The sequence below is a fragment of the Cucurbita maxima genome, unplaced genomic scaffold (genome assembly GCF_002738345.1).
Source record: "Cucurbita maxima cultivar Rimu unplaced genomic scaffold, Cmax_1.0 Cma_Scf00128, whole genome shotgun sequence".
In the NCBI taxonomy this organism is placed as follows: Eukaryota; Viridiplantae; Streptophyta; class Magnoliopsida; order Cucurbitales; family Cucurbitaceae; genus Cucurbita; species Cucurbita maxima.
This window is the reverse complement of record NW_019272144.1, coordinates 44,896-103,933: the sequence shown is the minus strand read 5'-3', so window position 1 is coordinate 103,933 and position 59,038 is coordinate 44,896. Positions and strand designations below refer to the sequence as shown.

Sequence of the window (59,038 nt, the reverse complement as noted above, 5' to 3'; positions counted from 1 at the left end):
TGATCCTGAGCCGTGGAAAGGGTTGAGTTTGCTCTTGAACTCATAAAAAGAGATCCTGAGCCGTGGAAAGGATTGAGTTTGCTCTTGAACTCATAAAAAGAGCGGTGTACCGATTTGATCCTAAGTCATGGAAAGGATTGAGTTTGCTCTTGCACTCGTAAAAGGAGCGGTGTAGCGGTTGGGCTCTAATCCGAGGAAAGAGTCAAAAAGTTTTATTCAAATTCTCAAGAGGTGCTTGGGGAGTGGAGTAGGTCGAGTTTGGCTGAACCACTGTAAAACTACTACGGTGTTATATTTTCTAACCCTTTTCCTATTTAAATTGTAAATTATTGTTAAGTTTTATTGCATGGTATCAAGTTTTATTTTTATTAAAAAAAATTAATAATTACATTGTTAAAACCCTATTCACCCCCTCTAGGGTTGTCATATCGATCCAACATGAAGGGCATGATTTATCATATCATATTATTTACGATATGAAAAATGATATGATATGAAGGAAGACGCTAACAGGGTTGTATTAAATGATAATGAAAATTGAAAAATGTTCGGACCTCATGCACTATTGTGTGCTCATGCATCGAGGGATACTCCTTATCCTTAACGATAATACGACTGCATACGCTACGAAGCAGAAAAATGATCATTATGTTTATCATAATGTTGTCGTGACGGTCGTTATTCCTAACGAGTATCTGACATTAACAGCTATTAGAGAATGCTCGCCTGACTAGAAACGGGCCCTGTGCGAATCGACTAGTGGGCCCATACTCGCATGTGTTGACTGTGTGTAGGGAAATTAAGTACACATCCAATTGCCTGTTAGGACACTCACCATAGGAAAATAGACTAATATGATAGGTCTCATTCATAAAATTGTATGTGTTGCATTTAACCTCAATAGTGGGTCTTTACTAAGTATTTCTTAAAATACTCAAACCACGTGCTACTTTTATTTCAAATAAAGGCAAGGCATCTTTGTACAGTTGACGACAGTATCGTAACTTGAGATCATAGCCCATGCATAGGATAGATGCATTTATTTTCTCATGCACAAGCACATGCACGCACGCACGCACACATACGCTGTGAAGATCCTATTTTCACATAATCAACTTGTACCAAATGAAAAGAAATGCCACAACCATTTAGTCTAAATAAACCTATCTTAGTTTCAAACTCAAGAATTTCACTTAATAATGGTGTTTATCAAGTTTATTAATTTCATTTTGAAATGTTTTTGTTAGATCACCAAATTTTTTAAAAGAATTTCACTTAATAATGGTGTTATACATAGAAATGGGTATTTTGATAAATTATCCTTTTATGCAAATGATTGGAAGAGATAGTTGGATAATATCCAAAACTCTCAAGCCAATAACAGATTCATCACTCCACTAATTGTTTAAGCAAATATTATTATTTTATAGTAAGAATTTTTAAAAAAATATGTTTATATTTATCATGTGATTTGAGTTCACAAACCGCAATCTACGATGGACAATGTGAGGTGACAACCATAAATAATGACACCCAACCTGTATGCAATTTATTATTTCGAAAAAGAAAAGTTATGCATGTTCATGTTCGAGTAAATTATCATGGTTCTAATGTTTAAATAAGATATGAGCTGTCGACTAACTCATAGAAAAGAGAAAATATACCACTAACTAAATTCTAAAGATGAGACAAAATATACGAGTTGCTATAAATATTATCCTCTTTGAATTTTCCTTTTCAAGCTTCCCTTCAAGGTTTTAAAATACGTCTCGAGAAAGGTTTCCACACTCTTATAAAGAGTGTTTCGTTCTCCTCTCTAACCAATGTGGGATATCACACGAAATCTCTACTTACTCTTACTCAAGTTGTTTACTAGATGTTCAGGAAAGTAAAAATCAATAATTTATTTATGTTTTTTTTTTTTTTTAATTTCAAATGATAAGAAACTAAACCTAATATAATTACTTAAATATTCCCATCATATTTTTAGCTCAATAATATATATATATTTTTTTTTTATTGGTATAGTAATATTTTTTATTCAAATGATTTAGCTAATATTAACAAATAATAACTGATTAAAGCAAAATTACATCAACTAATGAATATTAATGTAATGATATTTAATAATAATAAATTTTATTTAAATTGTTTATTTGACATCAGTAATAATTACTAACTAAAATAAAACTATATCAAACTAATAAAATATTCAAATAAACTTGTGTTAAAATACATAAATAAATTTTATTCGTTTATGAGAATTAATAAAAAATATATATATATTTTAACCATTTAAATAATAAATAATTACTTATTAAGTAGAAAGTCTTAATGTTTTACGTTAAATAATTTATTTTCGAAACTCGTTTTAATAAGTTATTGTGCGTGATTGACGAACAATAATATATGAAAATTGACTGTTAAAAAAATATAATTTAAATTAAAATTTATATTTATATAAAATAAAAAAATTAAACCCACAAAAGCTCAAAAGTCAAAACCAGCTGAATTATGAGTTGGTAGCCACGTTGGATTTAAAATAAAATAAAAACAAAAGTCTTATGGAATGAAGTAATTCATTAATGCAAACAATTATTCTAACTTACTTAATTAATTCCATTATTAAACTAATAATGACGTGGAAAATATAAATTAATTTTATTATATTAAAATATAAGTAGTTGCCAATTAGAGGGATTAAATTTTCTAATTTTGAATTGCATTCATTTTGCACGATATATATCACAACCATTGCTCCACTTTGCCCAATTCAAAGTCAAACCCTTTCAACTATTTAATCTTGATTGGGTAATTATTCCTCAAAATTAATCCACTTTTTCCTCTAATTTTAATCCATGTTTTTAAAAAATGTTCAAAATTATAAATTAATATTTTGTTCCTGGTAATTACGAGTAAACGAGTCTTTGTTACCACTGTAAAAAAAACTCTAGGTGATGACCCTATCTTAATTTTGACTATGGATAACGACACTCATTCAATTAATTTAGGTATAATATGTTTTATGTAAGAATTTTTTTTATTTAATAATTAATATTTTTTTTATTTATTTGAGTTTTGAGTGTAGGAAAGGATTTGATGTTTATATATTTATAGTCTTTGTGTGCATATTTATATGTCCTTTCTTCTTCTACATTCTCTACACTAGGAGAGAAAGCCAGTTTCAAAAGACAAAATGGGAGGAACTAGTTTGGGAAGCTTCCTAATGGTCTTTGTTCTTGTTTTGACATTGTTATTGGTGGTTGTTCCGATGTCCGAGGCACAACTCCGACAGAATTTCTATGCTGATGTTTGCCCTAACGTCGAGAGCATAGTTCGAACTGCAGTTACGAAGAAGTTTCGACAAACGTTTGTTACAGTTCCTGCTACTCTTCGTCTCTTCTTCCATGATTGTTTTGTTCAGGTAATAATCGATTCTATAAACTAAAATAATCAGATATATTTTTCTAAGTTTTATTTGATGTAGGGATGTGACGCGTCAGTTATGATTGGTTCGAGTGGAGGCAATCAAGTGGAAAAGGATCATCCAGATAATCTTTCACTAGCAGGAGATGGATTCGATACTGTAATAAAAGCGAAAGCGGCGGTTGACGCTGTGCCAGAGTGTAGAAATAAAGTCTCGTGCGCGGATATTCTTGTGATGGCAACTCGAGACGTCATTTCATTGGTTCGTGCTCTCACCGAGTCATGGTAAAACTTAGTATTTACATGAGGGAAGAGTTAATTAAGGTAAATTCCTTACTGGATTACAGGCTCGAGGGCCTTCATATGCGGTGGAGCTAGGGAGGAAGGATGGGCTTGTTTCAAGGGTTTCAGATGTGGAGGGAAAATTGCCTCAGCCAAGCTTTAATCTCAATCAATTGAATGCCATGTTTGCTGCTAATGGCCTTTCTCAGGCCGACATGATTGCTCTATCGGGTATTCGTTATAGTTTACCATATATATCATATTTGATATTTTATTATAGATAAATATTTAGGTATTTGTCTTCTATTACCGCTTAATTATAGGCATTCTATTAGATATTTATTTAAGTAGGAGTGATTTTAACACATATTCTCATTAATGAGTATGAAAATTATGGTGCAGCTGCGCACACGGTAGGATTCTCCCACTGCACGAAGTTGTTGAACAGAATATACAATTTCAGCCGTACAAATCCAGTGGATCCAACGTTAAACGCGACATATGCAGCCAAGCTTCAAGGAATGTGTCCCAGAGACGTGGATCCAAGGATAGCAATAGACATGGATCCAAACACTCCCACTAGATTCGACAATATGTACTTCAAGAATCTCCAGCAAGGAATGGGCCTTTTCACTTCCGACCAAGTCCTCTTCACCGACGCAAGGTCCAGGCCCACTGTTAAGATTTGGGCCCATAGTGGACAAACCTTCTACAAGGCCTTCGTTGATGCCATGACTAAGTTGGGCCGGGTCGGAGTGAAGACCGGATCCAATGGCAATATTCGCACCGACTGTAGTGTTTTCAACTCTTGAAACAAAAGCTTTCAATTTTATCATTATTGAGATTGGTTGGAATAAAAGGTTTCTTTTTTTTTTTTTTTTTTTTTTAATTTTCTAATTTCATTTGATTTTCATTTTTTTCTCAATTAGTGTACTCTTGTAAAGAAAGTATCGGTTTTGATGGTGTGATTTTTTAAATATTTTAAATGTTGATGTCACACGAATATAGCATCCTAATAATTGACACTGCTCCACGTGAATATGCATTAGAAGTTGGATTCACGACGAGATATAATGTTAGAACATGTGGGTAATACAAAATTTATGATGACTCTATTCATTTCAAATTCACTTCACTTCAAACTGACTTGGTTATATATCTTAGAGTATCATTACTAGTTCACTTCAAACTGACTTGGTTACATATTTTAGAGTATCATTACTAGTCCATTAGAGTATTACAAATGTGTTTTATAAGTTTAATATCTTAGAGTATCATTATTAGAATATTAGTTTAGAAGTTTTATAAAATATTTGTGAAAGATTTAGATATCAAGATATTTTAGGAATATAATAAAAATATTTTAGAAATAAAGATTTAGATATTTTAAAGATCAATATAGAATACCACAAATGTGTGGTTGACATTCTTTAGTCTCTACTCTAAATGCACCTCTATCATATCAAGTTTTCATCCCAAGAAAAGCGGATGGTAGCAGTCTCCTACTTATGTTTTGTAATCTTTTCTAGATTAGTCTTAATGAAGGTGTGATTATTTCTCACAAAAAGAGTTGTGTTCAACAATCTAGTATGACAGAAAGATTGATATAGGTTGTCTGATCTCTTGAATCTCTTAGTGTGCGCTATGGCTACAGGTCTGCTGGATCTTCCACATCAGAAATGATTTCTTGAGATTATTAATAGGTGAACTTCTTTACTCTGTGAGTAGTTCGTGACTTTACAACTTATATGTTGAAAACTAGCTTATTTCGTATTACCTAGGTGTTGTCAACACAACAGGTGATCTCCAAGTCGTCAAAGGAACTAAGAAACTCAATATAAACAAGTATAACACGTGGGTAACGTGCATGATGTTATATCTACAAGAACAAGACCTTCGGAAAGTCATTGGCGGAAGCGAAATTATGTTGTTAGAGGAGGATGCTAATGACATCTTGCGCAAATAGAGAATCAAAGCAGACAAAATAATATTTGCCTTGAAGACCATAGTCGAAGAAGAGATGTTGGAGCACATTCAGGACGACAAGACACTGAAAGAAACATGGGGCATGTTTATAACACTTTTTCTAAAAAAGAATGATACGAGGTTACAACTTCTAGATAACAAGTTATTGTCAATCTCACAATGCAACATAATGATTACTCAATACTTCCACGGGGTCAAGTCAATCTGTCAGGAGATTAGTAAGCTAGGTCAAAAGTTTGTCATTGGAGAAGCTCGAATGAAGAGGACCATAATCCCCAGATTGCGACCAGAGTTTAGAAGTTTCGTTATTGCTATACAAGGATGACTTACTCAACCATCACTTGTAGAGCTTGAAAATTTGTTAACCATCCAAGAAGCCATGTGTAAACAAATGTGAGACATCACGTTGATGATTGAAGAAGAAGTGCTTTACACAAGTAAAAATTGAAGCAACTATAAGCCGCCCACCAGAGGTGGACACAAAAATGTTAACTAAAGAAGAAGTCACTAAGGAAACGAATAGCCCTGAGAGCTATGAATGCATTTGCTATAGTTGCAAAAAGAAGTTTCATATGTCCACGAATTATTGGTCCAAGAAAAAGTCTGTCAAAATCAATGCGACAACCTCCAAAAAGAAGATAAATAATGAATAGGATGTAGAGATAGTATGTACCTTATAAGAAGACAAGCTAGCACTCACGACAATGGTGGGAGAGCATATTGATTGTGAGAATGACTGATCATTGATTCAAGATGTTCAAACTACATGACTGACGATCAGTGAAAATTGTAAAACAAGAAAGAGTACAAAGGAAGTCATGTGGTGCGTAGAGCCAACAACTCACAGTTTCCGATTTCTTAGATCGACAACATAAAGATCATGACTGGTAATAAATCTGATATGGAGTACTACATAATATTTATCATGGACCCGTTATTAAAAAGAAAAAAAAACTTGTTAACAATGTCACAACTAACACATGGATGTATGAGCTAGAAGATGTGAAAATCGAGGAAGATGTTAAGATAGAAGGGCAAAGAGTAGGATTCTTTTACATGTTATTAGAATAGTCGGCCTAAGTTGACAAAATAGATTTTTAAGATATGAGATATTAGATATTCCAATAGCCAAAAATAATAATAAACAAATGAAATAATAATAAAAAAGAAGATTAGGTGGAAGAAAAACAACATTTACCCACCTCTCTCCACTAACCTTTTATCCTTTTTCCCATTTATGTCTCCTCAACCAACCACGCCAACCGATCACCTTACTGCACAAAGAAATCAGAAAGAGAAAAAAAAGCTTTAGGGGAAGAGAAAGAGAGATAGTAGTTGGAGTTAAGGTATATATTAAATCCTTTCTCTCAATTTCATTTTTAGGAAATTACAACCAATTATATCTTACCTTTCTTCCAAATTGTTGTCATTCTAAAATGAGTAGCCAAATGAATGGATTAAATTAAAAACAAAAAAAATCTATAAATAAGTACAAAATTTAGGAATTAGAATTATTGAATGAATTTGGTGAACATCTTTAATAGGGTAAAGTGTCTTGATATAAGTGGGAACGAATTGGAAGAACGAAAACAAGCTAATTTGGAGTTAGATAGAACTTAGGCTAAGATCATCCAAGTGAGTGACATTACTATCGGCATGGTTATATTTGATATTGACATGTGCTTTATGGTTCTGCACGTATCATATATATATATATATATTGATATGTGTGAATTGTTTATGTATCGATATGTTTATGATATGATATGTATATGTATAATATGTGAATTATATGATAATACTTATAGTACAATTTGTTCACTGATATGTTTGAGATAGGATACGAGAAGGATGCACTAAACGATAAAAACGATATGGTCACGATCAATTGATAAAAGAATATGGTTAGGTTAAGGGTAAGAAGATTATGTTACTTAGTTCGATGACAATGCATTACTGAGGTTACAGGCGGAAATTTTGGAGATCCTTGTTAAAATGAGGTGGCTTTGCTTTGCAAGGAAAATTTCATTTTGTCCAATGCCCACCGAGACTATTTCAAAATTATGCTAATTAAAGAGTGAGGAAACTGACGACCTAATGGAATATTATTGGACAAGTTAATAAGAAAAATAATAGTTTCAAATAGAGAGAAAGATCGTTCAGCAATATAGTAATATGTCTTTAATGAAAACTTTAATGAAATGAATAAACACCACGTACAATATACAATAATATAATTACCACTCGAAATTACTTTATAAATACATTTGATTGGACAAGCTTAAACCATTGACTTTCGGGATTTCTTGGCATTGAGAATCATCTGGACACATGCAATTTTTGGTCACAATTTGAAAGAGGAGTAAAATCTTAAAAATGGAAAATAATTGATCTTATTCTCAAAACAAAAAACTGAAAAACTAATGGAAGAAACAAAGTGTTAGAAAAAGTAATCTATAAATGAAAAAGATATACCTTGAAGTTTTGTTTGCAAAAGCTGAAATCTTGGATGAAATTTAGGGTTTTTGGCTGGAGTAAAATTTGAATTTAAGACACCAAAAGTTTCCTCAGCATTTTGCACGCCTTCTCTATAGTAGTAGCTACCTTGCAAAGCCCACAAGCCCCGGTCAAAATCATTCTCGTTCTCAGTAAGATAGAAAAAGAAGCAGCTCAAAAATCGATTTTGGCCCTCATTTGCATCAGTTTGGTCGATCCCAAATTCACTAACAATAGAGGCATGGGATTTTGTCCTCTCACTAGAAATCCAGTCGATCTTCAAATCCTTGGTTAACGTTCGCACAAAATGTGAAATGTGTTTAATGGCTTTGATGTCCACGACTCGCCCATGTTGTTTGTGAAGGAGTACAAGTGAGCCTCAAATACGAGTTTGTTGTCTAAGTTAAAGCCCAAAGATTTGTAATTCAAGAAGCTGAGATCAGTGTCGTAGCTTAGCCCAGAAACCACCACTAGTACATTTGGGTTGATTTGATGAATAAGCTTAGCTTCTTGGCTCATGTACTGAAACCACTTGTCAACATTCTGGTTTGGTCCTAGCCGTTCGTTTCTCAAGCTCATTGCTATCACCTTTTGCATATTTATTATCATGGAATCGTTCAAAACATAATCTTTTATAATGCTTCATTGAATAAAGTAATTTGATCCAACTTCACCGTTGGTTTTAATTATATTCTAGTGTTTAATGCATCCATGGAAAATGCTATCAAACCTCCACATTGGTGAGGAAAGAGAAGGATCCATGATATAAGCTAGGAAAAATTATCTCCATGCTATGAAACCTCTTAGATCAAACCAAGAGCAAAGACACAAGAGGTTTATGCCCAAAGTAAACAATTATCCACTCTATTGCAGGACAATGATAAAAATTTATCATCACCTAAAATAACACTTTAGGGTATGACCGTGGAAAAGAAGACTATACCATCGTGCAATACTATATTGCTTGTGCATGCTTGTGAACTCATGGACAAAAAGGAAAAAAGAAATATTTTTTGAGTAGTTTTATAAGTTTCAACAGAAAAAAGAAATTAAAAAAAGAAGAAAAGAAGAGTACTTGAGATTTATGTTTTAGACTTTAAGCTGCCAAGCCAATTCCTTGTAGCCATTCTTGAGGATTAAAATAACGTCATCGTTACAGCACCAACGTGGTTGGCTTATATGGTCATCTGAAACCACCATGACTCCATGTGTTGCAAGTGAATCAACAACAGCTCCATAAGTTTCAACCAGAGTCATGTTCAACATAAAAGAATTATTTTGGGTTATGCCTATCATGGCATTTTTCATATCAAAATTCTCGAGGGATTGTTGAACGGTCAAATTGGCATAGCGTGTGAACATGTGGATTGAGTACGTCAAGCGCACACAATTGGGCAATAAACCTTAAGAAGCAAAGTATGCTTGTGGGCACAAGCTGCATGTAACCGCTCTCCTTATTATTGTTATTATTATTGTTATTACTATTTTTAACTCGAGAGTGAAGTAATATCTTAATTGAAGAAATTTTCATAACCCAAAAAGTGTAGTAAGCATCCACCTTAGCTACTATTTTAATATTCAATTTGTCACGAGGATCATGCTCCAATATTTGATAAAAAAGAAACCTAGAAGAAGAAGACATGCTCAACATATTACTTTTGTTCACACCAAGTTTCTTGACTTCACTAGTTTGTTAGCAACATTTATCGATGGTCAAGGAATTTGCATGAAATTATAAGTAAAGCTTCCAAATTTAGGAAAAATACATGTGTTACCGTCACAACAAACTTTCAACAAATTTGAACGTAATAAGGAGTCATATTCATATACTCTTTATTCGCTATGCAAATAGGACAGTTGAAAAATTCTTGATATAAAACATGCAAAAGCTGGATTGGCTCAACATAATCCTTCGTGTTGAAGAAGACTATTGTTGAAGCCTATGAAGCTACTGTTGATGTCCTTGGAGCAAGTGGTTTAATGATGATTGCAAACAATCACATTAGCCAGCCAAGATCGAAGGGAATGAACTCTTCATCCACGTAGCGGAAGCACTGGAAACCGTTTTGATTTTATTATAAATTAAAAGAAAAGCAATAAGTACGAGAGTAAGAACTCTACTTTTGTAGAAACTCTAAGCTTGCAAGACTTCTCGGAGTATTCCAATCATGTAGAAGTTATTCAACATTCTACAAGATCTTCCTTGCTATGACTCGAGCATAAGGCCAAGGCTTGTGGGAGTCTCTTGAAAGAAAATCACAAAGGGATTAGAGAAGAAGAAAGAGTTTCGAGAATTCTCTAGAGATTTAATTTCATTCTCTCGAGAAAGTAGGAGAGATTGATGTGTGTTTGGCTCAACCCGAGGGTCCTATTTATAGGGACTATTGAATAATATTTGTCAAATAATATATTTGCATATTTAATATATTAGGATATTATATCTTATACAAATCATATTTAGATATTAAAATATCCTAATATATATTTAATTAATTTGATTCTCACTCAAACTCCAAATATATTTTTATTTAATGTATCATAATAATACATTAATTGATTTAATATTTAATGATATCAAATACAATAAATATATTTTTATTTTCTAATATATCTAATATATTAAATATTAATTTCAACCCTTCAAATTTATTTAATATATCTAATATATTAAATATTAATTGGAACACTTCAAATTAAATATATATTTTTTATTTATTTAATATATCTATATATTAAATATTAATTTATATTTCAAATTAATATTAATTTGAACCCTTCAAATTAAATATATTTTCTCTATTTATTTAATATATCTAAAATATTAAATATTAATTTGACATTTCAAATTAAATTTATTTTCTCATATAAATTTAATATATCTAATATATTAAATATGAATTTGAATAGTTCAAATTTTCTTTTAAATAAATTCAACCTTTTAGCGTTACTATGAGCTATCAAAGAGACTTTATAGACCTACAGATTATAAGCTCCAATGATACAAAATTAATTAATTAAACTTTTTAATTAATCGATTTTCATTCATTAACTAGAGGTCACTTCACTATAGATTTAGAGTTGCACTTCTTATGCACTGCAGGACAAGTTATGTCCATTGGTATAATCACTACAAGCAAGTCGATCCTTCACGAGTTGTTCATAATTACAATTGGGTCAAAAGTCCATTTTACCCCTATAATTACATCTTTCACCTTAAGTACCATTAATTCTCTAATGAACAATTTGTCTATGATCCAATCATAAACCAAGTCCCTCTCGGGACAATGAGAGGGTGGGGCCCCATTGTTCAAGTCCCGAAATCAGTACTTAAGAGAACAACTCACCTACTTTCCTTATTGTTGGGTTTTATGTCCTAAAGCTCATAGTTCGTAAACAAAAACATATTCTATTTTCAATAAAGTTATTATTGATGTTTATTCAGTAAAGATTGTTATTAAATAAAGTGAATTTTACGATCATTGATCTAAATTCAATAAACTAATAATACTCTAGCTATAGTATGATTACTTGAATTATATGTAGAGACATAAGATTGGATCAAGTTCAAGTATATAGTCAAAATGTCATAGCCCAAAATTTGAATCTCAAAATCAAGGACTGAACCAACAGACTATGCAATGAAATCATGTAAAAACCCGATGGTCAAGACGAAATTACAAAAAAAAATTTAGTAATCATGTAGAAAGTTTAAAATCCAAAACAAGGTATTCAAGTAGCATATGAGTTCTATGAATAGTATGTAAATAGTTTACTAAACAATGCATGACAGATCTAAACAAGAATATGCTAAGACTCCTAGACGCCTTGAGACACTCCTCTGTGGCATTAAGATTCAGCATGCATTCCCGCCTCAAACCATGGCATCACTCACCTGGAAAAAAAAAGAGTAGAAAGAAATGAGTATAAGATACTCAGTAAGCAGCCTACTTCTTGTAGGCTCTTTTCACATCCTTATCTTGGTAGGTATCCATGGTCTTTCTCGGATGTCTAAGGAGAGAGATCTAAGCTACAACTCTCTTTTTTGTATCTTAAGGGGTTTGCCCAACTCATGTAGTGGAATGACCAATGTCCTGAGGTGAGACGCGACCTCATAAGTAAATCTGAAGGGATCGTATGGCTGGATCTGAATACATAACTCTCTCTAAACATCATCCATGGAGGTTAGCTGACAACCCTCACACGGGACCATACATCCACTAAAATCGAGGGTTGCGATCCCCTGTGTGCTGGTCAGCTACTAAGTCATCCTAGTGGTTCCACGTCCCCTGCTCAGGGATGGGTTTCTACGACCTAGGAGTCCTGTTCAGAAGACCCCTTAGCTATCACCACTAGGTCTAGGCACCTGTCACACTTCCCTGTCCGGATCTACCAGGCTCAACGATCTCTGTATCGGAGCTCTGTCTTGACGATACGGTATCAGAGCAAAGAGGGAAGTGGAGGTTCTAATAACACTATCCACACTGCTCAACTCTAGCAGGCTACCTACAGTTACCGTGGTGTCCTACTATTTTTTCTACGGTGGAACTTGGTGGCTTAGACTTGAATTCATGCATCTCTAGGAATCTCGTCCAAGGTCTCACAAACCTATCGGGTTTGGGATTTCGGGCTCTGGATCCGTTGGTAATCGTTTTGCGGGACTATATGCATGGTATTCTAGAGGTCTTCCAATCTAGGATCTCGTCTAGCCTACTTAGTCACAAGCACCCTAATCTAAGCTCATAATTTCTTCCTATTCAACAAGAAAGATAACACAAGCAATCATCATGCATAGGACTTTCACACGCAATAGTTCATGCAATATTAACAAACATGCTCAACGAGAAGATAACGTCTATCTTCACTCGAAGCGCAAATTTTACAAGTTTCCCATCCTCCTCATGCATACAAGTTATCACTATCTCAATCAAAACAGATTTAATAAACATTTAAGATCTAGCTTTCCTTAATCATTTCATTTTCGCGGTTTCCATACTAATATGCTAGGTTCGGCTAGCTAAGTTCATGAGTGGAAGCATGCATGCTTGTTCCTAGCGGTTTCTATAAGTACTGCTCGTGGGAATCCAAATGGCTACTTACTTGGTTGACACGTGCATTCCCAAGCTCGAGTTTTCTTGACAAAAAGGATTCCAAAAATTCTTGAATTTTCTTGACAAGTCCTAATTAACATAATAATAGGGTCAGTATCAAAGTCGAGATCAAAGACAAGCAAACAGAGACCGAACGGAAAGAAAAATTGTGACTCACGCGCCTACACGCGCATCACACGTGCCCTGGAGGGTTTCTACACGCAGCTCCTACGCGCGCGTGTCCACGCGCGACTTTTCGAGCAGGTCTGAGGCATTGGGTCAGGGTGGTTTACGGGTGGAGCGGTTCGCCGGTTCCGGGTCGCGTGCAGTTCAGGGTCGGGTCGGCCCAGATCCGCGTGCCTGACGCGTGTCTGCTGCCAGGTGAGGACACGCCTCACCAGTCGATGACCGTCGTGTGTCGATCACCGGTTCTACCACGCTCCTCCATACGCTAGCCGACGCGTGGCGGCGTCTCTTCCCTCTCTCCTGCATGTTTCAATTTTCCAAATGTTAGCCTTTTTCACGTTCCGATCTATTTTCTTCCGATTATTTTATCTTTCAATCCGTAATCCGATTCAATAAATTTTCTTCACAAACCTTGTAGATCTCATATTCTACTCCTTCGATTTTTTTTTTTTTATATTTTTCTGATAATCACAGATTTTAATATTCGAGTTCGAATTCAGAGAAAATACGAGTTCTTAACGAAAATCACTTTTTCTTGAAACTCCGATTCGAACGCCAATCTTGGCCGCCTTCACTCCAAAAGTTAACCAGATCACGCAATTGAGGGTAAGAGTCCAAGGATCAACACAAAACGTCACTAACACACGAAAATATTGATGACTTCTCGATCTACACTCGCAGACTAACCTAAAGTTCTTGGACATTTTGATGAAATAGGAAAGGTGATTAGTGAGAGCACTTTGCCCTCAAGTAATAATAAGGCAAAATGACTCAATCAAATTATGACCCAATCAAATCAAACCCTAAGTAATAATAGGGCAAAATGACTAGTTTGCCCCTATTATGTCCTTGAACTTTTTTTTTTTTTAAACTCAGGTGCTACACAAAATTATCTAAAGTACAAGAATAAGGCTGGGTACCTTATCCTAGGGACACTATGGATGTGACCTACTTTTGTATATGATATAAACAATGTGATCACTAAATTGTACATGTGGAGACATGTGAGTGGGGGCGTCCTATGCAATGAGTATTGCATAGATCGAATCATGAAGAAAATCACTCTCACTTTATAATGTCATTTACTGTTGAGATTGACTTTATCACTCGATGACCTAGGTAACTCAACCTTAATCCTTAGCTAACTATGAACTCCTATTTATTCAGAATTATCTTTATATTTGCATGGGCGAGAGTGGTCCGAATTTACCGACTCAATAAGCCTCCCATTTCAAGGGTAAGACTGGGTGAATAGCTGGGGACATAGGGTGAAAGATAGAATTCACTCCTACCCGCTTTTAGGGATAGTAGAGAAGTTGTTCCCTTAAGTACTGACTCCAGGTCTTGAACAAGGGGCACCACCCTCTCATTGACCCGAGAGGGAATCGGTTTGGTGGTTGGACTACAAACCAATTGTTCATTAGAGGATCAGTGGGACATAAGGAACAAGAAGTAACTTTAGGGGTAAAAACGGTAAATTGACCCATCTCTAGTTACGAACAACCTGTGAAGGATCGACTTACTAATCATGGTTATATCAAATGGACAGAAATATATCTATAGTGAGGGAAGTGCAACTACTAGGCTATAGCTAGTTAATCTCGGATCGTTGGAGCCCATGATCTGTAGGTCCATTAGGTTACTTTGCTAGCTCATATCGGACTAAACCTTAGAACAATGTGATGAGTGAGTTTGAAGTGTTCAAACTCAAATTAGGGAATATGCGTTAAATATATACAATATGTTTAACCGCATTTTGATTTAACTACGAATTAAACAAAATGGGAGAATTGGAGATATTTAAATAAGATTTAAATATTTTAATTATGAATAAGGATTTATGTGTCGTAATTGATTGGGATTGACATTTGATTTAATGTTAAATATTAATTAAATTGTTTAATTAATCATTTAATATTATTTTGGTTTTAAATTAATTATTCAAATTAATGGTTGAATTAAAATAGAGAAAGTAAAAAGGTTGACTTCACTTAAGGTAAAAATTCATGTTTGAATTAGTGGAATATTGAGTGTCAAATATATGGTTTAACAAACTTGCATAGCCAATAATCCCACAAATTTGAGTGGAATTTTGAGTGGCAAAATTTGATTAATTCAAACTTGCATGCTTGCCACATAATCCCATAAATTTGAGTGGAATTTTGAGTGTCAAAATTTGGTAATTTCAAATTTGCATGAACATGCAAATATCACTCTATAAATAGAGTGGTCAACGTACATGGAAATTCTTGTCGAAAAACTTTGAGAAATTCTCTCAAAACTCTCTCTTTACATATACTAAATTCTTTTCAAATTCAGTCACTCATTGGATTCCACAATCCCATTCTGAGAATAGTAGAGAAGACATTAGTGGTGGTTCGAAACCGGTTCGTTAGAAAAAAGAAATTTAAACTACAAAAGGTTAGCATTCAAACTCATTGAGTTTTAATGCTTTTGAACATGCTAGCTAATTTATTATAATTGATGTACTTAGAGTGCCTAAGATCCAAATTGCTTCCGCATGTGTTATATTAACACATCACTTATATGAAAAGCAGTGAATTCCATCTCATGATATTATGTTCCCAACTCCAGTCAAGCCCCATAAATAGTAGACATATTGAATCAACTAAAAGAGTCATTCTCACCCATGTAAATTAAAGGACAAGCCCTCACAGGCAGAAGTTCATAACTCACTCAGGATTAAGATCGAGTCGCATATGATCATCATGTGAAATGTTAATCTTCTCAATTAACGGATTTATAAAGAGGGATTAAATATTTTTTGGTTCAGTCTTATACAAACTCATTGTATAGGATACTCCCACTTATATGTCTACACATGAATGATTTGAATCAAATCATTTGTAACGATTACAAAGTGGGCCGTATCAATAGTGTTACCATGATAAGACACCCAACCTTATCCATATACTATAGACTCTTTAGGTTATTACTTGAACATGATCCTTTTATATGTCATCCACATACTATTCAAGATTACATTAATAACTTTGGATTTTCAATTAGGATGTCAAGCACCGGTTTATGCTTAAAGGCTAGTGGAGAAGGCCTTGAGCCATCTCTCAATTTACTTCTTAGGCCAATAGAGTTCTTGGACACCCATTTCTAACTCTAAACTTCATTTATGTTTCGACAAATTTCGGCACAAATGTCAAGACGAATTCTGGAAAGGATGAACTTCCGATTTCAAACCCTCTGAAGACTTACTGGGTCGAAGTTTTGGCAAACTCTAAAGGCAGCAAACTTGAGTTCTCTAGCCATCCAAAGTTTTAATGTGTCCATGTTTGGACGAACATTGGCATGAATTCTTAGATGAACTCTTGGAAGGAGGAACTTTGGGTTTGTGGCCTCCAAATCTCTAATAAGTCAAAGTTTAGCCCAATTGCTAAGACGAACTCTAGAAAGGACGAAGTTTGGGTTTCTAACTCTCCAAAGCTCGAAAAAGGTCTCAGAACAGTTTGGGCGAACTTTTGTCTGAACTCTGGAAACGACAAACTTGTATGAACACAATCGTCGAGACAAGCTTTGGAAAGAATGAACTGTGGGTTTCTAACTCTCCAAAGCTCTAACAGGTCAAAGTCAAGACGAACTAAGCTCTTCAAACCATGAAATTGAGGTTTATAAGCCTCGATAGCATAACGGATTGAATTTTGGATGATCTTTTGACCAAAGGTCAAGACAATGTGAGGTATGGAACTTTGGGTTTCCATCTCTCTAAAGATCTAGTTGGTAGTAAAAGTTTGGAAGAACTTTGGTCCAAATATTAAGACCCGCTTCGAAAAAAAATGAAATTTTGGCTCCCAGCACATTGGAGCTCTAAAGGCAGCGAACTGCTGGTCTGGACGAACTTTGGGTTTGCGGCCCTTCAATCATCTAATGGGTCAAAGTTTGGTCCAAGCGCTGAGATAGACTCCAAAAAGGATGAACTTTGGGTTTTTGACTCTCTAAAGCTTGAAAAGGATCTCTGAGAAGTTTGGACAAACTATTTTCTAAACTCTAGAAAGCACGAATTTGTACATACACAAGCTTTGAGACAAGTTCTAGAAAGAACAAACTTTGGTTCCTAACTCTCCAAAGCTCTAACATGCCAAAGTCTAAACGAAATGGGCTCTTCAAACCATGAAGTTTAGGTTTCTAAGCCTCGACAGCCTAACAGATCAAAGTTTAGAAGAACTTATAACCAAACGTTGAGACAGTGTGATGGATGGTCGAACTTTGGATTTCAAGCTCTTTGAAGCTCTACTAGGTGCTAAAATTTCGGAAGAACTCTGGTCTAAACATCAAGACAGGCTCCAAAAAAAACGTTTTTATGGATCCCACCACGATGGAGCTCTGACATGTCCATGTTTCGATGAACTTCGACACAAATATCGAGACAAACTATAGTAAGTACGAACTTCTAGTTTCAGAACCTCCGAAGACATTGGGTCGAGGTTTTGGCAACCTCTGAGAGCAGCAAACTTCAGGTCTCTAGCCCAACAAATCTCCAACGGGTCCATGTTTGGACGAGCTTCAAACTCTCCAAAGCTCGAAAGGGTCTTAGAGGAGTTTGGGCAAACTTTTGTTCGAACACTGGAAAGGACAAACTTATACGTATACAAGCATGAGAAAAGCTCTAGAAATGACAAATTTTGGGTTCTTAACTCTTCAAATCTCTAACAAGTCTAAGTCTAGATGAAATGAGCTCTTTAAACCACAAAGTTTAGGTTTCTAAGCCTCGATAGCCAAATGGATCCATGTTTGTATGAACTTTGGACCAAAAATCGAGACATTGTGAGGGATGGATGAACTTTTGGTTTCTAGCTCTTTGAAGCTCTAGTTGGTAAAAGTTTGGAAGAACTTTGGTCCAAACATACAAATACAACATACATGACTTTATATAGCCTCAAAATGAAACTCTGGACCTTATATGAGATATTTCAAGAGCTTGTAACATTCATACTTCATCACCATAATTAGACACTTTCTATACTTTATTACTATAATTAACCACGATGTATTATGACTATAATTAGCCTAAATGTAACCTTAAATTAAATAAAAATTCTTAAAATATATTAATGAAATACAATAACTCTAAATTACTCTCAATTGCAATCCACCCAGAATTTAGAACAATGAAGCTTCACTCTCAATTGCAATCCACCCAGAATTTAGAACAATGAAGCTTCATTCTTCTTCAATGTGGCATGAATTGAAATATCTTTTGATAATTTCAATAGTATTTTCTTCACACCTTCATTGAAGAATATTGTATGATTGATGTCTCTTGGTTCATATCATTCTCCACTACTTCAAGAGGATTCGTCCTCAAATCTATTTGTGAAACTTTGCTGCAAAAATAAGTTATGGAAATACAAAGGACCTCACAACACTCGCAATGTGTTCTCATGGGACGATGCTTGTGAGTAGAGTTTCAAGGAACCCAAGCACTAACTAGGAACAACATAGGTACTTTTTGTGCCCGATGGTTCAGGAAACTTAGTGGTATATAGTGATGCATCAAATATGGGGTTTGGTTGTGTGTTGATGCAAAATGCCATAGTTATAACCTATGCCTTAAGAAAATTGAAAGAAATCGGAGTTAATACATCCTAGATTAAGTTGCCTAAAGAAACTAACCTCTGCATTTTTTTAGGTAAGTTGCAGATCGATGATCAAATTCGAAAATTAAGACCATAAGCTTAAAAACATTATTCCAAAAACAAATCCTTTAGCTAAAGTGAAGTATAAGGAAGAACTTTCATGAGTCTCTCGGTTTGAGTGTTGGCATGGATAAATTTTCCAGCGTACTTTGGAGACGTATAACTCAGGCTACAATCCATGAGAAGGTATGAAATCAATCCATGTCTCTTCCCTATAACACCACCTTTAAGTTTCAAGAGGAAAACAAGGGGAGAAATGCTCAAAACAGAGCGGGGAGGCACACTTTTATGTGGTGATGCAATGGCCCGCACGCGTCTTCTTCCTTCGAGAGGAAGAAGATGATGACGTGGGTGGTTCAACTAAACCAGTCCTACCAACAAAAAAATATGACCCTCCCTTGTCTTTTCAAAATTTTAACCACCTCCCTATCACTACCCGAAATACATAACTTCAAGTCGTGACTAACATGAATTATGACAAGTAATGTATAAACGAGAAATTCAAGGAAAAACATTTATTTCAAAAGAAAAACGTTTCTTTACTAAAAGGACATATGTGCCTAGGTAAAGATAAGAAAAGAAACATGAAAGACAAAGTGTACTATTCAGTAAACTAGACTGACGCCCCGGGACACGCTTCCTCTATGACAACCCACATCGATCAACACGCCCTCTCTTGACTCGACGCCTCACGTACCTGAAAAAAGAAAGGTATAACAAGAATGAGTATAAAAATTATACTCAGTAAGCCACCTACTTGTAGGCTCTTATCGCATTCCAATTACGACAAACTCCCACGGTCTCATTCTTTGGCTTTAGTACATCTAGATCAGGTCTTAACTCCTTCGGGTTTCTTTGGCGCTTCGACCTATCATTTATACCCTAAGAGTTCCCTTATGTCATCCTGTGCTTGATTGGTACTCTGCAAGTAGCTACCTCGGCATGGCTATGAGACTACCTAGTGTCATATCTAGGAAGTGAATTGCAACCCCCTAGTCCACGATAATCCCCCTTTTTCGAGGAGGGCTACCTCCCCCATTCCCATCCAGCTAAATGGTCCGTTCCAACGTGGGTCTCCCGTTTTTCATGCTAAAACGGCTTTAGAGCATATGAGTCCAGATCAGGAACCCCCTAGTCTCCCACGAAGCATTATCACCAATCGCACACAGTTAACCTAAGGGTTCCCTAGTGGCAGTTCGTTTACCGTGGTAGTTTCTTATGTTTCTAGGCGAGGGGTCAGGTCTATACTTAGTATCATGTTACTCAAACCATAAATCCCTAGAATTATTCATAAAAGTGGGCATTGAAAATTAACTGGGTAAGTACATAATTATCATCCAACATCATCATATAATTTTCATTCAAGGTATACATACAAGCTCAACGGGGCAATAACGTCCATCAACTTCCGGAGTGCATATTCTACAAATTTTCATCCTCCATTCAGCATAGAATATCCATATACATAGCAAGCGAAAACTTAAAGCATAACAACACTCAGGTAATCCTCGTAGTAATTCACACAATACATCCTACTTTTAATAATCGATTACCTATAAACAATCACGGGAAGCTACGACCTAAGATAATTAAACTTGCATGCATGCATTCCAAGCGACTCCTACAAGTATTACTTCCTAGAATTCCGTGTAGTGACTTACCTAGATGATGTGTGCCCTTGCTCAGCATTTCCACACACTTGGCATATCGAAAGGTGGTGATTTTTCCTCAATTAGGACTTATTTCATATAAATGGGTTTAGGATTGGAATTAGGAGGAAAATAGGGAAAACAGAAATCAAACAGGTCAAAAATAAGCTTACACGCACCAGCCACGCGCCGGGGTGCAACCACTCGCAGGTTCCACGCGCGAGTGTCACGCGCCTAGAGTTTTTTGCAGTCGCAGGTCGCGGGTTTGGTCGGAAGCAGTGGTTCGGGTGGACCGCGGGTCGGGTTGCAATGCTGGGGACGCGTGTCGTAGGAAGGCTGGAGCCGCATTTTCCTAGACGGCGTCTGACGCGTGTCCGAAGGTGATTGGCGCACGCGGTCCTCTAGCCGGTTGACAAGTGGCACGCCGGCGACTTCTCCTCCTAGCAGAAAATCAAGGTTTTCGATTAGTTTTCCGGGGTTCTTTCCATTTTCATATCTCTAGATTCTTCTTAATCCAAACAGTAACGCTTCAACCTACGTGACAATATTTTTTTCTTGATTTTTACTTAGTCATACGATGAGTTGTGAGTGTCAGAAAGAGGTCCGGTAACATTCTTACCGTTCTTTGAAAGATTCTCAGATTTCGACGTTTCGTCCGATTTCCTCACCAAAATCAGTGGCGGATCTTACCTGGATGAAGTGGTAAACTTAAACACTCTACTCCCAAACAAAGATCTCGAATCTGAAAAGTATAGTTCGAAATCTTACCTTGTGGGTTTTCTTTCAGATCTTGAAGAAAGAAGAGGAAATCTCAACACGAGTTCTTACTTCACTCCAAGAAGGACTCCAGAGTGTAGGTCTTAGTAGGGAATAGATTCCGTCGGTGACTCTCCGATGAAAACTCCGGCTATTCAGTTTTCTCTCCCAAACTTCCTCTCAATCCTTCTCTCTCACTCTTCTCTCTTTTGCAGGAATTCTGTGGAGAACCCTCAAGACCCCTATAATGGGCTGAGGGGTAAAATGTCCATTTTGCCTATTGGGCTTGGACCGCCTTTTTTATTTTTTATTTTTTTTTTAGTATTACACTCCCATACTAGTTCTCATGAAAATAAAAAATTATGATTTCAAAATCTAGACACTCTAAGGAGTCTGTCAAAGAAAATTTTGAGTAATTCGAATATTGGAAGCTCAAGAACAGAGGTCTTGAACGTCGATGAGGTAAGTAGTCATCTTAGATTTTTCTTAAGAAATACTTGTAGGAAGCATTTTGATTTTAGTATGAACCTTAAGATGAGTATGAATTAAGGGAATATGAATGAAAAACACTATGAATCGTGAGTTAAGGCCCTCGACCAAGAAATTTGCTCGAAATTCCAACAATGTTAAAATAACAAATTAAATGAACTCCCCTTCTCATGAAATTTTATATTTGAGCATAATGTGACATGTTAGGGGAATATATGAAATTTATGTTGGGATTTATGCTCTAAAAACTGGTAATTAATTATTTAAATTTGATAATAATTTTATTATTTTATATACAATTTAATATTATCCATGAACATCCAAGGTAATTAGTGTAATCTTGAACCGAATGTGGTTGACATACAAGAGGATCATGTTCAAGTAATCACCTAAGGTGTCCATAGTAAATGAATAAGGTTGGGTGTCTTATTCTAATAACCCTATTAATGCAACTCACTTTGTAATTTTTACAAATGATTTGATCCAAATCGTTCATATGCAGACATGTGAGTGGGGGCATCCTATATAATGAGTTTGCATAAGACTGAACTAAGAAATATTTAATCTCTCTTTATCAATCTGTTAATTGAGAAGATTAATATTTCACATTATGATCCAAATCGTTCATATGCAGATATGTAACTCGATCTTATCATAAGTGAGTTATGAATTCGTGCCTGTGAGGGCTTGTTCTTTGATTTACATGAGCGAGAATGACACTTGTAGTCGATTCAATATGCTTGTTATTTTGGGGACTTGACCAAATAGGGAGCTAGAAACATAATTGTTGGAATACAACAAGGAGTTTTGCAAGCTGCGGTTTCTACAAAGATTGAGTTCTTACTCATAAAATTAAAACGGTTCTCAATGCTCCTGCTAGGTGGATGAAGAGTTCATTCCCTTCAATCTAGTGTTCATTTGATAAGGATAAGTAGCTAAATCAACAAATGATGCAAAATAACCAAAATTCCCCTATGACGGCAATAACCAAAATTCTCCTATGACGGCTACCTTCATTCGAGATTTGAATGACTTCCAACTACCTTGAAACTTTATAATAGGCTTTATTTCATGATAATTGATGACTTTGTAAAGTTTTAAGGTCATTGGAAAACATAAACCAAGAATTGGTGTAAAATGACCAAAATATCCCTAGGACTCCAAGATATTTCAAGGTCTAAACATCATCCAAATGACTTGCAACTTTTGGTATAGCCTAATTCTAAGGATAAAATGATATATTCAAGATTTCAAGTTATTCCTAACAAATTTGGAACCTAAACTAAGTTAGGACATAAGTAAAGCTCAAAGGAAATACTTCAAATGACCTTTACCCAAGATCCAAGACTCTTCAAGAATTTTCTAAAGAACACATTATGACTTCATGTTATTTGAATGACTTATGTATGTTACCGTAATAGGTTCATAATGTATGAGATTTAAGTAGGGCTTAAGAAGGTATGTTATGACTTATGCCTTAAGAATCTAAGAAGCCAAGAAATTTATAAAATGGTTTAAGATCAAGAACCCAAGGAAATACCAACACAAGTCTTACATCTACTAAGATAAGCAGAATGTTAGGTATACTCAAGGATAATGAACCAATGTCCTCATACTCAAAAACTCAAGAAACTTCTATACCTCCTACGGTAGAATATGCTCATGACTCAGACTACATCGCTTGGAACGTAAGAATCCTTGGATGTAGGTTTTTCGACTACGCTGCTAGGAACATAAGAAGCCTTGAGCTTACGTATTTAGACTATACTAATTGAAACACAGATTGTCAGATTCATGGCTTGTACCATAAATTCTAGGGTGAGTGTCTTAGTGAACAAAACGATAACAAAATAAGAACATAGAAAATAACAAAGAACAAGACAACGGTCAAGAACAGGAATAAGAACTAGAACATGAATCCAGATCCAAGTTCTGAAGACAAGAACTCAGAACCTTAGAACTAAGGTCCCTAGATCAAAACCAAAGAGCAAGGTCCTTGGCTAGATCATGACAAGAAATCATAACTCATGAACAACATCTAAAGGCATAAGTAATTGCGACAAGAACTAGAACAAGTTAAAGAAAAATTGTGGTACTCTAGCATAGCAATGACACGATTAAGAGCCTACAAGTTGACTACTTACTAAATTTTGGTACTCACTCAATATTTTCATGTTTTTCAAGTAAATAAGGAGATGGTCGAGGCTGGGAGTGGACTCTGGAGGTGTCATAGACAAGCCTCACTCGTCTATCTTCAGCTCTTTTTTATTGTTAAATATTTTGTGTTTTAACTACTTATGTATGAACTCTATTTTGAAATAATGTAAATATATTGTGTATCATGTTTTAAATTCTCTTTGTTTTATTCTGCGAAAAAATTTCCATTTTTTTATACCATCTGAGTCAACCTTATGTTGCGACTCCTGAAAAATTAAGTTGTGACATTAGGTCACAACAAGTTCTATATTTCATCCCACTTGGGTGGTTCAAAGCCAATTAGAAAGTACATTTCTGACAGCTCAAACTCACCTCTCAATTGATCTAGCTTGGGTCTTATATGTTCAGACTATTTCCTACCATTTTTGACTCGTCGAGAGGTATTTTTGACACTTTAAAAAGCGTTTAAGGTTAGTATGGATACTTTCTAATTTAAATTATTTGGAGTTAAGTTTAAATTATTTTATGTAATTAGATGAGCCACATAGTAGAATTCTAAATTATGATTGTGGAACTCTTTACGTAGAAATAGATTTCAAGGAGCAACTTTAAACTAGCATCACTGGAGTGTAGTGACTTCATTTTAGGCTAACCAAGTGGCTTTACTCTTGGCTTGGTTGGATGACTTGTTTGTTGTATAAAAGATGTGACTTATGACCCATGCATATGTCGTATTTGATGATTGTATGACTGTGTAGTATGTTATGGATATGTTATGATATATGTTATTTTATGTACAAGTTATGCTAGGTTTAATTTTAGGAATGTTATGTAAAAAAAAAAAAAAATGGAGGTAAGACTAGCGTCATGAATACATGTCATGTTTTAATGTTATGGGACCTCATACATTTTATATAACACGTGCATCGAGATACTTGCCTGTTATGTTTAGTACAAACATGTACCTTATGATATCTATATTTGCCATGAAATTATGTAGGTTATTTCACTATGTGGCGTCCGGTAGTATGAGAGTGTTAGCTCGACGAGCTAGGCTTAGGGGCACGTATAGAAGCCTGCCTAGGGGGTTCATGTGCGTATGTGTGGCCGGTGCATAGAGAAGTACTACACATCCAACCCAACCTAGACCGGAAAATAAAGCTCAAAGTCATGCCCCAATATTCTTATTAAAAGATAGGTCCCACCATGATTGTTTGTGTTTGCATTTTTTTTTGCACCAACAACGAGGCTACTTACTAAGTACTTTCAAATATTAAATTCACGTGCTACTTTTTCAATTAAAGGTAAGGTACCTTGTACCAATGATAATGTTGCCATGAAGGCCATGAAACTAAAGCTAGGGTAGTTACATTTATGTATAAATTGTAGTCCATAGGTTAGATCAGGACATTGCATTATTTTATTTTAATTCATATTATCAGTTTTTCCGCTCCGTTGTCGATAACAATATTGTTCTAAATGAATTCATTATAAATGTTTAAGTCAATGACATCGTTTTGGAAATGGTCTTACAGACTCGGCACATAATAGGTATGTTATGCATGTAGTGGTCTCTATTATATTACGAAAAATAGGATCGTTACAAATACGGTAGACACAAAGGGGATGACATTCATCATCGTCAACTTCTGCCCAGCGCTGACAATCTGGATGGGGAACAAGCAAGTGCCAACGGAGGCATTTTTGGTGACAATCTCAGCAGATCCACCAAAATCACAAGCTTCAACGCTCTGGTCTTGCATCTGGAAATACATGTTGTAAGCAAAAGAAAAGTTGCCTCTAGCGTTCAAGTCGTTGCATGAAGATCCAAACGCCAAGGTTGTGCAGTCCGACAAGGAGCAGGCATAGTCGATCTGACTTACTTCTGATGTTAAGTCCTCGATGCTGTTCTTAATCACACACCATTTTTTTTCCAAGTATTGAACTCCCTTTGCTGCAACTGGCATCTTGTCATTCCCATTGCCTGCCAAGTCCATCGGGAACTTTGGTTTCCCATCATACCTGTTAAATATGTCAAAGAATACGTAAAAAAAAAGCATTTCAATTATATCTATATCCTTTAAACTTTGATTCTACTAACATGGTATTAGAGCCATGCCCTTAATCATGCTAATAGAATTCTTAAATGTCCAACAAAGAAGTTGTGAGACTCGAAGGTGTAGTCAAAAGTGACTTAAGTGTCGAACAAACGGTGTATTTTGTTCGAGGACTCTAGAGAAAGAGTCGAGCCTCGATTAAAGGGAGACTGTTCGAGGTCTCTATAGCCCTCAGGGGAGGCTCTATAGTGTACTTTGTTCGAGGGGAGAATTGTCGAGGATTGTTGGGAGGGAGTCCCACATTAGCTAATTTAGCGAATGATCATGGGCTTATAAGGAATACACTTCATTGGAATGAGGCATTTTGGGGAAACTCAAAACAAAGCCATGAGAGATGATGCTCAAAGTGGACAATATCATACTATTAAAGAGATTCGTGATTCCTAACATGGTATCAGAGTCATACCCTTAACTTAGCCATTTCAATAGAATTCTCAAATGTCGAACAAAGAAGTTGTGAGCTTCGAAGGTGTAGTCAAAAGTGACTCAAGTGTCGAACAAATGGTGTACTTTGTTCAAGAACTTCAGAGAAGAAATTGAGCCTCGATTAAAGGTTGGTAGTTTGAGGGCTCTATAGGTCTCAGGGAGGCTCAAAGTAGACAATATCATACTTGTAAAGATCTGTGATTCCTAACAAAGTCATCGTATCACATTTAACACCATACTCAATTGTCCGCTTTGACACTCGATTATACCAATTGAGTAATAATTTAGCATGACTTTGGACAATAGGAGGAATGGAGATGCTATGATTCTTATAAACAAATATGTTGTACCTGAAAATTCCCCAATGGCGCTCAAAGAAGCCAGGGAGAACGCTTTTCATATCCTCATCAAAAAGGCTAAACAAATAAATTTCAAGCTTCTCATCTGGCCTCATGGGAGTCCCCTTCTTGCTAGCCAGATTCTTAAACAGCCCATCATAAAACCTCTTCGCCAACTCCAAGTTAGCATACTTATTAGCGTCGGTCGGCCACCCCACCTCTCCTACGACGATCTTCAAATCCCCCTCACCGATCTTCTTCAACGACCAAACTAGTGTGTCGTAGTTTGCATCGAACACGTTTGTATATGTCTTTCCCTTGTCATTTATGGACTTCCCGGAACTGTCTAAGAAAGCGAAGTCCATTGGAAAGTGGGGGTTCTGGTAGAGACTGAGGAAAGGGTAGATGTTCACCATGAAGGGAGCATTGTTGCTGCTTAGGAAATGAACTATATTTTTCATTGTGTCATGGATGTCTGATCGGAACCGCCCATCCGAGGGCTGGTTCGATGGTGACTCGTAGACATCGGCATTCAGCGGTGTTGTTACTTTGATCTTGTCACCGTGGCCAGCATCATTGAGAGCCTTTTGTATGTTTTGCATGGCCGGAAATGTTAGTTTTATGTAGCTTCCATTGAAGTCTGTTAAAAATGGTTCGTTTCCCACGGCTACATACCTGTGGATATTTTTATTTTGGAGAAATGGTTTGGGTTAGGAGAATCTTTATCAATATCAAATATCCCTTTATTATAGTTAAATATAAATTATTTCACTTTTTATTAAAGACAAATATCTATTATTACAAACGTATCATATTTGCCCTTTTATTAGAGGGCAGACACAACTTTTTGCGTGTTAAAGATATTTAGATTTGAATTATAGTTTAGTTTTCCATTATGGTTTACGAGAAGTGCATAGCTGATCCTTTATTAAAGACAAACATTTAGATATTTGTCTTTCATTACTGCATATCATATTTTTCCTTTTGTTATCAGGAAATATCATGTATCAATTTGTTACGTTTTCCATATCCTTTGTAATTATTTGATTCGGTAAGTAATTATAAATGGAGAACTTTCACCGTCATTTAAGTGGAGTGGTTTTAGCCAATATTCTTACCACGTTCAGAATAAGCTTAGAAAAAGAAGAAAAGAACCTGATATCGACGCCTCCGTGGTAAATATAGGTGGTGACATTTTCCTTAACCCAATCTTTAGCAAGGTCGTAATCATTAGCAAATTTCTCAAGCTGGTCATTAGGAATGGCCACAACGGTCTCAATTTTGGAACCAGCCAACGAACCCATTATCCAAGAGTCTGAATCGAAGAGCTTAACCTTGTTGATCCCATTGTCTTTGAGCAAGTTGACCACAATGCTTGGATTTATTGGGTGGGATGCTATTGTTCCCCAATTCACACCCACGTCCAGGTTGGCCTCCACCACAGTGGTCAAGGCCATTAGAGTGGCCCATGTGACGGCGATGGCGAATGATGTGGGTCTGGCCATCGCTGGAGGCCGCACCATGAAGACAAATGTGGGTGTGAGTTAGGAAAAGATGGGATTGGAGAGGCTTTTGTGATGATGGCTTGTTTGGGTGTTGAAGGATATGGGATGGTTAAAAGAAGAGAGAATGAGCGGTTTCTGTTAATTGACTTTATGGTCTTTAATTCTTTGCTGTTTATAGGATTGAAGGTTGTTTGAAGAGAAAGACAATGGTCACAAATGAGGGAGACGGAGGGAGGGACAACTTTTCTGTTATTTAACTGTCCTAACTTTTAACTAATACTTTTAACTACTTTGCATTATGTTTCCATTCGCATTTTTTTTGTGTGTCCTATCACAAAGTGCCATGTGTCAAACACATTTTGATATTTTTTTATCTTCTTTTGTTTTTTGTTTTTTCTTTTGTAAAAAGAAGAGTATGGATTTTCGGACGTGTCGCGGGAAAATTGCGAGGGTCTCAACTAACTGTGTTCCTCTACTTAATCAGTACTTGGTTAATTACTTCATTCGTTTGACTGCAAGACCTGTCATTCAAAGAGGGAGAACACAATAGAGAAGAAAGAGAGAGAGAGAGGAGGAAAAGAACGTGGACGAATCGTCTTAACAATACTCATAGGCACATTAGTGGTGGAACGATTGGCAACATCAAGCACTCAAGATGGTAAAGCGTTAGTTTTCTTTGGTTTATCTAAAAAGGATTTTAGACAAGAGGGTTCGAGTTTTCTTGTTCTTTTCTCACAATCACCATCGTGTGTAGGTTTCTGTGCCGTCATGGCCATAAAAGAAGACTCACCAAGGCAAGGGGTGAGTGAGGTGATGTGCCTTGAACATTGTCGTACTACTTGGAGAATGATCGGAGAAGAAACAAAGGAAGAGAGAGAAGATAGAAATCAAAATTGAGGAGAAAGCATAGAAACCGAGTTTAAAAAAAAACACGAGTTAAGGACTTGGGTTCGGTTTGTGTAGATCTGGTATCCATTAGATGTGTATTGTAAAACCTATTTTAGAAACAAACTCTTGAAAAGTAATTATGACAAAGGTATTGAGAGGTAAATTACTTCTTCTTCTTTTTTTTTTTGGATATCCATTTTTTAGTTTTCTAAAACTCTTCCTCTACAGTCTCTTTGACTTGGAGGCAAGAAATAAACAATATTTGTGGAGAAAGGAAAGCACGAAGAAGCAAAAAACGTGTAAGTTTCGGTATAAGTTCATGAAAAATCAAGAAATTCCTTCTCAATGTTTAACCTCATCCTTTGAGACTTGTTTGTACATTTTCATGCCAATGAAATGAACACTTTGATGAAGAAATTATAGCTTGTAAGTCGTTGAAACGTAGAAACTCATAGCTATGTGCTTTAGATTTTCTGATATGCTGGTTATTGATTATAAACAACTATTTTACGTCAATAAGGTATTAGAACCTCATGTAACTACATGTCCCACTATCTCTTTGAGTTGACCAACTACCTTGTATGGACGATTAGAGTCGTACATATAGTTAAATTGTCAATCTTAGTGAGTCACAAAAGTCATAAAAGGCACATTACTGAAGTAGTTTCAATTGTGCCTATTGGGATCGCACAACAATGCACACACTACTCGATCTAGAAGAACACAAAGAATAGAATAGAGAAATGCAAGGAGAACAGAATTTATATTGATGATTTCAAGTATGTACAGAGAATAGAGAGAATACATTTTCAAAGGTGGAGGTATATATATGGTTAAACTTATTATATTTAGCCGATATAACCATATACTATATATAATTATTTACCATATATAGCTTTTTACTATACATAGATATTTACTATTTATGTCATTTAGTAAACGTTGAGTCAACTATAAATAAGGAGCAGACTCCACAAGTTATACCTTTTGTCACCACTGTGGAAAATCGTTTGGTATGAATATGTTAGATACCTGTGACTCGATTGGTAAAATAGTATCTCTCTCCAAAAAAACATGTTTTTTTTTTATCGCCGCACAAAGAAAATATTTTGTTGCGAATGAACAAGATATTGAGGAATTGTCCATACGTAAAATCATAATTATTGATACGGGTCTTTTCCACATGACCTACATAAAAAAAAGGAATCTTTTGTTACAATAGAACCTAGCCGTAACTAGTTTGAGAGTCAGGTTAGTTATTGTCTTCACTTGGAAAACGATGCGATAGGTAGTACATTTCTAGCCCAAGAAGGAGAGTGAACATATTAGTTGCTGTCTTCGACCAACAAGGGTGATACGACAAACTAGTTATTGTTTCTACCTAAAAAGACGATGCAATAAGATTACACGTGCATCAGCATGTCCCCTTGTGTACTGCCCAAATAAAGAACTTTTAACTCGAGCATTTATATATACAAGTTAAGACCATTTAAACAAAGCAGTAAAGGATTTTGGTCCTAACCATTTATTTTACCTCGAATAAAATTAGTCAACTTTTAGATTACTGTTATGAAGGAAATTTTTAATTGTTTACCGGCAAACTTCATCTCATAAGATAATTTAATCATTTTAGACTCTCCAAACCAGTCATGATGGTTAACGGGTTGAGTTGAATTTTTTAACATTGAAAATTCGATTTGACATGTAGGTTGACATTTTTGACATTTTTTTTTTTTTTGTTCGGGTCACCATCCAACCTTAACTAACCTTTTAAAAATGTTAAGAATGTTTAACGTTTATTACCGATATTAGTGATGCAACGTAGCATGTATGATGAATAAATATGATTTTTTTAAATAGTTAAAAGAAATAAACTCTATTAAGGTGGCTTGGATCTCTACAATTTAAGTTAAGTTAGTATAAAAGATTTTTCAACTCAACCCAATCGAACCTGTTTACCCTATGGTTTCGAGGACGGAAATAAATATCACTAGAAGTTTTTTTTAATTACATTTCTCTACTAATTAAAAAAAAAATAAAAAAATCTCAGGAATAGTTTATATGATTTTGATAAAACTCTGGTAAAATGGGTAAGGATTATTTATAAAAAGATTATTCAATCATACGAATGAATTCCAATATTTAAATTATAAAGACTATATTTTAACTTTACTATAAAAACGAAAATTCTCATATAACAATAAATCCTTTCAAGAAATCGCTGATTTCAAAAAAAAAAATTCACATTGATGTCATCTTTTGAATTTATACTTTGTTTTTTATTCATTAATATATTTAAATTTTAATATTTTTTTATTAAAAAAATATTATTACTGAAAAATACCTCTAATTTTTGTTAAAATACATTTGATCACAATATATAAGTGAGAATTGTTCCTATATCATTTCATAAATACTATTTAACTTTTAAAAAAATTTATTAGTACTCTTAAGTAAAAATACTATCATTGTTAGTATATTGACGAAAATTGTTACTATTTTGTTTCAAAAATACTCATAAATTTTTAAAAGTTGACTTTAACATGGTATAAGAGTCATGCCTTTAACTTAGTTATGTACATAAAATTCTCAAATGTCAAACAAAGAAGTTGTGAGTCTCGAAAGTGTAGTAAAAAAGTGACTAACCTATTGAATAGAGGGTGTACTTTATTCGAAGGCTCCAGAAAAAAGAGTCGAGTCTCGATTAAGGGGAGACTAGCATTGAACAAAGAGTGTACTTTGTTCGAGGGCTCAAAAAAAAAAAAAAAAAAGGAATTGAGTCTTAATGAAAGGGAGGTTGTTCGAATGTTCCATATGCCTTCGGGGAGGCTCTATGGTGTATTTTGTTGGAGGGGAGGATTGTTGGGTCTCATATTGGCTAATTAAGGAAACACCATAGATTTATAAATAAGAAATAAGTAAGGAATACTGTATCCATTCTTATGAGGTCTTTTGGAAACCAAAAGCAAAACCATGAAATCTTATGTTCAAGGTAGACAATATCATACTATTGTGGAAGTTCGTGATTCCTAACAAAACATAAAGATATTTTTTAGTTTTTTATAAGATGAAAGTTTTGAAAGTGTTAAAAGTTTAGGGTTATTTGGGAAACGAGCTACTAAGAATTTCCTTTCATATACTATCGATAAAAATATGTTTGAAGTATCTTTTAGAAAGTTTAAGTTGGGAGCATTATTGAAACAAAATAAATCTGATCAATAATGTATATATTAAATCTTCATTTTCTTTTATCTTTTTTTTTTTAAAAAAATCACAGTCAATTATAGTTAGATCTTCATTGAATTATTACCATGGTTTAGCTTTTAGTTAAAAATTAAATGTTAATCATTTATATGAATTCGAGCAAATCAAGTCAGATTAGAAATATTAGATTAAATTTTTATCTGTACCCAAAATGAACAAATTAAAAACACAATGCCAATAAAACTTCTAATAGGAAATACTGAGATAAGGAAAGATTTGGAATAGAGATCCAAAATTTGTAATACATGAGAACATAATTAAAAGGTAACAAATAAAAAAAAAAGATTAAGGAATTAAAAACGACAAACTAAATATAGAGAGGAAGGTAAATATAGAGGGTAAATATAAAGAGTAGTAAATCCGAGAATAAATTACTCTCTTATACAATAGTAACTATGAAAAAATAAGATTTTTAATAAAAATATAATTATAGATATATAACATTTCAAGATTTTTAATAATGGACCAATGTAAATTAGAAAAATAATGTTGTAGAGTTCAAACCTGAAACTGATGTTATGGGCTCATATAGGTTGACTCGGATTTCAAAAGACGGAATCGAACTTTCATTAAAGATATATTTGTGACAACGACTTAAGCTAGCCAGGTAAGTGACCTTACTATTGGCATGGTTATATTTCCTGTTGACACGTGCCTAGCCAGGTAAGTGACCTTACTATCAGTGTGGTTATATTTCCTGTTGACACGTGCCTCGTGGTTCTGCACGTGTCATATATATTGATATGTGTGAATTGTTTATGGATCGATATGCTTCTTATTTGTTATGTATGTTATAACATGTGAATTGTTTGATAATAATTACAGTACGATGTGTTCAATGATATGTTTGAGACAGGATACGAGAATGATGCACAAAATGAAATGTAACGATATGAATAAAATACTTTCATGAAATGTTAAAGTTAGGTTACATACTGGAGTGATATGGATAAAAGAGATTGATGGAAGAATACGGTTAGACTATGGGTAGAAAGGGATAGGTTTGTGATAGATTGATAGAACGATAGCGTTAGGATTGATAGAACGATAGCGTCAGGTTACGTTCTTGTGATGATATGACTGAGGTACGTTCACGTAATGATATGTCTATGATAGGTATAAGAACGTTAAGACTATGATAAGTTAAAAAACGATATGACTACGATTTACGTTATAACTTGTTTATGATATGATACATTTTGATGCAATATGTCATGGTATGATGTGTATATGATGAAATGTTATATTAAAAGCATAGAACGTTATGTTAGGTCTCTTAAATTGTGTGTATACAACATGATATGAATGACATGAAATTACGATAAATGACATGAAATATAACCTCGTTAAAATTATATATGATTTAGGAACTAAAGAATGAAAAACGATATGATATGAATGATGAGCGATATCTGAAATGATATGAAAAATGATATGATATGTACATAATGCTAGCGTGGTTGTATTAAAGGATAATGAAAATGGAAAAGTTTTGGGACCTCATGCATTATGTGTGTTCATGCATTTGGGGGATACCCCTATCCCATCACAAGGGTACAAACGCGTATATCCAATGGAAGGATAACGATCGTTATGCTTTGCATAGCACTGCCGTGACGGTTACTAGTTCTAACGGGTTCTGGCATAAGGGGCTCCTAGAGTATGCCCACCAGATAAGGAAAGTGGCTCAGCGGTGTGCAAACTAGCTGGTGAGCCCATACTCGCATGTATGGGCTGTGTGTAGAGTACATGGTACACGTCCAAAATTATCCGTTAGGACAACACCGTAGGGAAAACGAAACGAAACGAAACGAAAGATAGGTCCCATCATTTCATTGGATGTGATTGTTGCATTTAACCCCAATAGTGGGGTCACTTACTGAGTATTTCTTTAAATACTCAAGTCATGTGCTACTACATTTTTCAGGTTAAGGCAAGACATTCCTGTACGGCTGACGACGACATCACAACTCGAGACCATGACACATGCATAGGGTAGTGATATTTGTTTTCTTAGACTTAGGCTAGACTAGGATGTTTTTAACTTAAACTCTTATTCATTTTATTTAGTCTTTTGTTATGTCGTTTTAAAGATGTTTTCGAAACACGCAAGTCCATGTCTGTGTTTTAAGATAAAGATTATGTTTTATGAAATTTAAATGAAGCCTTTCGCATTCAATATTTATGGTACGTATGGAGTAGCGACCTTAAATTAAGTAGAAAATTTCGGGTCGTTACACTTGATATGCTAGGGTACCACACTCTTTCTTTTCTTGTTCTAGTTCTTGTTTTAAGTACTTAGGTCATTTGGTTCAACTCTTGACTTGTGGGTTCTTAGGAGTTTCTTGAGTTTCTGAATTTGAGAACCTTTGTCCCTTGAACTTGAGTGGTACCTAACATTTTAATTATTTTAGTGAATGTAGAGGTTGTGTAGTATTTTCCTTTGTTCTCAATTTTAAACATTCAATATTTTCCAAGGTTTGGAATATCTGGAAGCACAAGCCGTATCGTGTATTCTTAAGCTCTACATAGTTTAGTAACATGCTTGAGTCATTTAAAATGTCATGCGGACCTTAGGTCCCTTAAACTTGAGTTGCTGAGAGGACCTTGGTTTGTTGAACTTGAGTGGTACCTAACATTCTACTTATCTTAGTAGACGAAGAGCTTGTGTAGTATTTTCCTTCGTTCACAATCTTAAATATTCAATAATTTCTAAGGTTTGTAATATTTGGAAGCATACGCTCTACATAACTTAGTAACATGCATGAGTCATTCAAAATGTCAAGAAGTGATAATGAGTTTCTATGACAATTCTAGAAGTGTCTTTGAATTTTGGATAAGAGTCTATTTCTTTTGACCTAATTTGGTTTAGGTTTCCTACTTCAAATGATCTTGAAATCTTGAACATATCTTTATGTTCTTAAAAATAAGCCCTATAAAAAGTAGCAAGTCATTTGTAGCATATTTAGACCTTGAATTATTATAAGTAGTCCAAAGAGAATTTTGATCATTTTACCTCTAATTCTTGGTTTAGCCTCTAAACGTGTTCCAATAACTTGCACACTTTACGAAGTCATCAATCATCATAAAATAAGGTCTACTACAAAACCGTTATTACTTGCAATTCGGAGCTCAACTTGGCTTGATTCTTGTTCCAAATGAAAGCCCTCGCTTCAGACTTTATAGAGGGAGCTAAACAGACGTTAAAACCTCTAGAATCATCATGATTCGAAGATTTAATTTTCTATATTCTTAGTTGGAAATATCCTCTCCAATTAGTGAGCAACCGACCTCCAATTTGAATTATGGTCATCGGATGTGATGAGACGTGTCTCCTTTAGAAATACTTAAATTTAGTGAAGATCCAACCGTAGAAAATGGAGATTTTGAAGAATTTTTTGATCACGGCTCATAATAGCAAATTTGATCTTCTGATTTATACATTTTCGTAATTATCTCGAAGTTTAGAGGTATTTTAGTAATTTGTCATTTTCGAAATATATTATTATTATTATTATTATTATTTGAAAAACCTCTAACTTTTGTAAAAAAAAATTAAATATTTTCTTTTTGGATCATTTTCCAAAGTTCTTAAATCCCAAAAATGATTAGTTATAGCATTGCTTAAGACATTTATGGTTGCTTTAATGCCTTAGTTCCTTTCCATGGATCATTTAGATTATTCATAACTAATGGAATATTTTGAAACTTTAGGATTATTCATAATTATTTTTTATAATTTACTCTATTTTTTAAAAGCTAAATTAATAACCAAGTTGGTATTTTGTCTGAAGATACTCTTTTAAACTTTCAAATTTTATTATTAATTTTTTTACTTATAAGGTTAGAAAAATACCTTTTCCGTTAATACTATATTTATAAAAAAAACTCTAAAATATTATTAATTTCAATATATCACTGTTAAAAATATATTAAAAGTAAGGGTATTTTTTAAAAAAGTTTAAACTAATATTTAAAATTTCTTAAAATTTTCATTTAAAAATATTATTAAAAAGTTGATATTCTCTTTTTTAGTTCAATGAAGATGCGACCATGCGAAGACACTTGTGTAAGTTCGAAAACAATTAAATTTAGGAGGAGAAGGACGAGCCTTGGATCTCATAGCAAAAAAGTATATTTTTTTACAAGTTTGTTCATTCATAATCATTCAATACACACGTATAAAACGCAGATAATAAATATTGAAGTAACGTGTTTTTTTAAAGTCAAAATATGGAAAGCCCTAGGTCATAGTCGCAAGAAGAGTTGTGGACCTTAACCGTATGGACTTCAGACATTTCTTAACAATGCGTGCTGGACACACTGAATCTTTGGTTTCAAGTCGAGGTCACCGTCTATCCATATTCCTACCAAACTAAGATCCGACATCCCAACTTCTCCTTTTCCGTTCCCTCATTCTGCAAATCCGAAAGCGACCCGACCCCATCGGAGGACCTCATCAACAACCCATCTTCAATCATCGCCGGATCCTGCTCAATTACTGCACTGCATTTCCGATTGCCTCCATTTTCTCATTTTCCTTTTACTTCAAACCATCTCTTCTCCACAATCCTATGTCTCCCAACTTCGCTTCATTTTTCAGGTCTGTTTTCCTCCTCAAATCGGGTTTTCTTGCTCTTCTGTTGCTGTTTTCTTCTGTTACTGCGAATATTTTCGTTTCTCTTCGTTCTGTTTCTTAATTTGTGTTGATCTATCTGCTCTCTGTCATCATCTTCCTATATTTTGTTGAATCTATGTCGTTGATGCGTTTTATTTCCGAGATATATGGTTCACGATTGTTCAATTTCCTTCGATTTTGTTTCTCCTTCACCAGCCTGGGTTTGTATTTACTCATCCAGGAATCCTTCTCGTCTTTCCTCCTTTGTTTATCCTCTTCTTTATCTTCTTGTTTGTTTTACCTAAATCTTAACTACAATAGTTGATGAGCTTTTGAAATTGGGGGTTTCCTCTCTGTACTGTAGTCGAATGTTGTGACTTATGTCTGTTTGAATTTGTTGAATCCCATAGGGTCCATTTTCTTAAATGCTGCATTATCTTGGAGATAAAAAGGACCAGAAAATGAATATGAGGAACAGATACAGGAAATCAACCGCTTTACGTTGTGATGCCGGGAGCAGATGTTTGATATCTGTGGTAATAGGGAGTCTAATGGGGTGTATTCTTTTGCTACATTTATGTTCTCCTGTAAGCCGTAAGTATGAGATAGGTCGGGGTATCCAACTTCGAACAAGTCGTCACCTTCACTTTCGTGAACTTGAAGAGGTGGAAGAAGAAAACATTCAAATTCCCCCTCCTCGTAAGAGATCTCCGCGTGCAGCAAAGCGAAGACCAAAGAAAACGCCCACGCTGATTGATGAATTTCTTGATGAAGATTCACAGCTTAGGCACAAATTCTTTCCTGATCATAAAACTTCTGTTGATCCAATGATCCCGGGAGACGACAGCATGTTCTATTATCCGGGGAGAGTTTGGCTGGATACTGAGGGGAATCCTATTCAAGCTCACGGAGGTGGAGTTTTATTCGATGAAAGATCTGAAACATACTATTGGTATGGAGAGTATAAAGATGGCCCCACCTACCATGCTCACAAAAAGGGAGCTGCACGGGTAAAATCTATACTCTGCCTTTCTGAGCCTTCATTTTCTGTAATGATAGTCTAATACTTCCATGGCTAAAAATATTGGTTAAATTATAAACACATCCTAAACCAAGAAGTTGGTATCAATAATGCACCCAATTTTTTTAAAGTGTAATTTTAACTCTTTAAGTTTGAAGTTTGTTTTAAAACAGCCCTCGTAGGCTTTTGCAGTTAAATTTGTAGATGGAAAAGTTTGTATATTCTTATGTGAACAAATCTAAACACTTACATGGAAAAAATAAAGACACATGGTGCATCTGTGAACCTTGTATGTGGCCTCCTTTCAACCACCACCATTTTTTGTTCTTTCGTTTATGATTTTTTTTGCTAATCCTTCTTAAATTTACTTCCGGGTGTTTAGATTTGTTCACTTAAGTAATACATAAGTAGAAACAAACGTTTCTATCTATAAATTTAACGAAAAAAGTCTTCAAGGACTGTAATTAAAAAGTTCAACCTTCAATGGTTAAAACGAAACTTTTCGAAGTTTAGCGGTATAGCTGAACCCAACCCCATAGTTGAGGAATAATTTTGATAATTTAATCTAAAAATATTCCTATTGCATAAATTGTTGGCATGCATCTCTATGAATTTGTATGGAAACAAAAGATTTTGATTAGTACTCCAGTCTTTTTCCCTCCTTTTCCATTATTAACAATAGTTTCTTCTTTATTATGGCAATTTCCAATCCCAATTATTGCTCCATGGTGGTTTCAATGACTTTATGTCTATATCTTTTTAAATATGAAATATCAGCTCCAGTGATCGTTGTATGTTGAATTCCTTCTAGTTCATCTTTTTGTACCTTGTTCCACTCTTGATAAGGTCTACGTCCAAATCATGAATCTATAGTTTTTGAGATGGTATGTGATGCTTGGGAGGTTACTTTAAGATCTTGGGAGTATGACAGTGAGAAGAAATTTTAAGGCAGAGGAAGTGAGTGTGCTTTGTGGCCTTTTGGAGCTGATCAAGAGTATGCTGATTTTGAGATTAGAGGTCAAGAAAATGGAATTTAGATAAAACAGGATTTTCTTGGTTAAACGTTCAGTTAAAGAGTCAGTTGATGTTCCCTCTTTTTCTAAAGTTTCGGTAAATGATTTGTGGAAATCAAGAGTCTAATAAATGTGATATTCTAATCTGTTTGGTTTTGGGAAAGCTACAACACAATACATCAAGAAGTTACGAGAAAATAATTATCAGACAATGAACCTTGCTTGGGGCAAGGAAAGAAGATGAAATTAGCATTAACCCAACTGCTCAACTTCTTTTATTAAACTCTTGCAGATTAGGACAAGTCCTTGGTGATTAGAGAAACACCAATCTAATTTTTTGAATCAAACGAATGGGGCCACAAGATTGAAGTACCCTTCGGCGAGCCTAATTTTGAAATTCAAGGTTCCAAAAAAGGTGAAAAGTTCTTTTATGGCAGTTAGCCTGAAGAAGTTTGAAGAAGCTTTAAAAGAATTTTCAACTTTCAAAAATGGATGATCTCTCCTTCTAGGTGTTGCCTCTGCTTACAAGAGGAGAATCCCTTGATCACTTGTTCTTGCAATGTTCTTTTGTGGCTAAAGGGCAGCAGCCTATCTTCAATGTATTTGGGGTGGATTACTACTTCCCTAAGAACATTAATGATTGGCTTATGGAAGTGCTCAACGGTAAGGTGTTTGGCGGCAAGGGGGAAAGTCCTTTGGAGTTGTGATATGCCTTCCTTCCTTCAGAGCCTTTCGAAGGAAAGGAATAGCCAGGTTTTTAAAAGTAAGTATTCTTCTTGAGTCCTTTTGGCGTTTGGTGCAATACAAGGCCTCTTGGTGGTGCACAGTTCACACTAAATTCTCTTGCAATTAATGCCTTTTGATGATTCAATTGGAAGGCTCTCATTTGTTAGTTTTCTGGGGAGGGGTGACCACTGTGGGGTTGTTGTTTGGTTCTTTTGATCAATATGCATCAATATGCATCACTGCTTTTTTTATATAAAATAATGACCTGCCAGATATTTTGGGAAACTTGCAATTAGGAATCGACAGCATGATGTTACTGGTCTAGATGATAGTTATAGCGTGAGGAACACTACTGAGGAGTTATGTGAATGTTTGATTAATCCACCACACCTAAGTTGTCGAAGCATTCTTGACATCAAGTTGTCGAAGAGGCCATTTATTTGTGACTGCAATAGAAAGCACAACACGGACAATGGTAGCTTTGACAATCGGACTGAAAGTGTCAGTGTAGTTAAGACCAGGAACCTGAGTATAACTTTGGCAACGAGACGAGCCTTGAAACGCTCGACGGATTCATCGGGCAAATCTTTAATACGAAACACCCATTTAGAGCCCACGATGTTGGTGTTGGCAGGGCGAGGAACCAAAGTCCAAGTATCATTTTGTTGTAACGCTCAAATTTCTTCATCCATGGCAGCCACCCAAGCAGGATTCTTAGCCGCAGATTTGAATTCTTTTGGCTCAGTGGATGCAAGAAGAGCAGGGAGAAGTCCAGATGAGCCCAACATACCAATATTTGCTGGATGACGAGTCTTGAATAAACCAGCTTTGGCGCGTGTGATCATAGGATGAGTGCCCAAAGAAGAGAAATCAACAGGAGGTTCAATAGAGGTCGAATTAGAAGTCGAGGGTGGCAAAGTGGAACCTGCAAGAGAAGTATCAACCTGCACAGAATCATCTACAAGGTCAGAACAAATATCACACGGGGATGAACTGGATTGAGGAATGTGCGGTGATGAAGTGGTAGGGGGAGATGAATCAATATGATGAAGATGTGGTTCCAAGAAATTTGAAATAGGAATAGTGGAAAGAGATTGGGCTTGGGAGTTAGGGATAGCAAGAAAGTGAGTTTCATCAAATTGAGCATGGCAGGTGATATATAGCTTAGTGGTGGCGGGATCAAGACAGCGGAACCCTTTATGAACAGGACTATAACCCAAAAAAATATAAGGAATGCTGCGGGGAGAAAGTTTGTTAGGCATATAATCACGCAAATAAGGATAAACACGACAACCAAAGGGATGAAAATTGTCATAATGTGGAGTGTAGCCATAAAGGAGTTCAAAGGGTGACTTACCTCCAAGAAGTGGAGTAGGCAACCGGTTGATAATATAAGCTGCAGTGCTGAAGGCGTCAACCCAAAAACGAGGAGAAAGATGAGAGTGAACGAGAAGGGCCAAGCCAGTCTCAGTCACATGACGATGTTTTCTCTCAACACGACCATTATGAGCAGGTGTATATGGACAAGAGAGTTGATGGTGGATGCCAGAATTAAGTAAATGAGTTTTGAAACAAGTACTAGTAAATTCGGTACCACCATCGCTTTAAAATACCTTGATACGAGAAGAATATTGATTTTCCACAAATTTTTGAAATTGAAGAAAATATCAAAAAAATTAGATTTAAATTTTAAAGGGTAAAACCAAGTGAATCGAGAATAATCATCAATAAAAATAGCATAATAAAGAAAACCCGAATTTGATTTGATGGGAGAAGGACCCCAAAGATCCCAATGAATAAGATCTAACACATGAGACGACCTACGTTCATTGCGGGAATAAGGCAATCGATGACTTTTCGCAAGCTGACAAGTATTACATAATGATGGAGAAGGCAATAAAGACGTAAGAGAAAGATGACCTTTTTTATTTAAAAAAGAAATAACAGAATGATTCACATGACCCAGACGAGCATGCCATAAATCATATGAAGCACGTAAAGATTTGTTTTTAAGGGCTGAAATAAAAGCAGAGTTGCCGCGCTCCAGCACATATAGCCCTCCATCTCTTTTACCGGTTGCCACCACCCTTCCTGTTTGATGATTCTGGATAGTAATTAGATTATTAGTAAATGTAACGGAGAGAGGAAAATCAGACGTTAATTTACTTATGGAAAGAAGATTTTTAGTGAGGTGAGGGACAACCAAGACATCTAATAAGTGAATATTTGGAACATGAGAAAGAGTACCGGTGTGGGTAATGGGTAGGGATGCACCGTTTCCTACGATCACAGAGTCCTTACCCATGTAATTTTTAGACTGATCTAGAATTGATGGGTCGACAGTCATATGGGCCGAAGCTCAAGTGTCTAGAAACCAATCAGCAGCATCGGGTCCAGCAATAGAACATGACGTGTTAAAGGCTTCAGCAAGGTGAGCATGAGAAGAATCAGGTCGAACATACCGTTGGTTGCAGCGGTCAGCATAATGGCCCTCTTTGCGGCATATTTGGCAATGAGGTGGTCGACGACCCTGACTTGAGTGGGTTCGTCCTCGATTAGAAGAGTTGTTTTTGTGAGAATAAGAACGACCTCGCTGGTTGGTAAAGGAAGCAGGGTGACTTCCATGGGTGCGACCACGATTAGTGGCTGTGAATGCTGTAGGAGTGGAGTCAGAGGACTCAAGGGAGCGCTGGAACAACTCAAAACTTTCAGTTTTAGAGACTAGATGTGCAAAACAGGGGATAGGGGTGAGAGCTATCTGAGCAGTAGAAAAAGCTGAAAATTCGGTGCCGAGTCCACGAAGGAACCAGTGCACTTTATCAATGTCCTCGACGGGTCTGCCAATGGCATGAAGTTGGTCACAATTTTTTTTTGAAGGTACGGGCATACTCAGCAACAGGTTTTGTGCCACGTTTCATCAACTGCAAGTCATCCTTGAGTCTCAGTTCATGAGCTTTTGACTGATGGCTGAACGTAGTTTCCAACGCAAGCCAAACATCACGTGCAGTAGAGAGACCAACGACAACAGCCATGGCTTCCTCAGTGAGAGAGGAGAGCAGGAGACAGAGAAGTCGTTGATCGGCTGCTCTCCATGCCAAATATTTGGGGTTGAATGTTGAGGAGGTTTCTGGTTCAAAGCGAGGTGGTGGAACCATAGTTCCATCGACATAGCCCAGCATGTCTTGACTCTCAAGGAGAGGGAGAAGTTGGCTTTTCCAAAGAAGATAATTGGAGGGAGAAAGTTTGATGGTGATCATATGGATTAGAGTATTGAAAGGAAGAAGATGATAACAAGATTCGGAAGCCATAGAGAAGAAAGGATCAGGGTTGTTAAACCGAAAGGGCTCTGATACCATGTGAATGTTTGATTAATCCACCACACCCAAATGGTGGTGAGAGTTCTCTTATTTATAATCATTTACAGAATACAGAAATAAGGTAAATTACAAATATAAGGAAATAGCGATAAAAGGAAAGAATAATAAATGAATACAATATATTTGCATTTAATAAAAGGGCAAATATGGTAACCCGTAATGTAAGGCAAATATCTAATATTTGCTTTATAATGAACGGTCAACTATCCTTAACAAGTTCAGAATTGATTTAGAGTTTTTTGATGCACCTCCTTGAAATTGGAATGTTAATTAGTCATGGCCGACGAGTTTATGGTCCTCTGAGCCCCAAGGGAAGGAATGCTGGTTGAGACGAGTTGGGTGATCTATTTTGTCTGTATGGGCCTTGTGTTGGAAGAAGGAATAGTGAAAGAGATATGAAAAGATAGAATCGATGAAAGCTGCAGTGCTTTATTATTGTCTACTGACTTGATGCTCAGAGAGTTACACAATTCCAGTATTTATAGCTTATACACTGGACCAGAAATAGTAAATCATGGAAATCTAGATAAATTCAAATCTACTAACAATCTCCTAAAATCTTGGTAATTTGAATATTTGAATCATATCTCAACTACTTTAAATCATATCTTCATTTTGAATACTTTGAATCATATCTCAACACTCCCCCTTGATTCAAAGTTGCAGATGTCAAGTACAGAACTTTTCTTTTGACAAGGCCTTCGTAAATATTTCTGCTTTAACTCGTACAATGTCTGTCTCAGCTTGTATACCTTTGTTTCTTTGTCTTCCTTTATGAATCCCTCTGACGGTGTTACATAAACCTCTTCTTGTAAATCTCCATAAAACTTTTCGTTTGGTAGGTCAACCATATCCCATGTTCCATCTTTCTTAATGGACTGCATCTCTACTGCCATGGCTTTCTTCCCGTCTTCTTTTTCAGTTGCTTCTTCATAATTCATAGGGTCTGAAACAGGAAGAGCAAATTGACATGATGCATATATGTGAGCTAAAGATTTATACTTCCTTGGAGGTGTTTCATCCGAAAGTTCTTCAAGAGAAGAATTGCTGTTCAGTGATGTTGAAGATGATGAATTTGACACACTTTGTGTTGCAGTGAATGCACTGGGAGATGCACTGGAGTCGACCCTTGTCTCTGCATTTGGGGAAACTTCAACTGTAATCTTTTGCTACTCCTGTTCTTTACTCCAATCCCAACTCACGTTTTCATTAAATATCACATCCCTTCTAACTAAAATCTTTTCACTGATGGGGTTGTATAATTTATATGCCTTTGATTGAGTACAATAGCCAATGAAAATGCATTTTTCAGATTTTTCATCCAGCTTTTGATGAATTTGAGGATGTTTCAAAGCATAAGCAACACAGCCAAAGATTCGTAAATGACTTATAGATGGTTTCCTTCCATGCCATGCTTCATAAGGAGTTCAATTCATAACCGCCTTTGTTGGTGAGATGTTTAATAGATAAACAAATGTTGCTACGGCTTCTGCCCAAAATTGATTTGGAAGTCTCCTTGCTTGTAACATACTTCTTGCCATCTCCACAATAGTTCGATTTTTTCGTTCAGCGATTCCATTTTGTTATGGAGTGTAGGGAGCTGTTAACTCTCTTTGGATGCCCTCTTCTTCACAAAACAAATTAAACTCTTTAGATATGAACTCGCCACCTCTGTCTGTGCGAAGAACTTTAATGTGACAGCCACTTTGGTTCTCCACCATAGCTTTAAAAATCTGGAACTTCTGAAAAGTTTATGACTTATGTTGTAGGAAGTAAATCCAGCTCATGCGACGACTATAGTCATCAATAAATAGTCAAAAGTATATACTACCACCCAAGGACTTCGTTTGCATTGGCCCACATAAATCAATATGAATTAGTTCTAGATAATGTGAAGCTCTTTTCGCTTTTACAACAGGAAAGGACTTCCTAGTCTGCTTGCCATAAATGCATCCTTCACACAAATTAGTTGAATCAATTCTTGGTAATCCGAAAACCAAACCTTTATCCCTGAGTATTTTCAGGCCGTTCATATGAAGATGTCCATATCTGAGATGCCATAATGTTGAGTCATCTTTCATGCTAGTAGTAAGAGCAAAATCCTCCATGTTAGACACATGGAGGGGAAACATCTTATTTGAAGTCATGACAATTTGAACTTTATGGCCTGATTTCTTATGTGTAATGACGGTTGTGTTGTCATCAAATAGAACTGAATGTCCTCTAGTCATCAATTGTTCAACCCTCAATAAATTGTACCATAAATCAAGTACAAATTGAATATTATCTAATTGTTTTATCTTACCATTACTGGTTTCGACTTTCACTGTACCTTTGCCTTCAACTTGCATCTCTTTTGTATTTCCAAGTTGCACCTTAATCTTTTGTGTCTCTAGGATTTGGTGCCTTGTCATATGGTTCGAGCATCCGCTATCAACAAACCATAAGTCACCTTTTTTCGGATTAGTATCCATGCACGCCACAAACATCTTTTCTTCTTCTTCTTCATTCTCTGCTGCAAATTCATTCGTTGATTTTTATATCAACAATCAGATTTTGTGTGCCCATACCTTCTGCAATGGTAACATTGTATGACATTCCTTTGTTCATTGAATTGTCTCTGTCCATCACTTCTCCATCTACCCCTGTTATCACGACCACTATGGAAGTTACGAAATCCTCCTCTTCCACTACTTCTACCTGATAAATGAATATTTTCTCTTTCGTTGTTTTTGTGGTTGGTTGTCTCTTTCACTTGAAGTGCCTTTTTTTCGTTCTTTTCTAATGATCTATTGATTCTTGCCTCATGAGCCTGAAGCGAGCCCATCAGTTCATCAACGGAGAATATGGATAGATCCTCAGCTTCTTCTAAGGCAACCACCACATGGTCAAACTTTGGAGTCAAGCTTCTCAACACCTTTGCAACAATTGTTTCGTCTGAAATTTTCTCTCCATAAGTACGCATCTGACTGACTATTGTCATTGCTCTTGACAAAAAATCAGCAATTGATTTGCCATTCGTCATGAGTAGAGTTTCAAAATCACGTCTTAGAGATTGCAATTTCACTGTCATGACCCTTGAATCTTCTAGAAACTTCTTCTGTAGAATTGACCATGCCTACTTTGATGTGGTTGCTGCTGCAATTCGTGAAAAGAGTCTCATGAACTGCTTGCTGAATAATGAATAGAGCCTTGGCATCGTTTTTCTTGGTTTCTCTTAGTCTCTCCTTTTCTTCTATTGAGGGTTCTAATACATCAACAAACCCGTGCTCCACCAAGTCCCATAGCTCCTGCGATCTGAGCAAGGTCTTCATCTTGATGCTCCACCACTCATATTTCTCACCATTAAAGATTGGTAACAACTGTGCAGAAGAAAAACTAGCTACTGCCATTTTTGTTTTGTGAAAGAAAATAATCACTCGCCCTTGTGTCTAACGAACTTGGCTCTGATACCAAAATTGTTGGAAGAAAGAATAGTGAAAGAGATGTGAAAAGATAGAATTGATGAAAGCTCCAGTGCTTTATTATTGTCTATTGACTTGATGCTCAGAGGGATACACTTCTAGTATTTATAGCTTATACTGGATCAGAAATAGTAAATCATGGAAATCTAGATAAATTCAAATCTAATAACAATATCCTAAAATCTTGTTAGTTTGAATATTTGAATCATATCTCACACCTTTATGTAATTTTCTTTCGTACTGAGAAGATCTTGGCTGGCTGGACAATGAAATCAATAGGCTCTTCAATTATTTTATTGAGAGAAATATCCTCTTCGACTCTCCTCTATTGTACGGAAAGTTTACTTGGTTGAATAGTAGGGCACGTAGTAGACTTCATAGGTTACTAATATCTAAAGGGTAGACGAATATTCATGGGAGTGTGAGACAATTGCTAGGCCCTAGAATAACCTTCGACAGGTGTCCAGAGGTGATGATTGTGTCTTTCATATTTGAAAATATTTGGTTGGACCGTACCTCCTTATAATCTTCCTTTCCTTCATGTTGAATGCGGAAACCAATCGAAATTAAGAAATTCGGAACGGTATCTTCCATGGGGAAGCTAAGGGTCCTCAAAGGAGTGTCATTGTGGAACAAAGACTCACGTAGGAGTTTTAAAATTCTGGAAATTAAAAAGCTCAAAACAAAGCCCTTTTGGTTAAATGGTTATGCCAATTTCCCCTTGAGTCGATAGAGGACTATAGCAAGCAAATAGGGTCCTCATCCTTCTGAGTGGATGTCAGGTGGGTCAAAGGCACTTGCAAAAATATTTGGAAAGAAATTTCCGATGAGCTACTTTCTTTCTTTCACTTGGTCCCTTGTTTTGTGGCTGATGGGGAAGATAAGTGTTTTTATGAGAACAAGTGAAAGGCGATGGAACCCTCTATGGTACGTTGTCTCGTTTATATTGACATAATTTTAATCCTGGAAGGGTAGGTTTACGAAAGTTTAGGGACCATTCCTTTTTCAACTGCATTTAAGTGATTTACATCTGCTGTATGTTGGCTGTTGGCGTTTCGAGTTCCCAAGTTTAGTAACTGCACAAAAATTTTCTTTATCTAAAAACAGTCTCACGAGATCATTGTCACTCGAAAGTGACATCCAGTGCAGACCTGAGGAAATAAATCTTAGAACAGGATCTCTAGTATTAGACTTCTTAAATTACCCCATTGTCTGTTTGAAGGTGCGCATCATTGGAAAAGGGACGCCTGTTTCTTTTTGCGTACTGATGAGGCCTGCACTTCCTTCCAGCATCAATTTTATTGAAGTAATTTGAATTTAAGCCTCCTCCTTAAAGCCATTGTAACCTTCAGTCCTATAGTAGGAAATGAATTTCATGTTGTTCCTTTTACATTTGCTTTCTCTAGACCTCTAGGAAAAATTTGAAAAAGAAAAACCTTAGAATGATATGATTCCTTCTTTAATGACGCGATTTTTGATGCCTTGAATCACAGGTCACCACGTGCACTTGAACTTAAAAAGAGGTGGTATTTTTTTTTTATGTAAAGCGGGAGACACAAGGAATTTAAAATTCAAATATGCATTCAAAACAACATAAAGGTAGTTTGAAGGTAATATCCGTGAGGTTAAGTCAAAACGGTTTACCAAAAAAATTCATGAAGTTTCGATAAATAGCATTTAAAATAATAATAAAATGACAAAAAGGAAGACGACTCGATCTAAAGGGCACCCCCTATAGCTGCACAGTGTCACAGTCATGCTTGTCCTAGGTGTGTTGCCCATGCATGCCCGTTGCATGCCAAAACCCTTGTGTTGTATCACTTCAATGCTTTCCCTGCTTTCATGATGTATAGTTTATTTATTGTATTTTCTAGGTGTATGATGTTTCAACAAAATCATGTATATGCCTGATAGACCTGAAATGCCTCAAAATGTAGCATAGGGAGATGTGACTAATCGTCAAATCTTCATACTCGGAGTTATATACTATCTAAGCCATTGTGTTGCCTTTTTCGCTTATAGCCTATAACATTGCTTTGTTCATTTCTCTCAATCTTGTTTTCAAATTCCCTTTCTAAAATCTCTCTCTGGTGGTGTTTTCTAAAACTTTTTCCTTAAAGCAAGGCCAAAGGCTTGAGTATACGTTGTCAGGAAGAAGGCAACATGGTTTCGAGTTGGCGGACTCACTCGATATTGAGAGTGAGTGCTGCACAATCGCCTAAAAAACATTCCGTAAGATTGCGATTGTGACAGTTGGTATTAGAGTCGAGTTGGCACTAAAAGTGATTCGGTAAAAATGGCTACAACCAAGCAGTTGAACAAGTCCCACGTCGATTGACTAGTCGACAACGAAGAAGAGATGCAATTCTTGTGAGAAGTTCCTTACAATGTTCAGTACTTGGACAAGCGGGTGAAAAAGTGATTCGGTAAATATGGTTGTTGTAGTTGCAGGTTGATTAGATGAGTTACCCATCCAGGAACTTATGTACCGAGTAGACAACCTAAAAGCAAAAGCCACAAAGACTGGTGGCTTCGAGCGAGGAGACAGCTCGACGGGCTTGACAGCTCCTAAAAAGGAGTTATGCAGATGGTCTCTGAGATATTTGACGATGTGAAATTAGCCTTCGACGTGGTCAGGGCAGAAATTGTTAGGAATCACGACTCTCCAAAATGGTATGATATTGTCCATTTTGAGCATAAGCTCTCATAGTTTTGCTTTGGGCTTCCCCAAAAGGCGGTTCCAATGGAGATCTATTCTTTGCTTATAAACCCATGATCCTTCCTTAAATTAGTCAATGCAGGACAAACTCCCAGTTCAGTTCTACAAGATCAAGGTTCTGGAGCCCAAACCCTTCTATGGGGTTTGAGATGCCGAGGTTCTAGCGACCTTGATCAATACTTTTGGGCGATGAACACAGCAACAGAGGAAGCAAAGGTCACCTTGGTCACCATACATCAAGCCGAGGATGCAAAATTTTGATGGACATCGAAGTACATTGATATTCAATTGGGCCAGTGCACAATAGACAAATGGAAAAGACTGAAACAAGAACTTCGATCTCAATTGTTCCCAGAGAATGTTGAAATCTTGGCTAGAAGGAAATTGCGGGATCTCAAGCACACAAGAAACATTTGAGAGTATGCCAAACAGTTCTCAGGGTTCATGTTGGACATCTGAAATATGTTCGAGAAAGACAAGATCTTCCACTTCATAGAAGGACTAAAGCCATGAGCAAAGTCCAAACTATATGAGCAAAGTTCAAACTATATGAGCAAAGAATACAAGACCTCTCCACAACCTATGCTACAGCTGAACGATTGTTTGATCTAAGTAACGAACAATTCCAAGATATAAGGCGAAGCCAAACCTCCTCGAGTGGATTGTTTGATATGAGCTGAACGATTGTTTGATTTGAGCTAAACAATTGTTTGATTTGAATCTACCATTTTACTTTTGGCCAATTTATGATTGACCCATGGTTCTACCCACATGAGACCTTTTTCGATCGGCTCTTTTGACTCCCCTACTTTCTTTTGTAGGGCAGATAGAAACTTTAGGGCCCCATACAAGGGTTTGCTCTGTTCTCCGACGACGACTTTTTGGTTTTCCCACCTTCTGACTTTGCCTCTAAGTCTGTGTCCAAAGCTGCTTGGAAGGCTTGTAGGGCCGCTTTCTTGGGGCACTCGTATACTCTATGGTTCTCTCTACATAAGGAGGGAAGTAGCCGATTGAAGTAATTTTGATGGGGTAGGGCCCTCGGCCTAAGACTAGTTTCAGGAAAATCACCCTAGGTTGGCCTGGTGGTCATCAAGGGACATGTAAACAATAAAAGACAAAATAAACTAGCTCTAACCATAGTAGCCGCTTACACAAGATTTAATATCCTACAAGTACCTTGACAACCAAATGTAGTTGGTAATAATCCTACAGGTACCTTGGTTGTGAGAATACTCAAAGTGCTTGTAAGCTTCCCATACACTAATGATATTAGAGATAACAGGAGTTCTAGGGAACACTGGATATAAAAATGTGAAATTCCTAATTTCATCATAAGCTTAGATTTCAATAATGTTTACAAACTGAGTCTAAACAAAATTCGAATTGGAGAGAATTTTAGCCAATATCTATTGTGAAACATTAAAAAAAATTTGTACACTTCACAATAACTATCAATCCATGCTAATTTATCTATTCCAATATAGAATATAGAAAATTTTATGTTTTACTTCTCCCAATCTTAACTGGGGAGAACTTGGTGTGGGTTTTAGACGGTTGTGGCTAAACATTTCTCTACGTTTATGCTGGTAGTAAATGCCAACAAGCTTTCGAGTCCCTCTTTAGGCTCAAAACTAAGCTGCAGAGTGAACGTATTGAAGAGGTATCTAGGGAATCCGTGTTATTGAGAGGACTCTAAGCGCACAATCCTAAAATACATCCTTAGCCATCTTTGGAAGATTCTTATACCTCGTAAAATTTACCTTCCACAATTCTAAGATGTCAAACCAGTGTGCCCCGGTATTCCCCAACATCCCGTGTCGTAGTTGAGCTATTTTCTCTTCGCTTCTAAGAGTGAAAACTATCCCCATAGACTAACATAAGTCCTTCTAGCATGCTTTGTTCTCACTCACATACAACTAAAAGAAAATTTTCAAGAAGTCACCCAACATAGAATTGCTCCAAGCAAAATACGTTTAACTGGAGTTTATATGATTGAGCCACCGAAAAGGAACGTACACCTTATTGGTTTAAGTAGTAACTTTCCATTCTTTTAATTCTTCATTAGTTATCCTATCCTTAAGATCGCTCTCATTCATTATCCTAATCTTTACTCAAAATATTTTCATTCTCTTTTTCCATCGCTTCTATCCTTTCAATTCTTTTACCAAGTTTTTAAAATTATTCCATGATATTACTTTGCAAGTGTCTGCTGTGTAACATCAAACCTACATTTTCAATGAAGTTTGTTCTAATTCAACAACACAATCAAGATTATTCAACATGTGGTAATCCTTTGTTGTGTGTCATGGCAAAAAGGATAGAAGCGATGTTTGGTAAATATTGGAAAGATTTTCTCGTGTGTTGCTGTTATGCTAGAATCTCATTATACGTTTGAGTTCGTGATGTTTATGCTTACAGATTTATATGATGAAGAGATTGCAAACCAAATTAGGAAGAAAAAAAGTTAAAGATTAGTTTTCTCGACACTTAAATATTAAATATATTTTATATTAGTTCTTGCTGACCTCCTTCGACAGCAAGAACAATAGAACAGCTCCTTCTGGGCCATCTTTTCTAAGAATAATGCGAAGATTTTGTCGAAATGTTACACTCAAAGGTGTTTTCTGGTAAACGTGGCTCGAAAGGAACCCCAAAAATTTAAAAAATACAAGTAGAAACTTCAACCAAAGTTGGAAATGCATGTTAGAACCTTTTCTTGAAGTTGAATTTCTGTTCTTCTGTTCTTATGTTCTTGCCTATTTTGGGTTGATTGCTTATCTCCAGCTTTTGCACCTCATCTTGCTTTAAATATAATTCTTAGTTTCTTACTATATATATATATTAGGCTGTGTTCTAGGATCTCTCCTGTGATCGAGATAATTGATATCAGGAGTTTGGAGGGCCGTCAGAATTGTTGATACTGAGTTGTTCGGAGGATGTAATATTCATCTAATGATCTTAAAACCAACGATTGTTCTGTTGTGACTTTCTTTCAAATCGGATAATCTTGAATCCTGCGCCACTAGTTTTAAATTTATCACATTTTTTCACCATCTTTTGTTCATCATGTGACTTTCAAGAGCAACCAATTAACCTTCAAAACTACACTAACCTTTGGCATTCTTATGATTAGGTTGACATTATAGGAGTCGGTTGCTACTCTTCCAAAGACTTATGGACCTGGAAAAATGAAGGCATTGTTTTGACAGCGGAAGAAACCAACGAGACTCATGATCTTCACAAATCCAACGTGCTTGAGAGGCCAAAAGTAATCTACAACTCAAGGACTCGAAAATATGTAATGTGGATGCATATCGATGATGCCAACTATACGAAGGCTTCTGTTGGTGTTGCCGTCAGTGATTACCCAACCGGTCCGTTCGATTATCTTTACAGCAAAAGACCACATGGATTTGATAGTAGAGACATGACAATCTTCAAAGATGATGATGGTACAGCCTATCTCGCTTACTCATCTGAAGACAATAGTGAGCTCCATATAGGACCTCTTTCAGAAGATTATCTCGATGTGACCAATGTAGCGAAAAGGATTCTCGTCGGCCAGCACCGGGAAGCACCGGCTTTGTTTAAAGACCAGGGAACTTACTATATGATCACATCAGGTTGCACGGGATGGGCACCAAACGAGGCACTGGCACACGCATCAGAGTCGATAATGGGTCCATGGGAAACGTTGGGAAACCCTTGTATAGGTGGAAACAAGTTGTTTCGACTAGCTACCTTCTTCTCTCAGAGCACATTTGTTCTTCGCTTACCTTCACACCCCGGCTTGTTTATTTTCATGGCAGACCGATGGAACCCTGCCGACCTTAGAGACTCGAGGTACATTTGGTTGCCGTTGATGGTTGGAGGACTTGTCGATCAACCCCTCGACTACAATTTTGGGTTCCCTTTGTGGTCAAGAGTGTCAATATATTGGCATAGGAAGTGGAGGCTTCCTCAAGGCTGGAATCCGTTGAAATGATACAAAATGTTCGCCGTCTCCCACTCGATGTACCATACAAGAAAGTTGTTTGTTTGATTCTTTGGGTGTCCCATAGTTTTCCTTACCAACTCAATAATGTTAACTAGTTTGTATTAAAGGCACATAATTAACAACCCTTGAATGAACTTATAAATCATTTCTCCCACACTGCCACCTTTCCAATGTTCAATACATTTAGGTCTAAGGATTTCTAAAAAGTAATATTAGTTTTGATGTGCCATTCATTTTGTGATTTCTTTTTCTGCACTTGCCTATGAGATAGGTTCAGGTATAATTCTCTAGAGCTATCTAAGTTTCTAGGGAGGCTTTGAAACTCCGACGGGTTTTTTTGGTCTAATTCTTGTCCCTTGGGGTCTATAGGAGTTACATAGTCTTCCTCTATTTCAACACAGGTAGCTTGGTTTGCATAGTTAGTGAATGACTGGCATCTTGGGTTGGAGGTATTACCTCAATAAAATTTGGTAGAATAGTATGACGTCTACTGGTCTAAACATCATCCATAGAAGGTTACTTGACATATCATTCCACGAGGCTATTGAGTTACTTTAAGGGAGCAACACCCATGTGCATAACTACTACATCTACCTATGTGGTCATTCTTCCCCTCTCATAACAGGTTTGTAGCATAGACTGTGGAACCTAGTTTCATCGACATACTACCCTAATTCTAAGCCTAGCTCAACAATACCACTAGGCAGAAGACCACTATTGGATCCGACCTAGGTTGCTGATAGTGCCATTGGGGTATAGGAGTGGATAGGGTAGGGGAGATTCTGATGATACTATTCACACTAGTAGCCCCTAGAGAAAAACCTTGGTCATTCATGGGTGCTATGGAAATCTTCTAGGTTCATAGAGTGTCAAGGTGACTTAAAATGTTGACTTAAAATGTAAACTCTACCCAATGAGTAATTCCTTGAGGTTTCTTGGTCTAGGAACACTTGGATCGAATCCCCTTATCACTAATCATGATTCTAAGGTACTCGGTCTATTGGAGGTATCTTGTCTTAGGTCATCGTTTAACCAGCCTAACTTTAGCACCCTAATCTTAACTCAATGCAAATAACTATGCTCTATCGGGAGAACACACAATCAATCACCTAGATCTATCCTACCTTTTCATCATACATGGCTAGGGAGATAATCCTATCAATCACCGTAAGCACGATATACATTATCCAAATATTCATGCAAGCTTAACGGGGTGATACATCCATCAATCACCTGGAGCACATATCACAATATGTCATCCTCCTTTCTAGGACAGCGGAAAGCATTAAAATAACATGCATCATAGAAATCTCATCTTAAAGACATTTTTGTAATTTTCAATAACATATAATGATTTCTCATTTAAAAAAAAAAAAAAAATTGACCTCCTAAAGTCTTAATCATGCATATTCTAACCCCCTATGGCAAGGTATGCTCGCATGCCTGCATGACCTAGCAATCCATACATTTATTATTTGAGAAAGTTTGAATGACTAGTTACTTGAGCGATGCGTGCCTTCTCGAGCTTGCTTTCCCGCTTGGTAGGAGTTCATTATTTTTTGAGTTAGATGATGTGATTTCGATCTCATATAAACTTGCCTACAAATGAATTACAAACAATTTTTTAGAGTTTCTAAAAGTGTGATATTTTCTAATTTTGATTCAAATGGGTTCATTCATCAAACTTGAATAGTTTCAAGAAAACCAATAAACTTAATTTCATCCAATTCCATTGACTATGAAAAAGGATAAACACTATAAAGGAAAAAACCCTATTTTTGAACCCATTCTATCTCATCTCATAGCCTCTAAAATTCTCAATAAAATTTAACTAAAAATTAGGAAATATATCTATTGGTGTAGAGTGTTAGAACTTCTAACACAGAAATTCCTGAAGTAGCATGGAATAGGATATCCTCATGCTTTCTTCCCTTTTACCGGTTGTTTCATGTCCCGATAGTCTATCCATAGGACATTGGATTAAGATAATTTGCTTGTTGCGCTACTATTTCACATCATTAGCCAGTATCCTGACATCATTAGCCAGTATCCTGACAAGCTTCTCCTCATTTAACAGATCCCTCATCAAAAGAAATGCCTTATGTTTGATAATGTGAAAGGTCTGGAGTGTACTTCCAAAGCATAGTATGTTATGTATGGCGACAAAGGTTGGTGATAGTGCTAATATGTAAGCCTGAAGTTTTACTCTCTTTAAGATCTCAAAGGACCCCATGAACCTCAAACTCAACATGCCCTCTCCCAGAAGCTCAATTCTCAATGCCAGATATAAACCCTCAATTCTCCATACAAGATATAAAGGTTTGACTTGTCATGGTCATGTGGCCATGGGCAACATGCCTTGGGCGAGCATGATCGTGACATCCTCCCCCACCTAATTGGTTGACGTCTCTATCAACCGACTACTTTCAAACCTGGCGATGTGGGTGGCGGTGGAGTCCAGATCTTCGGCGCGTTCCCAGCTGGTTTCATCTGTAGGGAGATTCTTCCATTTGACAAGAAATTTGCGAATCTTCCATACGGGTCTTTCTATCTTCCTAGCCTTGTCGGATAGGATCTCCTCTATTTCTTTGGTGTCTCTTTATTTTAGATCGATGTTCGGTCTAGTGATTACATTTCGCTGGTCGTCGTCTGGGGCAGGTTGACAGGGCTTCAAGTTGCTCAAATGAATTACTGGGTGGATTTTCATCCAAATTTCGAAAAACGTCGACCGTGACTCGATTTTTTTAGCACGTACTTCAAACTTCGCAGATTTGGGTTTTCGAAGTAGGGTTCGATTTAAAGAACTCTTTTACTGTTTTATGCACTCCGTTTCTTAGAAATAATATTCTAAATCATCAACCGTATCATTCCTCACAAAAATTTCGAAAAACGTCGACCGTGACTCGGTTTTTTTATTTAGCACGTACTAAAAACATCCCTGTTTAGGTTTCTGAAGAAGGGTTCGATTTGAAGAACTGTTTTACTGTTTTATACACTCCATTTTTTAGAAATAATATTATAAATCATCAAGCCTTATCATTCCTCACAAAAATTTCGAAAAACGTCGAACATGACTCGGTTCTTTAGCACGTACTTCAACCTTCCTAGATTTGGGTTTCCGAAGTAGGGTTCGATTTGAAGAACTCTTTTACTGTTTTATGCATTCAGTTTCATAGAAATAAAATTCTAAATCATCAAGCCTTATCATTCCTCACAAAACTTTCGAAAAACGTCGATCGTGACTAGGTTTTTTTAGCATGTACTGCAAACTTCCCAGATTTGGGTTTTTGAAGTAGGGTTCGATTTGAAGAACTCTTTTACTGTTTTATGCACTCCGTTTCTTAGAAATAATATTCTAAATCATCAAGCCTTATCATTCCTCACAAAAATTTCGAAAAACGTCCACCGTGACTTGGTTTTTTTATTTAGCACGTACTAAAAACATCCCTGTTTGGGTTTCCAAAGAAGGGTTCAATTTGAAGAACTGTTTTACTGTTTTATGCACTCCGTTTCTTAGAAATAACATTCTAAATCATCAAGCCTTATCATTCCTCACAAAAGTTTCGAAAAACGTCGATCGTGACTCGATTCTTTAGCACATACTTCAAACTTCCCAGATTTGGATTTCCGAAGTAGGGTTGGATTTGAACAACTCTTTTACTGTTTTATGCACTATGTTAGAAATAATATTCTAAATCATCAAGCCTTATCATTCCTCACAAAAATTTCGAAAAACGTCGACCGTGACTCGGTTTTTTTAATTAGCACGTACTAAAAACTTTCCTGTTTGTTTTTCCGAAGAAGGGTTCGATATGAAGAACTCTTTCACTGTTTTATGTACTCCATTTCTTAGAAATAATATTCTAAATCATCAAGCCTTATCATTCCTCACAAAACTTTCAAAAAATGTCGATCAGGACTCGGTTTTTTTAGCACGTACTTCAAACCTCCCAGATTTGGGTTTCAGAAATAGGGTTCGATTGAAGAACTCTTTTACTGTTTTATGCACTCCGTTTCCTAGAAATAATATTCTAAATCATCAAGCCTTATCATTCCTCACAAAACTATCGAAAAACGTCGATCGTGACTCGGGTTTTTTGGCACGTACTTCAAACTTCCCAGATTTGAGTTTCCGAGAGTTCGATTTGAAGAACTCTTTTACTGTTCTATGCACTTCGTTTCGTAGAAATAATCTTTTAAATCATCAAGTCTTATCATTCCTCACAAAACTTTCGAAAAACGTCGATCGTGAGTTGGTTTTTTTAGCACGTACTTCAAATTTCTCTGATTTGGGTTTCCGAAGTAGGGTTCGATTTGAAGAACTCTTTTATAGCACGTACTTCAAATTTCTCTGATTTGGGTTTCCGAAGTAGGGTTCGATTTGAAGAACTCTTTTACTGTTTTATGCACTCCGTTTCTTAGAAATAATATTCTAAATCATCAAGCCTTATCATTCCCCACAAAACTTTCGAAAAATGTCGATCGTGACTTCATTTTTTAGCACGTTTTTCAAACTTCCAAGATTTGGGTTTCAGAAGTAGGGTTCGATTTGAAGAACTCTTTTACTGTTTTATGCACTCCCTTCCAAGATTTGGGTTTCAGAAGTAGGGTTCGATTTGAAGAACTCTTTTACTGTTTTATGCACTCCGTTTCTTAGAAATAATATTCTAAATCATCAAGCCTTATCATTCCTCACAAAACTTTCGAACAACGTCGATCGTGACTTGGTTTTCTTATTTAGCACGTACTAAAAACATCCCGTTTGGGTTTCCGAAGAAGGGTTCGATTTGAAGAACTGTTTTATTATTTTATGCACTCCGTTTCTTAGAAATAATATTCTAAATCATTAAGCCTTATCATTCCTCACAACAATTTCGAAAAACGTCGATCATGACTCGGTTCTTTAGCACGTACTTCAAACTTCCCAGATTTGGGTTTCCCAAGTAGAGTTCGATTTGAAGAACTCTTTTACTGTTTTATGCACTCCGTTTCTTAGAAATAATATTCTAAATCATCAAGCCTTATCATTCCTCACAAAACTTTCGAAAAACGTCGATCGTGACTCGGTTTTTTTAGCACGAACTTCAAACTATCCAGATTTGGGTTTCCGTAGTAGGGTTCGATTTGAAGAACTCTTTTACTGTTTTATGCACTCCGTTTCTTAGAAATAATATTCTAAATCATCAAGCCTTATCATTCCTCACAAAACTTTCGAAAAACGTCGATCGTGACTCGGTTTTTTTAGCACGTACTTTAAACTTTCCTGTTAGTGTTTCTAAAGTAGGGTTCGATTTGAAGAACTCTTTTACTGTTTTATGCACTCCGTTTCTTAGAAATAATATTCTAAATCATCAAGCCTTATCATTCCTCACAAAACTTTCG

At 36.1% G+C, this 59,038-nt stretch overlaps 3 protein-coding genes and 3 long non-coding RNA genes across 6 annotated transcripts; 3 read left to right on the top strand and 3 right to left on the bottom strand.

Annotated features, from left to right (window-relative positions):
• Positions 1-3,154: 3,154 nt before the first annotated feature.
• LOC111473526 (peroxidase 51-like) lies at positions 3,155-4,698 on the top strand. The gene is made up of 4 exons (XM_023119017.1): positions 3,155-3,424; positions 3,488-3,688; positions 3,774-3,939; positions 4,111-4,698. Exons 1-4 carry the CDS (start codon positions 3,197-3,199, stop codon positions 4,518-4,520), a joined length of 1,005 nt encoding a protein of 334 aa, XP_022974785.1. The 5' UTR covers positions 3,155-3,196; the 3' UTR covers positions 4,521-4,698.
• A 14,934-nt stretch (positions 4,699-19,632) lies between these two features.
• On the bottom strand, positions 19,633-20,871 carry LOC111473528. The gene is made up of 2 exons (XR_002715720.1): positions 20,794-20,871; positions 19,633-19,829 (listed from the first exon to the last, which is right to left on the bottom strand). It is a non-coding gene; the product is annotated as an uncharacterized LOC111473528 (long non-coding RNA).
• A 6-nt stretch (positions 20,872-20,877) lies between these two features.
• Positions 20,878-21,825, bottom strand: LOC111473527. The gene is made up of 3 exons (XR_002715719.1): positions 21,550-21,825; positions 21,401-21,471; positions 20,878-21,221 (listed from the first exon to the last, which is right to left on the bottom strand). It is a non-coding gene; the product is annotated as an uncharacterized LOC111473527 (long non-coding RNA).
• Positions 21,826-25,760: 3,935 nt separating this feature from the next.
• Positions 25,761-28,569, bottom strand: LOC111473519 (glucan endo-1,3-beta-glucosidase 8). The gene is made up of 3 exons (XM_023119014.1): positions 28,220-28,569; positions 27,077-27,739; positions 25,761-26,205 (listed from the first exon to the last, which is right to left on the bottom strand). The coding sequence occupies exons 1-3, from the start codon at positions 28,567-28,569 to the stop codon at positions 25,761-25,763; spliced, it is 1,458 nt and encodes a 485-aa protein (XP_022974782.1).
• An 8,436-nt stretch (positions 28,570-37,005) lies between these two features.
• LOC111473520 lies at positions 37,006-53,813 on the top strand. Its single transcript, XM_023119015.1, has 3 exons — positions 37,006-37,324; positions 37,750-38,349; positions 52,793-53,813. The coding sequence occupies exons 2-3, from the start codon at positions 37,765-37,767 to the stop codon at positions 53,642-53,644; spliced, it is 1,437 nt and encodes a 478-aa protein (XP_022974783.1). The 5' UTR covers positions 37,006-37,324; positions 37,750-37,764; the 3' UTR covers positions 53,645-53,813.
• Positions 46,261-46,851, top strand: LOC111473521. The gene is made up of 2 exons (XR_002715715.1): positions 46,261-46,411; positions 46,568-46,851. It is a non-coding gene; the product is annotated as an uncharacterized LOC111473521 (long non-coding RNA).
• Positions 53,814-59,038: the final 5,225 nt, after the last annotated feature.

Coding starts and splice junctions, on each gene's coding strand:
- LOC111473526 (XM_023119017.1), top strand. CDS start 3,197: ATGGGAGGAACTAGTTTGGGAAGCTTCCTAATGGTCTTTGTTCTTGTT. Junction 3,425..3,487: donor TCCATGATTGTTTTGTTCAG/GTAATAATCGAT, acceptor TATTTGATGTAG/GGATGTGACGCGTCAGTTAT. Junction 3,940..4,110: donor CGACATGATTGCTCTATCGG/GTATTCGTTATA, acceptor ATTATGGTGCAG/CTGCGCACACGGTAGGATTC.
- LOC111473519 (XM_023119014.1), bottom strand. CDS start 28,569: ATGGCCAGACCCACATCATTCGCCATCGCCGTCACATGGGCCACTCTA. Junction 27,740..28,219: donor CACGGAGGCGTCGATATCAG/GTTCTTTTCTTC, acceptor AAATATCCACAG/GTATGTAGCCGTGGGAAACG. Junction 26,206..27,076: donor CGCCATTGGGGAATTTTCAG/GTACAACATATT, acceptor CATATTTAACAG/GTATGATGGGAAACCAAAGT.
- LOC111473520 (XM_023119015.1), top strand. CDS start 37,765: ATGCTGCATTATCTTGGAGATAAAAAGGACCAGAAAATGAATATGAGG. Junction 38,350..52,792: donor ACAAAAAGGGAGCTGCACGG/GTAAAATCTATA, acceptor TCTTATGATTAG/GTTGACATTATAGGAGTCGG.